The sequence below is a fragment of the Eucalyptus grandis genome, chromosome 3 (assembly GCF_016545825.1).
Source record: "Eucalyptus grandis isolate ANBG69807.140 chromosome 3, ASM1654582v1, whole genome shotgun sequence".
In the NCBI taxonomy this organism is placed as follows: Eukaryota; Viridiplantae; Streptophyta; class Magnoliopsida; order Myrtales; family Myrtaceae; genus Eucalyptus; species Eucalyptus grandis.
Window position 1 is genome coordinate 54,425,775 of NC_052614.1, and position 72,089 is coordinate 54,497,863.

Consider the following 72,089-nt stretch of genomic DNA (forward strand, 5'->3'; position numbering starts at 1 on the left):
CATGTCATAACCCTAATTATGAAGTTCTCATTGTTAAAGCTTACTAGTGTAAGAAGTGTGCAGGAGCACATCATGAAGATGAATGACATTGTAGCTCAACTAAAGAATCTTGAGGTTGGGATATCGGAATTCTTTCTTGTATACTATATCCTGAATACTCTCCCATAAGAGTATGCCCCTTTCAAGATCTCTTACAACACACATAATATTAAATGGTCAATCAATGAACTCATGACCATGTGTGTTCAAGAAGAAGAGAGGCTACTAATGGAAAAAGGAGAAATTGCTCATATGGCAATGCAGGATAAGTATAAAGGGCAAAACATGTAGAAGGGAAAAGGTAAGATGCCTTTACCACCTCAAGCTAGCATTAAAAAAGGAATCAAGTGCTTCTTCTGTAAAAAGAAGGGGCACATGAAGCGCCAAATTTAAGGCCTGGCTCAAGAAGAGGTAACTTACTCTCATGTGTTTGTTATAAATCTAATATGGTTGACGTGGGTCATAACACCAGGTGAATTGATTTTGGTTCTACAATCCACATTTTGAATTTCGTGTAAGGTTTTCAGAACTAGTGGAAACCAGTGGGAAGTGAACAAAGCATCTATTTAGGAAACAAGATGCGCTCACGTCTGGAAACTATTGGGACATGCAAATTAGTTCTCAGTTTTGGTTTTGTTTTAATTTTATAAATGACCTTTTATATTCCTAGCTCTCTAGGAATTTAATTTCAGTTGCAAGACTTGTACCTTTGGAATGCTCTTTTGAATTTTCAGATTCGACATTCAATTTAGCTTATAAATCTGAAATTATTTGGAGTGGTATTTTGTCTGACAGTCTCTTTCAAATTAGTTTACATGACAATGCCATTTATAATGCGATGCATGTTCATGGTAATACTAGCATAAAGTGATGTGGTGCGAGTGAGGATTCTTCTATGTTGTGGCATCGGAGATTCGGACATATTCAATGGATAGAATTAAGTGATTAGTAAATGATGGAGTACTTAATACTATAAATTTTACTGATTATGACACTTGTGTGGACTGCATAAAGGGAAAACAGACTAACAAGTCAAAGAAAGATGCTAAGAGGAGTATATAAATATTAGAAATCATACATATAGATATTTGTAGTTTGGGTATGGACTCAAATGGTTAGAGATACTTCATTTCTTTCATCGACGATTATTCACAATTCATGTATCTCTACTCACTCTATAATAAGCACGAAGCGCTATATGCCTTTAAGGTATTTAAAATCGAAGTAGAGAAATAATGTAGCAAGCAAATTAAGATCGTGAGATCAGATAGAGGTGGAGAATACTATGGTAGATACATTGAAGATGAACAAACACCTAGTCCATTTGCAAAGTTTCTTGAAGAGCATGGGATTATTGCTTAATACACTACGCTTGGTTCTTTGAACTAGAATGGTGTAGCAAAAAGGAGAAACCGAACTTTATTGGACATGGTGCATAGTTTGCTCAGCAGCTCCAAACTTCATAATTTCTTGCAGACTAAAGCTCTTAAAATGGCAGTGTATATATTAAACCGAGTTTCGACCAAGGCCGTTCCAAGGTCCCTATTTGAGTTATTTAAAGGTTGGAAACCTAGTTTGCGACATGTATGCATTTGGAGATGCCCATCTAAAATAAGGGTTTATAATCCATAGGAAAAGAAGTTAGATCCAAGGATTATAAGTGGGTATTTCATTGGATATGCTGAAATGTCCAAATGATACAGGTTTTATTGTCCATCCCACACCACTAGGTTTGTGGAATCAAGAAATGTTAAATTTCTTAAGAATGACCCTCAGTGGAAGCGATCAATTCGGAGACCTTGTTCCCAAAGAAAATCATTCAGATACTCAACCTTTCATGTCAAATACTAGATTGATTGTTGTTTACAATGCCTTTTTAGTTCAACCGGTCGTTGAGCAACCAATCATTGAAGATCCACAACCTGTTAATATTGATCTGGTAGACTCAACTGTTCAGCAATTACCAGATATTGTTAAGCTTTCAGTTGAACGACAAATTCCTTAAGAGAATGTTGATGCGACAATAAGAAGGTCTACCGAAATGAAGAAATCAACAATTCCTAATGACTACATTGTGTATCCACAAGAATTTGACTGTAATGTTGGAGCTGAAAGTGATCTTGAAATGTTTTCACAAGCCATGAGTTGTGATAAATCCAATTTATGGTATAATATAATGGAAGAGATTAATTCTATGGCATTAAATGAAGTTTGGGATTTAGTTGATTTGCTTGATAGTGCGAAGGCCATTGATTGTAAATGGGTCTTCAAAGGTAAGAAGGATTCTTTAGGTAACATTGAGAGATACAAAGCCGGACTCATTGCCAAGAGATTCACTCAAAAGGAGGGAATTGATTACACGGAGACATTTTCTACTATATCGAAAAAAGATTCTCTTCGTAATATTTTGGCATTGGTTGCTCATTTTGTTATGGAATTACATCAAAATGATGTGAAAACGGCATTCCTCAATGGTAAACTAGAAGAAGCAGTTTACATGAAACAACTAGAAAGATTATTCTCTAGTGTTGGTGAGCATTTGGTATGCAAGCTTAAAAAGTCTCTATATGGCTTGAAATAAGCATCCCACCAATGATACTTAAAATTTCATGAGATCATCTCTTCATTTGAGTTGTAGAGAATGTCATGGATCAATGTATATACCAGAAGGTTAATGGGAGCAAAATTTGTTTCCTTGTGCTATATGTGGATGGTATTTTACTTGCAACTAATGATAAAAAGGTTGTTATATGAGGTGAAACAATTTCTCTCTGAGATTTTTCACATGAAGGATATGGGTGAAGCATCTTGTGTCATTGGCATTAAGATTCATAGGGATAGATCTCGAGGTTTATTAGGACTATCTCAAAAAATCTATATCAATAAGGTCTTAGAGAGGTTTTGGATGAAAGATTATTCACCAAGTACAACATCCATTGGGAAGGATGATGGGTTTAATTTGAACCAATGCCTGAGGAACGATTTTGAAAAGGAACAAATGAAAAACATCCCATATGCTTTTGCTATCGGAAGCTTGATATATGCTTAGGTTTGTACCCGACCTGACATTGCTTTTGCTATGAAAATGTTGGGAAGATACCATAGTAATCCAGGTATGGACTATCAGAGAGTTGCAAAGAAAGTGATGAGGTATTTTTAAGGAACCAATGAATACATGCTTATGTATGGACGGACAGGCAGTTTAGAGGTAGTTGGTTACTCGGACTTAGATTTTCTTGGCTGCGTTGATTCCCATAAATCAACATCAGGATATATTTTTACGTTTGCTGGCGAAGTTGTATCCTGGAATAGTGCGAAATAGACCTCAGTTGCCACTTCCATTATGAAGGCAGAGTTCATTTCCTATTTTGAGGCCACCTCACATGGTGTATGGTTAAAAAGTTTCATATCGGAGCTTAGAGTAGTGGATTTCATTGCTAGGCCATTAAGAATACTTTGCGACAATTCAACTATAGTTTTCATGGCTAATAACCACAAAAGTGGTAGTCGAAACAAGTACATCGACATTAAGTATTTAGTCATTAGAGAATGTGTTAAAGATAAGAAAGTTGTCATAGAACACGTAAGCATTGGATTGATGATAGCTAATTCTTTAACTAAAAGCATGCCACTAATGAGTTATAGTGATCATGTATTTAGAATGGGCATTGGTCCAATCATGTAAATTTTTATTTATATGGAAAATTTTGTAAGATTTTTATTCATTTGCAAAGTTTTTTTTTCAATACAATTGTATATATTCAGTTATTCTAAGAAAAATAATTACTTTTAACCTGGAGTAAATATAAGGTTTCCATTAAGTTATTTGATCACATATGGGCTGATGAAATGCATTGTGATACACGGAAGATAATACTTGTTCTAAGGGGACTCATCGCCATGATTCATGTGTTTTATTTCAGCATGAAGTTTATGTGGGTTTGGGTTAATATTTCATTTGATGGAATATTGGGATCAATTAGGAGAATGTTGTAATATATTTATTATTCTAAATATGATCTCAATTTTGTATTTCCCAATTAATTCCGATTTATTGCCTAATTTATTACCCGTGTTAATTACGTGATATTTGCCTGCTAATATGTTACCATGACAGTTTTGATGGGAGACGTCCATAACATAAGAAATGGAATAAAAAGTCAAGTCGTCTAGTTCAAACCCTATCACTATAGAAAATACACCATACGTTTGAGAGGTATTGGCTAGTGGAATAGGACGTACAGATCTAGTGTTTCCATATCTGTAGATTAATTGTGCTTTGGGGATCTGTCCAGGTTTTAGGATTTTCTGCATTTGCTAATTTTCATCGATGGTTGGAGGTATGTTGAACTTTATGTTTCCGCAAATGAATCCCCAATTATGCCCGTGTTTGTTTGAGAATGATAGATCAGGATCATTAGGTTTAATTTAAAATTAGTCTTACAGTTATAAGATAAATAATGAAGAAAAGACTTATTGGTTTATACTATATCAAAGAATGTCTTTTTTCCTTACTAAAGATCTTCTTTCCTTACTATTAGTGAGATGATTTTGCATAGAGTATGTAAAACATTATGAGAATATCTGTGAATGCACTTTTCTTTTAATAAGCTAAAAACAAAACATGTGAAATGCTAAATTATACTTTGAGAAAATATATTAAGTACTGCATTGGCCTAGCTGCATCCAATTATAATGAAGACCTATAACCTTAAATCAAATTCGTCAATCACATGATCTCATCCAATAATTATGTGTCACTTCCGCATGCCCTCAGCATGAAAGATGCTAGGTCCATAAGTGGATTTAACCATCTGGAATAGCAGGGGAAGTTGAAGTACTACAAATAAAGTCACGGGGAGAGAGGTCAGCAGAGCAATGGGAATGACAACCCACTCCAGTGTCTTATCCAACACAAATGTGAGAGCTGCAGCGAAGGCCACCAGCATGAAAGCTAAGGAGAGAAAGAGTGAAGAAAGGCCCATTATGATCTTCTCAGGCAATGAGTCAAGAAAATCTAGTGGCTCATCCCGCGAAGTTAAGATGGCTAAGAATAGCAAGATGGCCGTCACAGAGCAAAGCAAACCTAACCCATCTGAAATTGCAAAAACCAGGACAGAACCCTTTAATGGGAATCCATCACTGTCATTATTGGTTCCAGGCATAGAGAATGCAGCAGCGAACAATACTGTGGCAATTAGAGTTGAGACGAGCATACATTTATCTGCTGTCTCCTTCACCCACTTCTGTCCATTCTCAAGCAACTTTTGGTGTTTCTCCACAAACACTTGCCAGTATGTTTTATTATCAACCGTTAACCTGGCGGTTTTCATGTCAGGGGTAACCCAACTTTCCACAGCCTATACATAAAAGTCATAAACATGAGTTACAATAAGTGGATATATTACCGAAAATTTTCAAAATATGACAAAGGAACATTTCAAGGAGATTAAGATTTATCTAGTACTTAGGCTCCATCTGTTTCATGAAAAATGAATCATTTGAGAAATATTTTTCTAAAAAAATATCACTTGTATCACATACAATTATGAATGAACAAAAAAAAAAAATTCATAGTACACGAAAATATTTAAATATAAATTATTGTTGATAACAAAAATATTTTTATTGACTAATTATTTTAAACGATACAAGTAATGATTTTTTTGAATAATTTTATTTTCCGTGAAAATGGAACCTTAATACGAAATTACTTAGAGGTCAAGTCCATTTTTGCTGGTAGAATCTTTTGAGCTCCTATGATTTAGAGCTTCAATATAGCCAAAATATATATGGAAAGCACTATGTTTGGACTTTCCAATTTGGAATCTTCTAGAGGACTTTATGAACAAAAAAAGAAAATAAAAGAAAATAAGAAATGACTGCATGACAGTTTTTAATGTATTGTAAGAATAACAGTTTATTCTGGACTACAAAAGCTCAAATCACAAATAATTATAAATTATTATAGGACCCATTTTTTAAAAATTTATTACTCACTATAAATTATTATTATCACAGTATCTTAATGATTGTTATGCTAGTAGAGCCCAAAAAAAAAATTAAGCTCTCATTTTTATTTTTATTTTTGTCGTTTGTCCTACTTTAACTCTCATTTCACTATTAGACTTTTGTTATACTTCTTTGTAAAGCGTGAGAGTCGAATCCCATATGTGAAACTAAACATCTCCACCCACTACCCTCCTAAGAATGTGGGGAATCAACCTCCCTACCTCCTCATTCCCAAGTGGGAAGGGTGGCCACTAGGACAATCCCCAATAGTTTATTAAGAGCTAGTTAGGAAATATGAGAACGAGTCTTTTAGTATTTCTTGTGCTTTGTTGAGACCTATGCATTGAATAGTTTTCTAGAGTTATTTGAGTTAGGAGTCGATATTAGTATTTGTGATTTTCTGGAACTTGTTGGTCTTTGGGGGTAAAAAAGATTACTAACATGGAATGTGCCCGTGCTTGGAAGGTTAGTGTCAAAGGCTTCATTGAGGGGTAAGTGAGTGTCTTGTGATTTTGTGCAACTAAACTCTTTGATTAGGTTCTCATTTACTCCACATCTTTTTGACGGATTTCATTGAGCGGTGAGATACATACCTCCCATCTTGAGGTGGATTCCTTTAGATAATGAGCATCTATCCTTTATATGCCTTATATCCTTGAGCCTACGTTTGGTCGTCCGGATTTCTAATTATGATAGGACTAGATAGGATAAGATATGAAATTCTTGGATTTTTTTATATTATGTCAATTGTTTAGTGAATCGTAGTATTTAAGTCGGATATATTCATATCATATCATGTACATTATTTTTTATTATATAAATAGCATATCATTATAAATTAACCTAAATGTTTATAAACAAAGATGGTGAAAATCTCTCGTAACACTATTCCCTATTTTATTTTATTTTATTTTTCCTCTTTTTTATATTATTTTCTTTGTTGTTTCCTTTTTCCCTTTCATCATTCTTTGATAAAATTTTATCGAATAGTAAACTGTACTAACATACCTAAAATATATAATAAATATAAATATTTAATTTATAAATTGAATGTTTATTATAAGATAGAATTAAAGTTGAATATATAAATTAAAATAAGATTAATTTAAAATAAATTTCTATTTTTTTCATTTTTAATTTCTTAAATTAGAATTCAAATATTATTTATATTGAAATATAATTTCAATTTTATTAATTTAATAAGTTTGTTATTCGAGAAAAATAACTTTCCTATTATAAACATTAGAAATCCTATTCACATTTATCCCACTTCCCCTATGGGATAATTTTATCCTGCCTATATCTCCCTTATATCCGACTTTAACATTTTCTGAGTAAGCACCAAACGTAGAATATGATTTATCATATCCTATTTCGAATTTTATCCCAACTACTAAACGCAGCCTAAGTTGATTCCCTAGGTAGAGAGCATCTAACCTATCATATACCGGTATCCCGAAGTGGGATCCTCAGGTGGTGAGCGTTTTTCTTATCACACTAGTGTAACCTTTTTAAATCTCGGACCCCTCTTGTATGAGTTGTTGTCAGAGCGTTGCTATGGTTGATGGTCCACGTTGTGTACTTATTGGTGATGACCGTGATGTCGAATGGAAGATTTGAGAAGATAAGTATTATAACTCCAAGAACAATTGGAGAAATCTCAATTGTTGAGATATGACCATCCCCATTATAATCGCGAAGCAAAAAACAACGAAGAGAAGAATATTCCTCCCGTTATGTCCATTCCCACACATATAGTGAAGAGACTCCTTTGGGTCATCGTTAAAGGAATCGTGATTCTTATGATTTTGATGTCAAAGTTGATATCTCAAAAGACTACAATTGGCTTGAGACCATTGAAAGAGTTTTTGGTTACAAGAACATTGCTGAGAATCAAGAACACGAAGCCAGAAAGGAGATCCCAATGAGGTCGCATCCTTTACTTGAAGACACCCTTGATACGATGGTATTAATATTACATTGGGTTTATCTCTTATGGGAGAAGTTCGGCAATACTTTAATTTTGTGCTTAAGGCTTGAATTCAAACCAAAACAGCCTACTGGGTGAGTACCAGAAAGTGAATATCTTCTGGGCGTGCTGTAAAAATCAAACCTCAAATTGGTGGCTCATTTGAGTCTTAAATAGAGTTAATGAAAATGCTTACAAGATCATGTGGCCCTACAATAATGGAGTCTGGAGAACTTTTAATGTCATTAAATTTTCTTTGTACGTCGATAATGAGAATGAGACAGGCTTGAGGACAAGTCTTTTCATCAATCTAGGGAAAATGATAAAGGAACAAATCAAGGAGATTAAGACTTACACAATAATTAATTAAAATTTTTTAAGGGGTTAAGTCTATCTGTGTTCGAAGAATTTCAAGGGTCACTTTCATCCGAGCTTTGATGATGATTTTGTGCTTCACATGTATGGGAAGCCATAGGTGTCTACTTCCAAATGAATGAACCTTCATACGACTTGGAGTCTTCAAGAGGAAGTTACGGACAAAATGCAAAGAGTTGGTAAGGAAATCCGAGAACATATCATTTAGTGTTTCTATCTATTTTTTTCGACCAATACATTGCATTTTATCAAAATAGAGTGATTTATGATTCTATATCTCTGCAGAGAATGTGAACATATGAAGAGAGTGATATAATATCGAGGGAGGTGCTCGAGTTGGTAAAAGAAACTTTGAAAGCTATAACATCTTAAGGATTACATAATGGATTTCCATCTTGTTGAGGCCGAAAGAGTTGGAAGAGTGAAGTAGGTCAAGTGGAAGGCCAAACCACTATACTTAATAGTAATTCTTCTGTCCCTTACAGTCTTTCAATTTCAAATTAAAAGAAGATCGTTATTCTACATAATAACTCATGTTTCTATAGTACCAATTCACCTTCTACATATTGTCCATCACGTATTCGTGGAAAAGCTCTCAGATTTTTCAGAACAATCAATTCATCCCTTTTGGTTGTCGTGCCTAGTCTGTTTCAATTAGAGCATGAATTCAAACTTTTTGGACTCAAGTACATGATCGGCACAAATTTTAGGACTCTTGCTGTACATATTGTCCCAATATTCTTTTTCATGACAAAGATAATAGAGAGTAGAAATGAAATAAAGGTAAATATATAATAAAAGCTTCATGATATCAATTTTTGTTTGTAGACAATGGTTTGTGTGAGTGAAACTTTAGTTAATAGCCAAACTAAACTGACTAATGAGAAGTATTCTTGAATTAATAGCTATTCAGATAAAAACAGTGGCCATAAATGAACTTAGCTAACCTTTTGATTAAAAAAGAGAAGATTCATCTCATACTGCTATAATTTAATCATTATCCATCTACATACATTCAATTATATTTGAACTTCATTACAATCTTAAAAGCAAAATATGATGCATCAAACTAGCAAAACTATCGTGAAAATATAAGCAAAACTGATTCAAATGTTTTGTTTTTGCTCCAAATTGATATGTGTGGGTTATTCATGAAATGATTTAGATAATATTCACTTAATTGCATCATGGCAATTAAGTGAATATTAGTAAAATTATAATGAGCTTCAATCAGTTTGTAGTGGCCCAATTTCTCTAATTAATAGCTATTCAGATAAAAACATTGGAAATCATTAGGGTTTACTCCAGTGGCCACCCTTCCAACATGGAAGGAGGAGGTGTGGGGTTTAAATCCACATCTTCTTAGTGAGGTTGGGATAGGGACGAATTAGTCCCATGAGTGGGTTTCGACTCCCACGCTATGTAAGGAGGCAGGACAAAAGTCTAAAAGTGAGACAGGACAAAAGTTTGGGAGTGAGAATTAGAATAAAGGTAGAGCAGGACTGACAAAAAAAGAAAGATAAAAAACAGTGGCCATAAATGAACTTAGCTAACCTTTTGATTAGAAAAGAGAAGATTCATCTCATACTGCTATAATTTAATCATTATCCATCTACATACATTCAATTATATTTGAACTTCATTACAAATTAAAAGCAAAATATCGAACTAGCAAAACTGTCGTCAAAATATAAGCAAAACTGATTCAATTGTTTTTTTTTCTCCAAATTGATATGTGCGGGTTATTCATGAAATGATTTAGCTAATATTCACTCAATTGCATCGTGGCAATTAAGTGAATATTAATAAAATTATAATGAGCTTCAATCAGTTTTTAGTGGCTCAATTTCTCTAATCAGCCTCGCTTACTTGCTGCAAATTTTTCAGAGTTGTTTGTCAACTTACTTTATTATTTATGTTTAGCGTGTGAAATTTAAAAGTTCAATGTACGAATAGGATGTTAGCTTAGATGGCAAAAGAGTTTATGAACACCTTGCGTTCTTAGATTCAAGTCTTGTTGGGAGCATTTAGGAGTAAAATCCTGTGTATCAGACCGATGTAGGCTAGTGCACTCTTAAAATCACCAGGGGAAGTGAACCAGTGGAGGTGCGTAAAAGCTACCCTAACATCACCAAATGACTATGTATATTCCTAAGACTATCCAAATAAAGTTCTAACCATATATTCAATGAAATTTGTCAAGAAGATATTATAATTATTATTAAGCAAAGTTATTATTTATATGAAAGGAAATATACCTACCTTAAACCATTGAATTTCTCTTTGCATTTGAAAGGCTGCTCCAGAGACATTAGTTACATCATCGATATCAGGGTTGCACTCTGCCGCAGAGAGCATCATTTTCCCCGATTCTATTTCTGTAGGCGCCGGAACTATTGACAACCTATTGGTTGAGCTCTCCTTCAAGAAGAGTCTGAGAATCCTCTCTTGACGATGCTGCACAGCAAGGGTCACCAACGTAGTATCATTAGGCGAAATCCAAATGAGCTCCGGAAAATATTGAATGGATAGCTTCACGAGTTCACTGATTCCCTTGACTGTAGCTTGAGCCAGCAAGTTCCTATCTTGAAAAAACTGGGTGATCTCGGTAGTGCTCCTCTGGGAGAGCGCATCGCAAACTTTTTTTACCAACTCCACGGCTGCCTCGTGTCTCAGCTTCACATCGTAAATCCTCTTGAGTGAAGGTACTGCAAAATCTTTAAAATGCAAAGTAAAAAGAGATGTAAACGAAGAGCCGCAAATGGATTTGAACCCAAACCACCACCCCCTCCCTCCCTCCCTCCCTCCCTCCCGAAGAAAAAGAAGATTCTCCCTAAATTCTTTTTTTTATAAATATTTTAGGAAAGATATTTTGACCCTTTTTGCTTTGGGATTCTGCCCTCAAATGCAAATTGTGGGTTTTAGTAATTGCTGATACAATTACAAGGCTTAACCTGACAGAAAAATTCTGAAAATAACCAGGCTACTTACATGCTTCTTGCTAGAGTAAATCATAGTAACCTTTACATACATAAATTATCTATAATAATAAAATCATTCAAATGCTCATAGCAGCTCGTAATAAAAAAAAATTACATTGACCGTCCAGTCCTTTGAGTTGTTATTTATGCTCAGTACAAGAACACATTTTTTTTAAAAAAAAAAACTCATTCTATCTGTATCTAATAAAATCAAAACCTTCACACGTGGCCACATTATAATATGTCACGTTCGAGTTTACTTGTTTCACCTAAATGACATGGTGAGTATACTTAATTTTACTCTATTCTAAAGTAAATTTTTATTTTATGAAAAAATGCAACTACGCTATACAACAATAGAAAAATTAGGGAGAAGGCCTAATGGGTATTTTACGTGCACATGAAAGTTGGGTGAAGATGACAAAGTAAGTGCAACCGCTGGAAAAGTTCTCGTGTAAGTTTTGGAAACTATAGAAATTTCTTATGCAGTTAGGCTATGTCCGGGCCAACTTTCACATATCTCTAACAATCCTCCTCTCCGGTTATTTTCAAGAGTGTACTCTCTAATATTGGCCTAATGTATAAAGGATTTTATTTTTAAATTGTTCCTAACAAGTTTCGAATACAAGATTACAAGGAGATGAGCAAACTCCCCTGCCATTGCTCATCTAGCCAACAGCTTTCTTCCAAGAAATTTGCCCCCACTGAAATCCTCTCCTATTCCAAAGCCCGCACAACCCCCCACCCCCCCCGGGCAACACACCAAACAGATTATTTTGATTTTTCCTACCTGCTTTCTTCCCTTTATTCCTATTCTTGGCGCCTTTATTATGTTCACATGTCAAAGTGTATATTTACTGTGTTAAACGCGTTTAAATGATAAGTCCGTGCCTTCATCTATTGCAAACTCATTGTATAGTTTATGAAGCTGGGGATTTGTCCCCTGTTCCATGCCCAATTCCTGCACCTTCTCAACAAATTGTGTCATGTTGTTTTGAGATGAAGTAGCAGTTAAAGAAAATAATGTGTACGCTTAGCACTTACATCCATAAGAGAAAAAAACAAGTACGTATGAATTCGTTGTTCTTATTTTTTCATAAAGAATAACATGCTTGTAGAGATGATGAAGCGAATGATTTCACCAATCAAGATTGAAGGAGAAGCCCCAGGTTAACAAACTCTTATTCAATATCTTCTACTTAGGTCAATTAGCCATAAGCAAGATGAATTTCGGTTAACATCAAATCTCACCTCAATTGGTGATTTCAAGGATTATGTTTTTACATTTTATTTTTAATTCCGTGACTCTTGCGATTAGAACTTAGCGGATACCGGAAATCTAATATAAAATACGGATGAGGGGATCATGTACAATTTTGTTTGAGTTTGAATAATTTTTGAAGGATTTTTATAACTGCCAACGTAATAAGTATATTACAAATGCATCTTTGGATGGTTGACATGTGGCAAAATGTACTTACTAAACAAACAACACTACACATATCACTAATCCAACGTTGGACATGTAAGGACTTTTCTACACAGGCAGTGGACCAACTAAAGGTAGTTTTTTTCCCCCTCCAAATTTTGGCATAAAAATTAACTAGGAATATTTTTCTACTTATACAAAAAGTCAAAGACAAATAAGAGAGAGACTTTCGGTTGGAGAGAGACAGAGACAAAACGGTGTCTTCTTAAAAATGGAACCGTACCTACAATTTTGGCAATATTCCGAAGTGACCTTGTAGGACTTTGAAGAGCTACAACAAAGTTGCAGAGTAACCGGGTTAGTGGATGTGAAATCATTGTGTATGTGAAATGAAGATGCTTTAATACAAGATTATAAGAACTGGTGTCCTGACAAGTACTAATGATTGATGGTCACAGATATCAAAACAATTAACATTGACATTCCCACGGATAAATAGTTTGGATTATAAGTGACCCGCTACAGAGATATGGATAAGGATAAAAGGACCCCAATGAGCGTAGCTCCGCTTTGTGTTGCGGCTCCTCCAATACTATTTGTGTCTTAATTCGTTCGTTACATTGTCCATTAACAAAGTCATACAACACTTACGCACTCGCTTAAATTATACATGGTTTCCGAGGGATAGCTGATCCATAAGTTAGTTTGATTTCAGGCTATCATTGAAGCAAAACTAGGTCAAGTAACGACAATACATGCTACAAAGAAAAAATCATTTTTTGTTTACTTTGCAATTATGGACGGAATCAATCTAAGAAAATTGACTTTAATTGACTTTAACTTAATAATCACGGAAGGTCTTAAATTAGATAATGCCCAACTGTAAAAATGCATACCCACCCGTGTTCGTTGACGTTTGCATATCACTCGAATTTGCGTATGTTGGCCTGGAGTTCAAGTCCACAGGAGTGCCTTCAATTCAGATACAAAAGAGTAGGTGAAGAGCCAAGTATGACCTTCTTGAAGGAAATTGGTTATGAAGGGATGCGAGTGCAGAAAGTACGGACATTTGTATATTAATTTTTCCAAAACACCAAGCCTAATTCCGCTGAGAAAGTGAGAGGGCATCCTTGCCAACGCGCCCAGCATAGTCTTGTCTGCCTCCCCGGGGCCTTTTCTTAGAGTGAGTGAAGGGTATCGCCCAAGTAGATAAAGGACGATATCTATCCCAGTTCACCAGCGAAGTTGATCAGGACAATAAGCTAAGTCTAGAATGAAGAAGTAAAAGAACAGATGTTGAGACAGAGTGATGGTACCAAGATGACCAGCGTAGGTCAGACCCACAATGCATTGAATCGCATTGGGACTGTCGTCGGGAAATGTTGTTTTTTGCGCCAGGAACCAGGCAATTTCCTTATGCATAGAAGCTTGCTGAGTAGATAAATTGAAAGGAACACATCCTTTGCCGTCTTGTTTTTGCGTCAACTCAGGATTCCTTCTAACTAATGCCTCGACGATCCGTATCCTGCCACACAGGACAGCATTGTGGAGGGCTGTGCGGCCAACACAATCAACCTTTTCAAGGGCTTCCGGTGATTGAGACAAGAGCTCAACCAGGTTCTCAACAAATTGGTCTTGTGCGTTCAAAGCTGCTACATGAAGCACTGTTTCGGATCTGCTCGTTATAATGGCTGTCTTTGAGGCAGGATCTCGTTGAAAAAAGCTTTCAGCAAATTCCCAATCACCCTCGACTGCAGCTTTCAACAATGGTCGGTAACGGAGTCCATCCAATGCCTCTTCTGGTACTCCTGCAAAATGGACGAACTTTTCAGACCATTTTGTTGATACTTTTTCCTTGCAGTCACCGGGAAGTATGTGAGAGAAGAACAGTTCAATCCGATCCGCCCTGAAATATTAATTTCACATGAAATAACTCTTTTGAAGGATAACGCACCTGGAGCACCTCCAGATTGAGAAGGATAAGAAGCCGATTCAACGCTTACACGAACATCTACATATAGAAAGATTGAGCCAAAAATGCTTCTCATACTGACGTTTGTTATTTATTTATTTATTTTCCTAGCCACGGTCAGTGTTATGATTGTTCGATGATAAAGCTAAGAAAAAGAACCATGATAAAATCCAAATTCCAGCATATTTTGAGACCACACCGCCTATACCATTTTCTTTTCTCGGTTAGAACTTGAACGTGTACCTGCTGGTGGTTCTTCGTGGTCTGAATATCCTCGTCTTTCAATTGGTTGAATCTCCATTGCGTTGCTTTCCTGGTTAGTCTTTCAACAACAAAGTAAACAGAGAATGCAATAGAGACTTCTACTCTCCTAGAAAGTTTAAGCTGTGATGTCAATCAGCTTAAGTTGCAGGGCCTCTTTATAACCAAGCCAAGGGCTTGACCATTTTAGAATAATTTTGTCCTTTCCATATAATTTATTTGATCATATATATAGATATATTGTGGTATTCTCTTTTTTTACTAATGGTGTTTGTTCTGACGAACAAGGAGTGGTTGAAAAGCACCAAAATTTGTTCTGGACCAGGTTTAGTTTAGAATGATGGATTACACCTTTGTCCAATAGACTTATTTTTGTTGACTTGAATACTTGAATGGTTCCAGTCTAGGCAGCATGTGTCGCTTCAGAGTATATTCTTACGATGTACCAAAGTCGTCGGCAATGGAAGAAGATAATTTCGCGAGTTTTGGATGAATTTCTCTATTAAATTATATTTCAAGTTCACGGAATCTGACACATTTAGAGGATTTTGATCTGCTTGCGGTGGGATTATTTTCCGGAGATACACAACAGAGGATACGGAGGAGATGTCCGTGTACAGCTTTCAAAGATTTCAAGTCTTGATCGGTTTAAGTGAGAATTTTTTTAACCAAGTTTGACCTGTTTGACTAGTTGCACATTCTTTATATTGGGTGCAGAGGAGCACTTCCTTTGGCTATACGGAAAAGGGGGGCTCACGTATATATTATAAAAGGCGTGGGTTTTGCTTTTATTTTTTCTCTCCTGTCGAAGCCGCACGAAGAAAAAGGAAGTGGAGTTCTCTTTCCTTTAGCTGCGCGATCGTATTTGAACACGATAGATTTTGTGTCATGAGTTTTACATTCAATTATGCTGTTTTCTTCGTAAACACTGTGTAATACTTTGACTCGTCAAAGGGTGGAGCCCACAGAAGAAAAACAAGAAAGAAAAAGAAGAGTTGGGCGGTCGAAAGAAGAGTTAAAAAGTGGAAGCTTCAGCAGAGAGAGACCAAGAGCTTTCTAGAGAGAGGAAGAAAAAGAAGAGAGAGAGAGAAAAAAAAAAGGAAAAGAAAGAAAGAAAAAGAAAAAGGAGGAGACAAAAGGGAAAGAAGAAAGCACATTCGAGGAGAAGAAAAGAAGAGAGAGGAGAGAAAGGAAGGGAAAGAAGGAGGAGGAGGAAGGAAAAAGGAGGATTCTCACCACATACGCCTCGCTAAGCGAATTCAATTCCAATTTACAATGCTTGGATGTTAGATTGACGATTCAAGTAACGCTTGTTGTTTGATTATAGGCATTTTGAGGTGAGTGATGCTATCTCCTTTTTGAATTTGCAAACTCATATTTTGAAAATGAAAAGTATAAGGTATATTATGCATAAATTGCGATTTGGCTAAGAGGCAAATGTAATTGATCGGGCATTTACTACTTTTTATTCATTTGAGAATAGTTTGAGAAATATGTTATGGAATGTGTCATAAAAGTTTAAATGTGTGTATTATGATGAGATCTGATTTATGGAAAAGGTTCTTTGATGATTTGGGAATACGTTTCTACATGTTATTGGTTTATGAAATGAATTCTGAACAATGTGAGAAATGTATTGTGAAATGTATATATTCAGTCTTATGAATGGAGTTGGAAAAGAGGATATAGTTTGGGCTTGCGAAACCTTTTTGTGAAAATAAATTACTTTGACTTGAGTATAGTCTGTAAAAGGTGATTAATTTGGTATGTGAAACCGATTTATGATATGGATTCAAAATTGATTTGTGAAAAGTTACGTTTTGGTTTGTGAAGCCAATTTTGATGTGGACCAATAAAGGATAAATTGTTACATGATAATGTAACTTCATGGGAGCCATCTCTAGAGCCTTATACTATTGATATACGTTCGTCAAAGATTATGGATTACATGATAACATAATTTTGTGGGAGCCACCTCTAGAGCATTATACTACTCAAGGGCTAAGTACTACACAATGATGTGATCTCATGGAAGTTACCTTTAGGGCCTTAAGATGTGATGTACTATGAGATTAATCGGTGAAATAGATAATTGACTTGTGATACGAGTTTGATTAAATGGAACGAACCATTGACATGAGATATGACGAGTTTGATTATTGAACCAAACTAGCGGTACTTGTTTTGATATTATGGAAGAACGAGAAATTCTATTATTGATATAGTTTGGTTGAAGTAATATATAATCCATTTTATTCTTGCAAGTTGTTATATGTTGGATTAACATAAATGAGTCATATCTTTGAGTTCTAAATGTATAATGTGAAGGCTTGATGTGACATCCTGATTTTCTAATTTTGCTTTCAATTGAATGAGTTGGGCTTTTTATCAACCTGCTTATAGTTCTATTCTCCGAGCTGATCACTTATGAGATAACTAGTTTATTTGGTGAAGCCATTAAGGGATTTTAATACAATAGGCTTGAGAATTCGATCAAAAATCAACTACTCAACCATGCTAATCTGCAAGGGTTACTATGGCACTGTCAAAATCGATTAGAGATCAAACATAGGTCGATTTGACTAAGGTATGTGATTAAAGTGTAGGTGATTCCACGTAATAGCAAATTCTCGTTTAATGACACTAAACTGATTTTTTTTTGTCATTTTTGTACCATGTGCCCATATTTGAAATATCGAGATTTTCACGACAATCGAGGATTGCCAATGAATCAAAGATGTACAATGTAGCTCGAAAACAATTGACCACGGGTCAATTGCACTAAAAATTCCTAAAAGCTACTCGGTAGATTAGGTCACGCTAAAATCGCACTCGATTGAAATTAACCGCGAATTTTAACTCGATTTCAGAAATTGAAAGTTCTATCATATCGCGATTCATTTTAGGAACGTCAACTCGTCCTCCGAAGATTTTTCTGCAAATCTGAGATTTCGGCGAAAAGGTCAAATTTAGGCGTTTTTTGACCGGGAAAATTATATTGTCGTTTTTTGTTGCACTTTTTGCATTCAAGTTGGACTATTTGGTGAGGGAATTGCAAGAATTTAACGTGGGCACCTTGGCTAGAATTCTTGGACATCAATTGGATTGAATTGAGTTGCAATTGAATTGAATTTGCAGGGAATTGTCCAAAATTCGTAGGCCCAAGGGGGCAGCCACTTTTGGACCATTTCAATGGCTTGTTGAGGAAGTTTAGGTGTGCAAATGGCTGAGGATTGAAGGCTGAAGAGGTGGGGGCCAAGCAATGAGCATTTTGGGATATTTTGGTTGACTTGGAGGCTAAATAGTGGTCCCCCTTTAGCCAGCACTCCTTCCTCCTTGCAGTTGCTTTATCCATTGTTGAAGCCTTTTGGAGCTCAAAGAAAACTAGAGAAACCGGCTAGCCTTCCTCTTTCACCACCACTCGCGAGCCCGAGCTGCGCGTCCCTGCTATCCCACGTCGCTCACATGCCAGCTCACCGTCCCAAACTGCCCTGGCCATCATTGTAGCTCACTTGGCCGCTGCTCGTCGCCGTCTAGCCGCCATCCGCCTCCGTCGAGCCCACTTGGAGTCGCTGCAACCACTACCACCCGTCCCATGCCATTTCAGCCACCCAGCCCAACCCTTGTGCTCAAGGACATAGGCCGAAGCTCAACCCCTAGCTGAGGCTTCTAGGTTCGTTTTAAGGCCCGTCCGGATCTCTGTTGGTGTCGCCGTCGCTGTGAACTCACTGGCCCACTAAACCGGTGAGTTTACTTGCTAAACTCTGCTTAAGGAGTTAATGACGTTTAATAGATAATTACTTTAGACTAAGTATGGATTATGTGGTTAGTTAGTTTAGATAAGTGATTTAATTGTTTAATTATGCATGTTAGATGGTTAGAATAGACTAATTAAGGGCTAGATAGATTGTACTATTTATCTAGATAGGTGCATTAATTTTCTAGGCCTATTTAGGTGGTTAGATTAGTGTTTTCAGCCTAAGTTAGTATTTATTGGATTTAATTTGCATTATTTAATTATTTTTGTAATTTATTTAATTATTTTATATTTTCCGGAATTTATATCAGGATAGCCGGTTACCAGAATTTCATGCCGATTGTAGTGGTGTGCTTAGATTATGTAATCGAGTGTTAATTTATGCAAATTGAGTGGTGATTGGAATTTTGGTTATCTATTCCAAAATTGTGAAATTTTAGTATTTAATTAGAAAATCTCGAGTGTTGGGTTTTGACACCAAAAACAGTTTTAAATACTATATCAAACAATGGGATTTTAAAATGGAGGATATCAACTTTTCTGGTTCAAATTGACCGTGTACTTACATATGGTTATTTTTACCGTGTGTTTTTAATACGAAGAAAATGGGCCAAGTACATTATTTTAAATGGGACATTTGAGTGCAAAGCACGATTTCTTGGCTGGGATTGGATGAGTGCATGAATGGTATGAGAACCCATCCCCGAAATGAGTCAAGTGAACGTTGCCCCTATATGGGATGCCCCTTGTCAACAGATGCCAATTGTAATAGATTATGGACCAATGCTTTTTTGGGATTGTTGTCTCAAGTAGACCTTGCCGTGCTCAATGAGGTGAGACAATGCCTGGTTACGCTAGAAGACCGCCAAACGTCGAGTAAGCCGTGCCCGTTGGGTCGTGATAAAAATTGGAACGCATGATTGAGTGAAATTGACGTGCCTGATTATTGGACAAAATTGTGTGGCATGGTATGGGACGTGTCATAATGATTTGGCCTTATAATCAGGATCCCTAAAGCAAGACTGTGATAGTACTTGTGGCAAGTTTTCCCGGAAAAAGAAACATTACAAGAAGTTCTAAATAAAGAAATCTAGACATGGCTCCAAGCATCTCCGAAAAAAGAAAAAATGGCGATACCTACGCAAAAGGAAAGATCGCACGGGCCACAAGAAGTCAAATCAATGATTCCTTTGCAATCCATGCTGAAGAAGAACCCCCCCCCTTAGGGAAAAACTCAGACTAAAGCAGTTGCTGAGCTTAAGGAGATTATGCAGAATCTTCCACCATTACAAATACCATCAACAGGAAAATGAATTATTCAAACTGACGCTAGTGATGAATACTAGGTAGCCATCCTCTTTGAAGAAATTGATGGTAAGAGACACCTCTGCGCTCACAAAAGTGGAAAATTTTCTCAAGCTAAAATGCATTACCACTCCACTTGTAAAGAAATCTTGGCAGTAAAAAATGGAATTAAAAAGTTCGAGTTTCATCTCATCGGTCATCACTTCCTGGTGGAATGAGACATGGCATCTTTCCCCCAGATGACCAAGTTTAAACAAAAACATATTCCAAATTCTCAATTGCTGTGATGGGCTGAATGGTTCTCAAAATACTCTTTTGAAACCAAACATATTCCTGGAAAGAAGAATGTGCTTGTTGACTTCTTGTCAAGACCAAAGGCACCAACCGAAATCAACATGTACATCAAGAGGCCTGCTTTCCATATGCTCAATCATGGAGTGAAATACAAGATTGAGAAGATCAAAGACTTGTCAAGCTGGAAATATCCCCAGGAGATTGTTCAACACATCCAGAACAACAATCTTGCTGAGAACCTGGAAAATCTCATGTGGCAATGCCACACAAATCTGTTCAGACTCCATGGAGGTTCGATTCTTTATCCTTTTGGGTTAAATTTGAATTATCCATTCATCCATCCCCTTATCTGGAAGGAAGAGGATTTCCCTTATCAACTCAAGACGTTATTATGGTACTTAATCAATAAGTACTCAATAGCTATTGAAATTCCAACCAGAAGATTCATTGCCAATCTCACCAGGATATTTTTACTCGGAAGAAATGTTGAAAAAGAAAGTGATAAGAATCTCTTAGACTTTCTTAATTGGTTCTATCATCCTACTTATTAGAAACATCTCTTGGAAAAAGAACTGAGAACCATGATCCCAAATCCTGAAGTCCATACCATCCTGTTTTTCCAACATCCATGGCATTTCTTCACAAATAATGGCACCATCATCGATAACCCACAGGAAATAGGAACCACATCCTATGAACCCCACCTGAATAGCAGAGAAGCTCGGATCCATAGATCTTATCCAAGATCTGTTAGATTTTGTGAATACCAGTACCGAGAACTCCAAAGAATCTTGTCCTAGGAAAACAAGACCATTCCCGAAGATATATGGAACAATGTGCCTACTACGTGGGACCATTATGACCTAGCACCAGAAGCTAAGAAAGCACTCAGACAATACAGACAAGCTGCATCATCTCAAGATCATGAAATGACAGGAACATATGACATTGTCCAATCCATTCAAGACCCCTATGCACGCTTTAGAGGCCCTCTGTCCCAGGATCCCTACGAACAAAGACCTTCGTCCTTATTCCAAAGCATGGACACATCCTTTTATGCACAGCCATCCAACTGGTATCAGCCAAGCATCCCTGCTGACACTCAAGAAGATGACAACACAACCTGGGCTAAAGAAGAATCATCCCATTGGGCTCATGAAGAAGCATCCTCATCACAAAGGTTGAACCAAATCCTCTCACCTGAAGACCTTGAAGCTCTTGAACAAAAATACAAGGCACATCTCCTAGAAGACAACTCATATGACTCAATCTGTAGCTACAATGCTCGTGACGGACGAGATCGCTGAATCCGTACAATTTCACTGTAGCAATTCACTGTTCACTTTTACTGTAGCACTAGGCTAGGGAAAGTACTATTCACAATACAGTTACTGTTCATAGTGTGCGAATAATTCCCTCCTGGAAGTTTCCGGTGCCTCTGTTTGTATCTGGACCCGTGAGCTTGGTCCTTATGCGTGTCTTTGTAACCTCTTATCATCTATAAAAAGCGAGGAGGATGTAATGTGTTGGGTAGAGTCCCTTGAAGTAAAGTGTGTGCTTTGAAAAATCCCTCATGGTTTTCTAAATCCCTCTTCTTCTCCAGCCTGGTAGGATCCTCCAAGAAATGTAGCTTGGGTAGGTTAGAAACGTTTCCATCCTGGCATCCCCGGGTGTCTCTAGGCTTTGAACTAAATGGTTGAATGGTTTTCTGCTAAAAGGCTGTCTCTGAAGGGCTTGAACGGGAGCTGTTCGCCCATTGTGGGAAAGCATACCTACAGAAAATTTTCTTGATCTCCCTGGTTCTAAGTCTAGGTCCATTCATGGTTTTAAGGGATAACATGGCTAGAGAATTGAGAGTTCCACAGCTAGATCGGACAGGAAAATACCTTGGAATCCCCTCGGATTGGGGAGCCTCAAAGAGACAGATGTTTGCATGGATTTTGGGAAGGGTAAATAGGAAATTGGAAGGCTGGAAGGAGCAACTTATATCAAAGGCAGGTAAGGAGATTCTACTAAAATCAATGATCTAGGCATTACCGCAATATGCTATGTCAATTTTTAAAATCCCAGCACCCATTTGTAAAGCAATTGAGAAGAAAATTGCAAACTTCTTGTGTAAAAATAGTGAAACAAAAGTTGGTATGCATTGGAAGAGATGGAAAATTATGAAATCTAGGAAAGATAGGGGAGGAATGGGTTTCCGGGATCTTCTTACAGTCAACAAGGCCCTCCTGGGTAAACAAGCTTGGAGATTAGTGAAAAATCCAGATGCGTTATGAAGCAAACTACTCAAAGGACTTTATTTCTGTCAAAAAGACTTCTAGCATGCTAAGCAAGGAGCCAAGCCTTCATGGGGATGTCAAAGTTTGCTTATGGGAAGAGAGGCAATATCAAGCTCTGTGAGGTGGGCAATCGGAAATGGACAAACAATATACATAGACCAAACAACTGGCTAAAGAGAGGACTAATTGGAGGACCGGCAAATAGAAATGATCCAAAAAGAGTTTCAGATTTGATGAATTTTGAAGCGGAGCAATGGAACGAGCAACTAATAAATAATCTCTTTGATGAACAAACCGCCCAGGAGATCCTAGCAATTCCAATCAATAGGCTGATCTTAAATGATGAACTAGTATGGACAAGGACAAAAAATGGGTCCTTCACTGTTAAAAATGGTTACAATATATTAAGAGAACAGATGACAACCAAGGCAGTTCTTGAACACCCTTCTTCTTCCTATCAAGCACCAAAAGCACTATGGAATGCTATATGGAACATGAAGATCAGCCCTAAAGTTAAAATCTTTATCTGGAATGTCTGCCAAAATGCCATCCCATCTAAGGAGAATTTGTGAAAGAGAAAGATCTTACCTGACCCTATCTATGACCTCTGTCAAGAGAGGGTGGAAACGACCAAGCACATCTTCCTCCTTTGCCTTTGGACCACAAACGTATGGAACAATTTGGAAGTCAAAATCCAGATAAGATTACAAGATGTTACTCAGATCGAAGAGTGGTTGGCACTTTTTATAAGGAAAAACACTCACTTACTGTCCTTGGAAGCGATCTCAAACCTCCTTTGGCAAATTTGGAAGGGGGTGAAATAGCTTTATTTTCTGAGGAAGCAAGCCGGATGCATGTAACACAGTAGATCTACCCAAATTCCAGCAGGAAATTATGAGAAATGAATGTGTCAACACCCTCAAGCAAGAAAATTAGAGGAGAAAGACATAACTCAGAGCTGGGTTGCTCTGGAGATGGGGAAATTGAAGATAAACGTCAATGGGCCAATCCGAAAGGGCTCAGCAAAAGGAGCCATCGCCGGAATCGTCCGCGACTCCTCTGGTTGTCTCATCGATGGCTTCACCAAGATAGTTCGCGTGGATTCTGTTCGTCAAATCGAAACCCTAGCTCTCGTTGAAGCTCTGGAGTACATAAAGAAAAAGAAGCTGGGTGCTGTTTCAGTCGAATCTGATTGTCAAAGCCTTGTACGATCCCTAACAGGAGTAGAAGACTTTAACTGGGATGCACGTGCTCCCTGGTCAAAGTGCAAGGAGTTGTTGCAGAGTTTACCGCTGGTGGGCCTCCAATTTTGTCCAAGAGCAGCTAATGGAGTAGTGGATTGGGCCGCACGTGCGCAAAGGGACCAACTGTTAACGCCCAACTGGTTTTTTTCTCCCCCTCCAGCCCTTTGGGCCTTGCTATGTAATGACGCCCCGCTATTGGGCACTGATGGTTTTGCATCAGCTTTCATATAAATAAATAAACCGTTTGTTTGCGACCAAAAAAAAAAAAAAAAAATTATGCACGTGACGACATTATCACCATTCAAACCAACTTTGATTTATATTGTTAAAAGAAGCTTTAAAATGTTTTTAGCGAGAATAATTCTGGGTACAGAAGGAATCAAGAAATTAAAAGATTAACTTTTGGTTATCTTCACTTGGTATTTGTCAAGTTAACAAGTGTCATGTATTCTGATGGTTGATTACATTTTTTGTGGTGTTGTAATGATCATAAAACATGCATGTTTACTCCAGGAAGATATACCATGGACATGTTTAACAGGTAATAACATCCTTGTTTGGCTATTAACATCTCACCCTCACTGTATCGCTTGGTCTTATTAGCTTTGCTGAATGGAAATTTAATTGCAAATTAAGATTAAGCATTAATTAAATAGCTGCCACTTATAAAACTAAAATCAAGTGTGCATATAAAACAAAATTAATTTTTAAATTTGACTTAAAGCAAGTCGTGCTGCTCACATGCTGAACCGGTGCTGATGCGGATTTTGCTAATCAAGCTCTAATTTGCCGGATCGAAAGTTGCCAAATTGATTGACGTTGACCCAATAATATGAACCCTAGCTGGCAATTTCTCCATGTGTATTTCAGATCTTCTTGCTTATAATATTTCAGGAAAATGAACGGCAATTTCCATCGTCCAAATCAAAAATGTAAACCACCGGAATTCGCCCCAGTGGCCACCCTTTCAACATGGAATGGGGAGGTGAGAGGTTCAAATCCCCACCTTCTCAAGGCGGATGGGGTGGGGACACGTAAGTTTCAGGAGTGGATTTCGACTCTCGTACCCTGCAAGAGGCAGGCAAAAGTCTAAGAGTGAGTGTAGAGTAGGAATAGAGTAGGACTGACAAAAAAAAATGTATATTTATTACACATGTGAGAAACCCAAGGAGATCGAACCGGTTATGATTTTGTCTTTGGTGATTGAGCTGTAAACATTTAAAATGATGTTCCGTAAGAAGTATATTTATTACACGTGTGAGGAACCCAAGGAGATCGAACCGGTTATGCTTTTGTCTTGCTTTTCTTGCGTTCCAAATTCCTCCAAAAAAAAAAAAAAAAAGAATTTCTAGAAGTTGTTGCATCGATTATTGGCAAATGGATTGAGACATCGGATAGTCTTATTTGTTTGTATATCACCATCAATTAATTGGATACTAGAATCTAAACCACTTCAATTTTACTGATCCCCATCTTTTGTATTAAAATTCATTTCAAAAAGAAGAATTAATCACTAGCAAATTACATGAATAATTTAAAATAACAGACATACGAATACCATAGTTGATTCATAAATTCACCGTTAGATGATTGCCATGTAGAAGAATTTGGTTACTATTTAACCTTCAAGTGTACATTTCAATAGTCCGATTGTGAGTATACAGCAAATCTAACAATTATCCATATCAAAATCTGTATTTTTTTCCTAAGTGAAATTATGCACTTTATATTGTGTTAAATTATTTATCGAGTTTGAATTTGTATATTTAACCCGATCTGGTAGAAGTGTGCCGGTACTTTTAATGTCTTATGACCAGGTCATCATCTCCAAGCAAATTAACTCCAAGCAAATTAAGTGGAGTCCAAAATTTGGTGAAATCTGATCTTGGATCAAAGATAAGATGAAGAAAATTCAGGTTTCCTACCTTGAGTCATCAAGTCACGTAAAAACATAGAAAAACGAAATTTATCTGGATTAGTATACATCGGAGCAAACAAGAAGACTGTTTGGATATTTTCTCTGAGTTTTTTTAGTTAGTTTTTCATAAGATATGGTAAAATCGTATTTGTAAGTTTACTTTCAATATTACATGAGATTAGGAAACAATTGAAATTGATTGAACAATTGTAATTATGTAATTCTCTAGATTTATAGTTATTTTCTTTACGAATGATTCTCTTCCAAGAATATGTTCAGACATTTGAACCAAACCACATAGATCTTCCATATCCTTATTGTGCTGTATTGATTTCTTCGATGCTTTCTTCTTCTCGCATTAGGTTTGAATTGCAAGATCTATTGACTTCCATATTATTACATTTAGTAATTACACACATCTAACAAAATCATAATGGAAACATGAGATGGAGAACAATCAATTTCATTTACATAGTAATAAATTGATTTCTGATGGAGCAAAAAGCCAGCTTAGCTGATAAGGACTGTGGAAGTGAATTTTTATGGTGAGCACATCGATCAAAATCGCTTCATCATCAGGAACCTAATCAATGGGCTATTAAAAAAGAAAAAAAAAAAAATCAATACATGGAATCTACACAAGAAAAAAGCCTGCATAATTAATTGAAAGAATCTAATCATTAGAATGCAAATTACAATTCAGAAGAGAAGATGAATTAAAGAAAAAGGAGATTCATGCTGAGACTAGATCTCCAAGAAATGCAAAACACAGCCTTAAGAGATCACTTCTTTCTCACTTCACCCACTAGCTTCTTGGATTGCACTTCCTATGTTCTTGGCCACAGCTTGGAGGCGAAAATCAAGGAAAGACCTCATATCTTGGAGCCCCGAACCCTCAACTGGATCAGACACAAAGGACCATTCAATCATGCACCCAACCATCTTACCATCCCCATCATTCATGGGCATCACTCTAATTGTGGCAACACAGGACTTGATCCCAACATTGTTGTCCAAGACCTCATAGCTGAAGCACTTCTCACTGGGGTCCATCATGAGGAGACGCTCATTGACCCACTTGAGCTTCAGCGGGTCTGAGTCATTGCCATTTGTGGTGGAGGCGACACACCGGACTAGGCCGGGCTGGCCCGGGACGCCCTCGACTAGGTGGCACGTGTCAAGTGTGGGAAGCCACTTGTGGATGTTGCAAAGGTCCGACAAGAATGGCCACACTTGGTCCGGTGTAGACCCTTTCAGCTCAGCAGTGACCTTGCCTTCCCCTCTTGGTTGGGTTTCTTCGGCCATTGAGAGAGAGAGAGAGAGAGAGAGAGAGAGAGAGAGATATGTTCCGTTTAGGGCAAAGATGGAGATATTTATTAGATAAAAGCCCAAACACGGGGCAGCTGGATTCCCTTTCTCTTGGTATAAAAAAAGTAAAAAATAAAGTAGATTAGAGAATTGAGGAATTTTCTATTAATTTGATGTATCACATCGGCCTATTCATAGATTTTATGAGAAACTATCAAAGGTAACATATATCAATCAAGATATATATACTCAAATGAGATATTCATGCAATATTGACAGATACAAAAAATTAATAAAATATTCTAAGTATTTCTAATATAGGTAAATATACTAATTATCACTAGCAAAAAAAAAAAGGACTTAGACCAGGTTCATAAATAAAATATCTAAATAAAGTGAAATGCTCTTTTTTTAACATTCTGTGACTGAGGGAGAAGCATTCGGCCTTGTGCAGAGCCCAAGTGGCTTGACTGTCCATGCGTAGATACTTTTAAAACTGGGAATACTCAGCGGTGCAGAAAAGTCTAATCGTAAATCTCAGATAAGATTTTAAAATATGCTTTGAGTGATTACTTAACCTTTCTCTGATTAACCAGTTTTAGGTCACCCTCTATCATTTGAGTTGTTTACCTTTTTCTCCAATTTTTCTATTGAGTTAACACTTCTGGTTGTCTTGCTTGCTATTTTTTTTTTTTTTTTTGAAATTTACCATCTCTTTTTGGAAACAACCAATCTCAATTCGAGAGTGATTACCAACATTTGTCTGATCAAATAACCAACTAAGTTTGCATTACCGACATTTCTTTGAGTTAATCATCAATGCTTTTTTTTTTTTTTTTTGAATTACCAACTTCTCTTTCTCCAAAAAAAAAAAAAAGGACTCTCTAAACGTTGATCAAACTTTATTTACCTTTTTTTTTTAATCAATGCCTTTAGTTTACCAATTATTTTATGAATTTACTAACTTTTTTTGTGCGACTCACTAAATTTGCTCCAATTAAATTATCAACTACTTTTGCATTACCAACTCTCCTTTGAGTTGCTCACCAATATTAATTCATTATTTTGGAAGCTTACCAACGTTTCTATTTGGTTCATCACTTTTAAATTACCAGTTCGTCAAGGTTGAAGAAATCCTGCAGAAGCCGCCACATCCGGTTAGAACTACGGCCTCTCTTCATCAATTAGCATTTTAGTAGTTGTTGAACCACATTGAAATACTGAAAGCATTTCTCGTTCGTGCGCGGAGAGACATATTTTGTAGTTGTTGACTTTCTCTCTCTTTGGCCCATTACACATGGGCCCAAAGATTAGATTCCGCCCCAAAAAATTCGGGCCTGGGTCGGGCCCATGGGCCAAAAGGCATGACCCATTGACCAGTCCTAGAGAGGAGGGCCGCCATCTCCTAGACTGCAGCAACCCATCTACTTCTCTTGTGTTTGATTTTTCTTTGGAGAAATTACACATATGGTTCCTAAATTTTAACCCGATATGTAATGTCGTCTCTTAATTTTTAATTTACTCATTTTAGTATCTGAATTTTAATCCAATGAGTAATGTTATTTCTGCAGTTTTTTTATTGGCTCCTGAATTTTTTCATAAATATTCAATTTAATTCTCAAACTATATGAGAATGTCCATCATTATCTTTCTATTAAGTCAAGATACAATAATCCACGTTATTAAAAAAAAATGGACGATCATTTTTTTTTCCAAATCAAACAAATTAAAAGAATTACTATATTAAAATTTAAGTCGAATATCCCTACATGCATAAACCCACATGATAGAAGTACTCGATTGCAGCGACTGTGACGTCACCAGGGGACGGCAAGGGACGCTAAGTGCTCCTGCCAACAGCCATCATCACTTCCGCTCGAGCACACACGCACACAAAGAGAGGGAGAGACAGAGAGGATAAACTGGTGATGATTCATCTAGCATTAATTTGTAAATATCAATACTTTGTAATTCAATTTTTCTTATCTTTAGATTTTTCTTTTATACTTTGTTTTTCAATTTATTAAACTCATGTATGATGCCACGTTGGTATTTGACAATGACTTAGTGGTCAAGTCCGTATTTCTGTTTCTTTATTCAGCGGAAGGACCACCTCAAATAAAAAAAGGTACATAGTGTAGGATCTAATTGTACTAAAAAAAAAAAATTTGAGGGACCGAATTGAGTCATTTGCGATAGTCTAGAGACTTCCGATATCATCTTCATCATCTTCATCATTTCGCAATGCTAACAAAGCAAGGAACACTTTTCTTTGTTGGACTATAGCTTTAGCGTGCGGATTTGCACCATTAAGCTCTGCTTATATATCAAATTTTGTTTGCCCAATGTCAGATTTCATGTGTCATTTTTGTCCATGACAGGCAAGTGGCCTCAAAGTGCACCATTCTCAATTCTATCTATTAGACATCCATCTCATTTTAGATTATCTTGCTTATCTAGCGAAAGGTCTTGTATTATTTTGATCTCTTCAACTCTTTGGTAACCAGAAAATTAGTAATTTAGGCTCTATTTGTTTTCACTGAAAATATTTTCCGAGAAAACATTTTCTCTATTTGTTAGCATTTGGTTTGCTTATGAAAATAAGTCAACAGAAAATGTTTACATAGTTAATAGAAAACCTATGCTTAATTTTAAGAAAATGATTTCCTTTTTAATAATTTGAAAATCATTTTTCAAAAAATGACTAGGTGTCAACATTTGGACTTGAAACTCTATACTTGAGCATGGAAACTCTAATGTTGGTTCGTAGGTCCCTGGCATTTGGGTTTGGGTCCATCAAGGCTAGGCTCGACTTGGTGCATGTGCCCGAGTCGCTAGCGCCTGTAAAGACCACGCAGAGGATCTAGGTACCCGAGCTTAGATCTCCAACACCCAGGCCTGAGTCCACAAAGGCCGCACTTGGGTCCCTAATGCTCAAGCTCTAGTCCTCAGCACAAAGGCTAAGGTCCACAAAGACTGTCTGGGTTCTCATTGCACTAGTGCCCAAGCTAGGTTGATCAAAGCCAAGACGTTGGATCCCGATGCTCAATCCAAATTTTCTATACTAAATGATGGAAAAGATTTTCTAGTTAGTTTCAAATTTCAGTCAAATATCATAAAATATTGTCATTTTCTTGAAAAAGACTTCTTGGAAAATAGTTTCTATAAATGTCCCATTTTTTGTGAAACAAATGGAGTTTTAATTTAAAGTTTAGATTAGAAGAGAACAATTGAATCTCTCCGGTTAATTCCAGCATATGCAAATAGATAGACGCTTAATTCCAAACTAATGATATTATTACACGTGAGAATAGCACAATTTAACTGGCTTTTCCTGTCCGACAAAAAAAAAAGAAGAAGCTTTTCCTGTGAATATTAGTAGAGTTTTTATCACATCCATTATCAGTGTAAAAATTGTTTTACCGATTCACCATAAGACAACTGCCATGTGGAAGAATTTTGTTTCTTCAACTAGAGATGTCTATAGTCCGATGGTGAGTGTATAAAAATTTGTTACACTGGCAGTAGATAAAACAATTATCCATGCGAAAATCTACATTAACATTTTTTTTCTTTTCCTCAGTAAAATTAAGCTTTATATTTGATATTAAATAATATTTCAAGTTTAAACCCCATGCGAAACTCGACATGATAGAAGTCATGCCTACATTTTGGATGTCCTCTTAGTGGGCCTTTATCTTCAAGCAATATAATGGAATCCAAATTTGGTGGCGTCTGATATTGGATTAAAGATAAAAATGAATAAAATCGAGGTTTCTTAGTCTTAATTAAAAGTCACATGAGAACAGTCGGTTATTAAACATTATGGAAAATAAGAGAAGTGTTAAGGTTTTCTTTCAGTAAGTAAGTGAGTTCTTTATACGAAATTGTGCAATAACACTTGTGTGCTTGTTTTGAGTGTAATCTTGGGCTGAGAAAACTTGATAATTGAGCAATTGTAACTTCAAATTCATAGTGAAATTCTTGTGACTGGCTCTTTCCATGGTTAGATACCCACATACGAATTGAATCACTTAAATCTAGAGTGTCCTTATCGTACATTGTTCATTTCTCCGGTAATTTTTCTTTCACATCAGATTTTAATTGTAAGATCTGGTAACTTCCATGTTATTGACAACATTTACTAAAGTACACACATGTAACAAAATCATTATGAGAATTGGAGCAACTTGAGCTGGTTAAGGATTAATAACTAGATTGACTTATGAAGGAGCAAAAGCCACCCTAGCGGATCAGGACTGTGAAACTTCATGCTTACTGTGAGCACATGGGATCAAAATCGCTTCATCAGGTTCGTGTAAGATTTTTCGAAAAGGAAGAAGTAGCCATCTCTATACCTATTAACCTAATCAATAGGAAAAATTACCAAAATAGTTCTAAACCTATTGCAACTTTTCCAGTTCAGTCCTCTTTTTTTTTGTGTGGCTAATTCAGTTTTAAATCTTTTGTATTTGTGACAACTCATCCATCCTGGCAATTTTGATCAGCTGATATTGATGTGGACACTGGCTGACACTAATGTGTTGATTTTTTGATATATTTTCGATTTTTTTATGTTTTATTTCTCTTTTTATTTTTAAATTTTCTCTTTTCTTCTTCCTCTGGCCAGCATAGGGACTTGTTCGAGGCTAGGGCCGATGAGGTTGATTTTTCAATTCTTTTATTTTTTATTTCTCTTTTTATTTTTAAATTTTCTCTTTTAAAATTCCTCTAGCCGATCCAACGACCGGTCAAAGCCTAGGGTTGGTGAAATTGACCCCATCGGCACTAGTGAGGTTGAGCCTCGGCCAACTTTGGCAAGGACTTACCATCGCAAGTGAGGGTCACTGGGCGAGGGCGAGGGTGAGCCTTGCCATTTGCCAGCCTTGCCCAAATCTGGCAAGTGTGAGCCTCAACCACCCCTAGCGAGGGTCACAAGGCAAGGTCGAGCTTGCCTAGTGCCATGACGGCAAGGGTGAGGGCTAGCCTCGCTATCACGGGCAAAGATTGGGCGAGGCTCGCCCTTACCAAATTTGGGTGAGAGCAAGCCTCGCCATGGCTAGGCAAGCTCCACCTCGCCCAACCATGACGAGGCTCATGCTTGCCCTCGCCAAATTAACGCCATGACGACGAGGGTGAGCAACGCTAGGTGAGCTCGATCTGGTACACTGACCCTCGCTTGTGACGGTGAGCCTTGGCCACCCCATTGACATCAGGGGTGATCGAGGCTTGCCTTCACCAGTGTTGGTGAGCCTCCCCAATTGCTAGCGAGGTCAACCTGCTAGCCTTTGCCCACAGGAAGAAGAAAAGATAAATTTTTGTTTTTTGTTTTTTTTTTTCTTTTTGAGAGAGAGAGAGAGAGAGAGAGAGAGAGAGAGAGAGAGAGGACAAATATAAAAAGGTTAAAAATTGAGTTGGCAAAAAAAAAAAGTTTGAAACTGAACTTGAAAAATGGTAAAAGATTTAGAATTATTTTGGTAATTTTTCCAATTCAATGTATTATAAAAGAAAAATAAATCAACATATGGAAAATTCACAAGTAATAATCCTGCATAATTAATTGAAAAATCTAATAATTAATTCTCAAATTAAAAGTCAGAAAGGAAGATAAAGTAAAGAAAAAGGCAATTCATGCTGAGGTTAGATCTTCAAGAAGTAAATCATGCTGAAATTAGATCCCCAAGAAATGTAAAGCACGATCTTTAGAGATCAAACCTGATCTTATTGAAATCATTTAAAGCATACATAATCTATCAACAAGAGAGATCACATCTTTCTCCCTTCAACCACTAGCTTCTTGGATTGCATTTTCTATCTTCTTGGCCATAGATTGGACGGCAAAATCAATAAAAGAGCTCAAATCTTGGAGCCCCCAACCCTCAACTGGATTAGACACAAAAGACCACTCAATCATGCACCCAAGCATCTTGCCATCCTCATCATTCATGGGCATCACTCTAACTGTGGCAACATAGTTCTTGAACCCCATGTTGTTGTCCAAGACCTCGTAGCTGAAGCACTTCTTGCTAGGGTCCATCATGAGGAGCCTTTCGTTGGCCCACTTGAGCTTCGACGGGTCTGAATCGTCGCCTAACGCGGTGGAGGTACAGTACCGGATGAGGCCAGGCTGACCCTGGACGCCGTCGATTCGGCAGCACGTATCAACGGCGGGAAACACCTTGTGAACGTTGCAAAAATCCGCCAAGAATGGCCACACTTGGTCTGGTGTTGGCCCTTTCAGTTCAGCTGTGGCCTTGCCTTCCCATCTTGGTTGGGTTTCTTCTGCCATTGATTGATGAGAGAGAGAAAGAGAGAGAGAGAGAGTCGTTGGTTTATGGCAAAGACGGTGACATTTATCAGCCCAAACATGTAAAAGCTAGATTCCAAGTCTCGTGTCTTAAAAAATTATAATTCATGTCACGTGGAATAAGATGGTTTAAGTGAGTAACTAGATATAGGAAGATGTCCTGTCTATCATTTCTAGATCCTAGCTGTTTGCACGTCAATAGCTTAATATTTATCATGAATAGCCGAGTCTTGTCTTTTTCTAAGTGACTATTGCTAGAAGCTATTTCACGTTATATAGAAAACAACAATTCAATGAGCAAATCCTCTCCACATAGCTACATTTTTGCATTATTTGGAAACTCTTGGGAGATGGGCCGCGGTAGAATCTGCTTTGCTAACTAATATGTTCTTTTTTACTCATTAGTAGAAGCTTATGGGCAGCATGATGTCATTCTCCATTGACTTAAGAGCCTACTATATTATTAATTAGGGACATAAGTGAATCATATCTCGAAGTAAGCACTAATAATCTAAGTAGGATATTTCAGTCGCCTAAAATTAACAAACCTGATGAAAAAATTGATCACACAACTTTACTAATTTTAAGATTGATTGTGCTTCCACTGCAAATTTTAGAACCTCTCGTGCTCTCGTGCACTTACGCATGACACACACAAGCACTACCGATCGATGAACACTGCGCATCTTTTACATTGATAATAGCCTTTTATTACAAGGACGTGTCTGAAGGAAAAGCAGGACAAAAGGGAGTTGCATCACAGCAATGAAAGGCCCACAACATTTATAAAGCAGGATACGCAAAATCAAGGACTACGGTTATCGGCCAATTTAATTCCCAAACGAATCCTCCATTTTCTTAGCCATGCCCTGTAAGCCCGCCCCATATACTACCCTCACCAAATCCTCCAAACGCCCACCCTTCCACCGAATTGACGGCGAACAACCACTCGATCATGCACCCACCTCCACCTTCTCCATCACTAGGGATGACCCTGACTGTGGACAGGAATGAAGTGAACCCAATGCTATTGTCTGCCATGTCATAGCTTAAACTTCGTCCGGTCAGATCTATCCTGACCAATCGCTCCTTGGCCTAGTTGACAGGGCGGTTCTCGCCAGCGTCATCAGTGCCTTTTGACGAGATGGAGAATCCAATGCAGTATCACACGGAACCGGGCACATCGTTCTCGCCATCTATGCCGTGGCAATCGGGTAGGCCCGGGAGCCATTTGTGGAGGTTGAAGAAGTCCATGAAGAGTGGCCATATCTAGTCTGCACTGGCCTTTGAGACTCTAGAAAAGATCTTGCCTTCCCACTTGTGACCTAATTGGGACTCCATTTGATTCTTGCTTTGGCACTCTTCTTTTATGCCAACATATACATGAGAGGAGAGTTCATGAGAGAGCTTACATTTATAAACTTTTGAGGATTGTACAACAATCTCCAAGTGGCAATTAATTATGGGTTGAGAAATTACTCTCAGTCATGACATAATAACAGGTACAACAAGATATTTAATAAATTACAACTCTTAGTCATTACATAATGAAAAGCAACGTTTTCGTATCTTTTACCAACTATTGTTTTCCTTTCTTATTAGTGCCTTAAATTTATCAATTATTTAATGAAATTACAAATCTTTTTTTGTGTGGTTTACAAACTTTTCTCCGATTAAATTATCAACTAATTTTAAATTGCCAACTCTTACCAACTCTATTTATTTCTTTCTTTGTTAAATTTATCAACTTTTTTATTTGGTTTATCACTTTTAAATTACCACTTGTGAACAATGAAGAAACCCCGTAGAAGCGGTTATACCTGGTCAGGACTGCTGCCTCTCACTTGGCCACCAACCTTGCCTTCCCATTCTTTTTCTCAGATCCCTGGCCATAGAATAGAAAGCCACGGTTCATCAATTAGCATTTTAGAATTAGTTGAACCACATTGAAATACTGAATGAATCAGATTTCAGGTTATGAGAAGGCAGATGTCGGATTGTCATGGAAATAAAAGTGTCGGACTATGCTCTTCTTAGGTTGACTTCCGTTGGTCAATTTGGAGGAGTGGTCGCTATAGGGGCTCTTCAACATGTTGAAACAGGGGAGAGAGGGGCTGCTCTGGTTGAAGAAGACGTTGGACACACAAACCCCACGAACTGAGTTCAGTTTAGTTTCTGACCTGTACTTTCTGTTTGCCTCAGATAATTTTGTGGCTGTTGAAAGCATTATGAGACAAAGGGAAGCACCGTGAGCTGCCAAGTCCCTCATCAGTGACTGCACCTTTCTATTGGGCCTTCACCGCAAGCCCAGCTTATCTTTCAGCCCAAAGAAGCCAACCAAGCAGCCGATTGGGTAGCGAGGACCCATCGTAATGGCTCCCTCCCACCGAGTTGGATTGACAATCCTCCCCACCCTCTTCGCTTAATCCTATGCTTAGATGTTGAATCTACTTGTTATCCGTTTTTTGGTAAGTAATGAAAATTACTTGTTTCAACCAAAAAAAAAAACATGTTGAAACAGGTTTTGTCCGTGCGTGAAGAGGCATATTCTGGATGTGACATGGGAATCATTTTAAGCTCTCTCTCCCTTCACCCCCCCCCCCGGGGGGCCAAAACCCAAACCGCCAAGCCCATTCCACATGGACCAAACAATTAGATTCAACTCAAAAAAAAAGTTTGGGCCTGGATTGGGCCATTGGGGGCCATGGGCCTAACCCGGCCTAGGCCTAACGGCCGTGCCTGGCACCGCCCTAAGACGAATGGCACGGCCGGTTGCACAGTCCTAGTGAGGAGGGCCGCTGCCTCCTCAACTGCAGCTACCCCTCACCTTCCATTGCGTTTGGTTTTTTCTTTTGTTCTCTTTTTAGGACGTTTCATATTTCTATTTTTTTTAAATTTGAAAGCAATTATTTATATTTTGGTTTCCATGTAAGAAGCCATGTAAGGTAACAAGTTGGCATTTAACGGCTACACCAACATCTCCATTTATATTTTTAAGAGCAGGACCAATCGAACAAAATGTTGTATAGTTTAGGGACCAAATTACTAAAAAGAAGAAAATGGTGGAGGGGCGTGATTGAACATTTTGAAAAAAAGTCAAGGACATCTTGTGCCTTTATTCCTAAAAGATTAAAAAAAAAATGTTGATAGTTGAAAGAAAAATAAAGTTGTGAAGTAACTCAAACGAGAGTTGGTAATCCAAAATTAGTTGATAACTTAATAAAAAAAATTGGCAACTCCTAATTAAAGATGGTAATTTCTGAAAAATTGATAAATTCAAGGTGTTCCCAACATATGGAAATAAAAATTTGCAAATGACATAAAATGTTGGAAAGTTTAAAAATGTCAAATAAATATTAATAACTCAAATAAAAGTTATTAATCCACTACTATGTGGAAATCTAATGAGAGAAAAATTAATAAGTCGTGTTAATTTAGTTTTGTAAACCCTAGAAAGAGTTATTAAATGTAAGCAGTTGCTATCCAAGGCAAATACATGTTGGTAACTCATTTAAGCGTTAGTAAATAACTCAAATGAGAGTCGATAACTTAATATAATTATAGTTGGCAAATTACTCTAATTTAGGTTGGTAATTTTATGTAAAAGTTAGTAAAACTGAACCATTTGTAAGTTATGTAAATAAAAGTCGGTAAGTTAGTGCAAAAATTACTAATTTGCAAACTATAAAAATATTATTGATATCTGTAAAATGTTTGTAAGTTACCAACAAACTTTCTGGAAATAAAAAAATAACTATCAGTTGTTATATTATCAACAGCATAAGTTCCACCAACATTTATCGGATTTCACTTAACTAAATCAAAGGATGCAAAATAAAATCAGCTGGGGAGATGAGTGAATACACTATTCTTTTTGAAATAGCCCATTTTTTTTTTTTTTCCTTTAAAGTATTCAGGACGTCAACCCAACTAACGGCATTTTGCCCTCCTTCGCGCCCAAAAATAACGGTTGAAATGGAGTCGAGGGGACTTGGGCTCGCTCTCACAGGCTCAACCTGCGCATTTCGTCTTCTCTTTGCTAAAGAAAGCAAGAAAAACCTCGGCCAAAAAGAAGACTGAATCATCCGATTCAGAAGAGATAAATTTCTCAGCTTTCCAGTTCTAAGAAAATCCCAACACACACATCATGCAGTTGGTCATTGGAAGGACAAGACTGTGAAGAAGAAGAAGAAAAAGGTAAAGAAGAAGAAGGCAGCTTCTGAATGATCGATACTATTCTATAGACAAGATAGCCATGGATGAGTTCATTACTCAGGTAAGTCACATAGGAATTCTGGGACTTGAAGATGAGAGCCTAGCAACTCTCCTCCAATTCCAGAGGAGGTGCGTGATTTTTCTTGAAAATGTTTGGATATTTCATTTTTTTGGTTTGACTGAATCTGTTTGTATGTTTTCCGCAAGTTTGATGGATAAAGAAAAGGAAATGGCCCGTGAAGTCATCTTCGGTAGTTTGAACATTTCAGGTTGTTCTTGTTTTTTTCTTTATGACTGAATGAGAAATTCAATTCGAAAGAGAAAAATAAAGGGAAAACGTTCATCTAATTTGGATTAATAGCTAAAACCCCAATTGGCAGAAAGCAGTATGTTAGTGGATAATCTTCAAGGAAGTTTCTGGCCATTTTCAAGGAAATTACTGCTCTGATGTAATTATCACAGATTAACACTTTAGGTCATCAACTACTTTTGCCCTGTTTGAGAATTCATGCATCCCCCGAAGACTCTGTTACTGATCTATAGTTGTCAAAGAATTTTAGTTAAGTGCAGTTATGTCGATTATTTCGCCATATGCAAGCTTCAAATACATCATTCTGAAAGTTTTACTGTCTCAGGTCCAAATTGATGATTCTTCAATTTACAGAATAGAAAGACAACTGGATAAGGGAGCTACTGGGCTAGTATGTGCCGTTCGACCCATTGGTCCTTCAACTTTGAGTGGTCAAACTGGCTTACATGCAGAGGAGCTATGGCCTTGAAGCTCTAACTCATTTTTCAGTTTTGTAAAGTCAATTTATGCTTTGCTGCTTAGATAATCAGTACAACAATCTCTAGGTAGCAGTAAAGTTTCAGCAGAAACATCCCAGTGAAGCTGACATTCCTCATGAGTGGAAAGTTTACGAGTGAGTCACTAAAAACGTTTCCATGTTCGTTTTTTTTTTTTTTTTTTTTTTACACTGGATTCTGGCAAATGAAATTGTATCAGTTATACAAATCTCACATCCACTTTCTACTGCATGTTGTGCAGTGATCTGGGCAAAAATCATAGCAAACCACTGCCACGGGTTCATTACAGGGGGCAACAAGGTGACTATGACATCCTGGTATGTGCAATTCCCTTCGAAAAATGATTTCGCATTTTTCTCAGATGCTTTAAGTCTTCAATGATCTGCCTCGAATATGCAGGTCATGGATTTGCTTGGACCGAGTTTACAAGTTCAGTTGGTCAATAACCGCCCATTGTATGTTCCCTCGTGAAGTGTCTACTCTATTGTTTCTCTTTGAAATTTGAATGTTGTATCGTGTTATGTATCTTTCTAACACTGATTCTTACCTTTTCCATTATATCAGCATGCCATTGGCGTCAGTTGCTTGTGTTGCTGTTGAGGCAATCTCTATTCTCAAGAAGCTGCACTCTAGAGGGTAATGGACAGTGGTTGTCCGATTTTGTTTCTGCTTTTCAATGTTTATCAGGGTCCCTTTATCAAAGTATAGAGTCGATTACAAAAACCAGAGTCTTTTCTTGGCAGGTACATTCATGGGGACGTAAAACCTGAGAACTTTTTGCTCGGTCCTCCAGGAACTCCTGATGAGAGAAAATTGTTCCTGATTGACCTTGGATTAGATATCTGCAGTTGCATATACAGATCTATATTGTAAGAAACAGCAATTAGAATACGATCTGTCTCATTGTTGCTTCATCATTCACAGCTATGAGATGGTGAGATCATTCTAGCAGTTCGCATATTAGGTACCATCAATCTCCAGACCATTTCAGGTGGGGTCCAAGTGGTTTTTACCATCTTTACACACAATGCCCAGCCTAATGAGCCTCCGCTCACAAATATACAACAAATTAACCATTCACTGCAGAGGAACGCCTCATTTCGCGAGCGTGCATGCTCATCTTGGTAGAGCAAGTAGCCAGAGAGATGACCTGAGTCACTAGCATACATGCTCCCTTTCCTTTTCCACGGCCATTTGCCTTGGCATGGATTTCAGGTTTTGCTTTGCTTAAAACCAGGAAGATGATTTTCAACCTTACAGATGAATATGCCTTCTTAATCACTGCAGCTGTTTCAGGCGGACAATATGCCTATGCTTGTATGCAGGAGAAAGATGGCCACTCCTTTGGAAGCTCTTTGTCACTCTTGCCCTCCGCCTTTCCTGCACTCTGCCAGGTTTGCAGTAAATTTGTGATTTGATGAAAATCCAAACTGTGCAAGATATATTTCTCTGTTCCGTGGGATAATTGATCAAAACCCATACGTTTGGCCTGTGAATGCTGATGCTGCTCGTGAGGTGCCATCTTATTCCTCTAAATATGTGTCTTTTGCAGTTTCTCCAGAAGCAAGATGTTTGTTAAATTCTCAGATCGGAACTCGTTCTCTATGTGAGCCATATCTTTCTCTTTGTTTTGACATGCATTTTGTCAGTCAAATGAAGGCGGCGTGCCAACAAAGAGCTTACTAACACGAGGGGGGTTGATGAGATTACAATGGATAAGCATTTTCCACGAACATCCACCCATGAGGCAAAGATTAGGACTTAAAGTGACTTACCCCTCACAGTTCCTTCTTTTTCAGTACATCGAGTTTATTTTCGGATCATCGCACCTCAATTATTGACTTTAATTGTCCTGTGGACGATAAAGATGAAGTGTTCATCATCCCATCCACCCCTTTCTCTGTGAAGGATTTGCTACAATGGGGACAATGTGAACCTACCTTTATTCATTGAGGAGGCACATGCAGATGAAATGTATGTTAGCAGTGTGGCTTCCCGCTTCAATTTGTGGCCTGTGGTTATGGATTCTGGCACTAGCTTCACTGCTCAAGTTCAGACTATTTCGCCCGAGTTTCTTCCCCAGGTTGCATCTGAGCTGCCCTAAATTGGACTTTCATCATACACTGTAGGTCCCCATAGTCCCACGTCACTATTCTTCTAACAAATTGCATCAATGAAAAGAGGTACTCGACCTAAAAGGAACCAACAATACATTTAACCCAATCGATGGGATTCCCAATTGGGCGTGACTTGACTGCTTGATTTTGTTGTTGAAGAACTGGATTAGGAGACAGTGGGCAAGGAATTACCACATCACTGCAATCGCTGGAGCAGATAATGGTAACACATTAGTTGTAATGTCCAAGGGTTAGTAAGTGAATGATGCTTTAATCTCTATTTCCAGCAACAGCTGTTGTACCTCATCTATTATATAAGCTCTTCTTGATTTTACTAAATTCAGGACCCCAAAACTTTTGCCAATCTTATCACATCACCAATACATTCCCTCACGCGAGGATTTAGAGGAAATGGGCAGTTGGTACTTGCCATGGCCACTCTGGGAAGTAAGGGGGTAGTCATCATGTCCTCTGCCACCGGATTCATCCACCAGGTTTTCCATTCTTTTGTGGTTCCTTTTTATGCTCCTTTCCAAGATTTATCTTTCGAAGTGTCTAGAACTGGACAAAATTGATCTGATTTGGTTTCTTGCACTGAACTTTAAGGTTGTAGAGCTAGATTTTCAGTACCCGTGTGAGGCAATTCATGAAAGGTGGAAGCAAGGCTACTTCATCACTTCAGTTGCAGCTACTCCAGATCAGGTAGCTTTTATCTTCAGCATTCCAGGAGAAGTACCAGTTAGAGGACCCCAACAGGCAGCCCAGGCTTCACATTTTCCTGAAACAGTGGTGGCGGTGATTATATTTGGTCATTTTGCAAGCATCTAACTTTTGGTTGCATTTGCTATGATTCTATGAGATTCATATGGTTCTGATTCCCATCTTTTGCAGGAGAGTTGGCCTAGGAATTACTACATGTCCCTTCTTTGCTACAGCAGACCTGCTTCGTGAACCACCAAATATGGTGTGTGCGCATTTACTGGTGTCTTCATGAGTCGTTGACGTGCTCAACATGCAGTTTTTGCCCTTTATATCCCGACTTATGGGAAGCAAGGGTTAACAAGCCACCGATCGATCATGTACAGATATGAACCCACTTCCCCTGGCACTGAATAGAATTGAAACTGACCAATTCTTGTTTTACTTGTGTGCATGTTTGCGTTAAAGTTTCGCACATTTGTCACGCTTTTGAAACGTTTTAAGAATAATAGTAGGCCACAATCCGGTAATGAGAATGATGCAATCTGTATCTAGGTTATTTCTCTTCAATGAGAACGCTCTGCTGATTTGTTACCTTAGTACTAGTTGAGACTAGTGTTACATGTCGCAATCTGCATGTAATCTGATAGAATGAACGACATGCTATATGACAGAACTTGGACTATAATTACGAGCCAAGTTGATAGGAGTCTCAGAGAACGGGGTTGTTAAAGTCCTTATCCAGATCTTAAAACTTTATGATAAGATGTGAACTTAAGGAACTGTCCCAAACTTGAACAGTATCTTGAGAGATATCAGAAGTTGATTGCCACAATCATCGGGACTCGATCAGGCTTGCTGATCTCGTTTGATCCGGGGTTTTAGAAACCACTCCAGCCAAAGGACCATAACAAACTCATAACTTCAGTGAAGACATCGATTTCATAAGAGAGGCTGACCTAGGATATGTCTCCCCTCATCTATAAATGAAAAAATGCAACTGGACAAAAAGTATATGAATTTTTTTCCAAATCAAACAAATTCAATCTAGTTCCTAAATTATATGAAAATGTCCATGATTATCTTTCTATGAAATCAGTATATAATACATGCGCACACAAAGAGAGGGGGAGACAGAGAGAACAAACTGGTGATGACTCATCTAGCATCCCCACGTCTCTCTTAGCTGCGAAACCAATATGATTCTATGTTCCGTCTTTTTCAAATTCCTAATCTGTAAATATCAATACTTGGTAATTTATAGATTTTGATTATAAGATTGGTTAACTTCCACATTATTATACAAAATTTAGTAGGGTACACATCTCTAACAAAATCATTATAAGAATTGGAGCAACCTGAGATGGTTAACAATTAATAAATGGATTGACTTGTGAAGGAGCAAAAACCACCCTAGCTGATAAGGATTGTGAAAGTCAACGCTTACCGTGAGCACATGGGACCAAAATCGCTTCATCAGGTTGGTATAAGACTTTTTGAAAAGGGAGGACTAGCCACTTCTATACCCATTAACCTAATCAACGTATTATAAAGAAAAATAAATCAACATATAGAAAATTCACGAGTAATTAGCCTGCATAATTAATTGAAAAAAATATAATAATCAATTCACTAATTAAAGTCAGAAAAGAAGATAAAGTAAAGAAAAAAGGTAATTCATGCTGAGATTATATCTTCCAGAAGTAAATCATGCTGAAATTAGATCTCCAAGAAATGCAAAGCGCGACCATTGGAGATCAAACCTGATCATATTGAAATCATTAAAGCATACATAATCTATCAACAAGAGAGATCACGTCATTCTTCCTTCACGCACTGGCTTCTTGAATTGCACTTTCTATCTTCTTGGCCATATATTGGAGGCAAAAATCAAGGTAAGAACTCAGATCTTGGAGCCCCCAACCCTCAATTGGATCAGACACAAAAGAACACTCAATAGTGCACCCACCCATCTTACCATCTCCATCACTCATGGGCATCACTTTAAATGTGGCAACATAGTTCTTGAACCCCATATTGTTGTCCAAGACCTCATAGCTGAAGCACTTCTCGCCAGGGTCCATCATCAGGAGCCTCTCGTTGACCCACTTAAGCTTCGACGGTTCTGAATCGTCGCCTGACACGGTGGAGGCGCAGTATCGGATGAGGCCGGGCTCGCCCTGGATGCCCTCGACTCGGTAGCACGTATCAATGTTGGGAAACAGCTTGTGGAGGTTGCAAAAATCCGCCAAGAATGGCCACACCTGGTCTGGTGTTGGCCCTTTCAGCTCAGCTATGGCCTTGCCTTCCCATCTTGGTTGGGTTTCTTCTGCCATTGAGAGAGAGAGAGAGAGAAAGAGGGGGAGAGAGAGAGAGAGAGAGAGAGAGAGAGAGAGAGTTTTGTTGGGTTTATGGGCAAAGATGGAGACATTTGTCAAATAAAAGCCCAAACGTGTGGAAGCTAGATTCCCACTCTTAGTTGACTATACATTTATAAAGTCTTGCGTCTAAAAAAATTATTATTCATGTCACATGGAATAAGATCATTAAAGTGAGTAGCTAGATCTGGGAAACTGTCTATCATTTCTAGATCCTAGCTGTTTACATGTCAATATCTTAATATTTATCATGAACAGCCGAGTCGTTTCTTTTTCTAAGTTAGTATTGCTAGAAGCTATTTCATGTTACACAGAAAACAACAATTCAATGAGCAAATCCTTTCCTTATAGCTACAATTTTGCATTATTGGAAACTCTTGGGACATGGGAAGCCGCGGTAGAATCTGCGTTGCTAATTAATATATTCTTTTTTACTCATTAGTGGAAGCTTATGTACAGCATGATGTCATTCTCCATTGACTTAATAGCGTACTATATTATTTCTTAGGAACATAAATTAATTATATCTCGGAGGAAGCACTTATCTCTGATTCCATCGACGAAGCTAATCTCGTGATTAAAAAAATTGGATGAGTCCATTTCATCGTATGATGAGATGTTCAATTAGAAGCACAATCAAACAAAGGGAAAATTTTATAAAAATGGTGCCATGTCCCGAATCCAATGTAAAGTCAGTGAATAAACACAAACAAATATGGGGCGCAAAACCAGGTCGATTTCAAATTCCCACGAGTTCGTTTACGGGTGAAGTCTTTAGTTTATTGTCAGGATTAACTTCATTTTGTCACTTAAATCGGAACTTGCAGATTGAAATATCTGTAAATGGCATCCAGCATCGGGATTCTCTCTATCTGCTGATATCTTTCAATCATCGATTGCTTCACCAGACAATCGAGCTAGGTTTTAGCTTTGTCCTCCCAATGTTTGCTTATTGTTTCGATTTGGTTATTAGGAAATGGATTTTGAAGTCCCGTTCTTCTTTTTTCCAGTTTAAGATCATAAAATAAGAGTGTTCTTTGATGGCTACGAGGAGACCCGACGAGAGGGCTGGCAGTAGGTAGTGGTGACCGTAGTTGATGGATGGCCGTCCATGGTGGCCGGCGACAGGCAGTGATGGTGACTCTGTTCAAGCTGACGAGCGAGGCGACTGGAACAATGTCATGTATAGTATTTCAATCAGGCGGGTAGATAAAAAAATTTGATTGCGCAATTTTATTAAATTTAGAATTTGATTGTATTTCTACAGATGAGAATTTTTTATGCACTTGCTCGTAAGGGTACAAGCAATATTTTATGCACTTATCCGGGAAGGACGAACACGACCGGTTCACGAACACCGCACGTCTCTTACATTATGACTGCCTTTAATTATAGCGACAGGCGTGAAGAAAAAACGGGGTAAAGAGGAGAGAAAAGAGTTGGCATCCTCCATGTTCTTAGCCATAATGGAAAGCCCAAAACCAATCACTATAGAAACCAAACAAAGTCAAAATTGTCAGCTAGTTTAATTCCCAAGTAAATACTGTTGGCTGAGTCTAACTTAATTTGGGGCCAGCTAGCATAAAACGAAAAGAAAAAAATCTTAGATAATAATTTTCTTATACTTCTATTCTAGATAGATGACATGTTGATTATTGGGCATTATATTAAAAAAATCAAGAGCTTAAAAGATGAGTTGAGTAAAGCTATTACAATAAATGACCTAAGCCCTGCCAAGCAAATCCTTGGCATAAAGACTTACTCATAATCAAAAGAACAAGAAACTTTGGTTATGTCAAGAGAAATATACTGAAAAAGTGCTTGAAAAATTCAATGTAAGCACATATAAACTTGTTAGTACTCCACTTGCATGAGTGTCCTACAAGTGAGAAAGAGAAAGAAGAAATGAAGAAAATTCATTATGCATTGGTAGCAGTAGTTCGATATATGTTTTGGTTTGTACAAGACCTCATAACAATTGAGTAGGTTTCTCTCAAATCCAAATAAAGGGCATTGGGTCACTGTTAAATGGTATCTTAGGGGTACTTCTAGATATTACTTATGTTATGGAAATATGAACCTTGAATTGAGTGGCTACTCAGATGTGGTATTTGTAAGTGCTAGTATAAACACTTAAAGGGGGGTGAATAGGTGTAAAGACAATTGTTCGCAAAGAACAGTAGAAATATTTTACGAGGTTAGCACACCTGGAGTGCCATAACTTGGCAAGGAGGGACACTTAAGTGCCATAACTTTAAAATGGTACACTTAAGTGCCAATATCGGAGTAAAATGGGACACTTAAGTGCCACTCCGGCGAAAATCCGGCCAAATGGCTGACGTGACAATTTTCTGGCGAGTTTGGTCCAAAACGGCGTCGTTTTGCATGCTGACGTGGCGGAGAAAACGCAAAAACGACGCCGTTTCGCGTCTACGTGTAAATAATAATATATAAATTAATTAAATTAGATTTAAAATATTCAAAAAATTTTAAAAAATAAGAAAAATTTAAAAATTTAAAAAATTAAGAAAAATTTAAAAATTAAGAAAATTTAAAATTTAAAAATTTAAAAAATTTTAAAAAAGGGGGGGGTCAGCCGGGTCGCTAGCCCTCGGCCGACCGACGGCGGCGAGGGCTCCCGGGCCCTCGCCGCCGATCGGCCGGCCTCGTCGGCCCTTGGCCGGGCCCGGCGACCCGGCCGACCCTCCCCACTCTGTCGCCGGCCCTTCCCGGCGGCGGCGGGGAGCGGCGAGGGCCCGCGAGCCCTCGCCGGATCTGGACGAGGGCCGCGACCCTCGCCCTAGATCTAGGCGTGGGCCGCGACCCTCGCCCGCATCCGGCGAGGGGTTGCGGGCCCCGGCCGGGCCGGCGAGGCCGGCCGACCGGCGACCCCGCCGACCCTCCCCCTCCGTCGCCGGCCCTTCCCGGCAACGTGGTGAGGGAGCCGCCCCGTTCGACCTCCCCCTCCCCCCTTTTTTTTAAATTTTTAATTTTTCTTAAATTTTTTAAATTTTCTTGTTTTTTAAAATTTTTTGAATATTTTAAATTTAATTTAATTAATTTTTATATTATTATTTACACGTAGACACGAAACGACGTCGTTTTTGCATTTTCTCCGCCACGTCAGTGTGCAAAACGACGCCGTTTTGAACCAAGCTCGCCGGAAAAGTTGCCACGTAAGCCATTTGGCTGGATCTTCGCCGGAGTAGCACTTAAGTGTTCCATTTAACTTCAAAACTGGCACTCAAGTGTACCATTTTAAAATTATGGTACTTAAGTGTCCCTCGGTGCCAAGTTATGGCACTTGCGCCGTACTTCTTCCAATATTTTACTTTTGAAACTGAGTTTAAAGAATAACAGACTTTGAGCGAGTTTAGATTTTAGCAGTTAAATATAACTACAAACAAAATGAAGGAGTTTATGAAAGAGAATAAGAATACATAATTTATAATGGTTCGGCTTAGATCAAACCTACGGTCACTCTCCCACGCTGACAACCTCCTGGCTGGTTTCCACTATGAATAAAAAGAGAATTTACAATCTTACGATCTCAACTTCACAGTGAAGAGTCTGTATTACTCTCTCACAAAGTCACACTATAAGTCTATCTTTTTTTTTTTTTAGTATAATTTTTAGCTCAGTGTAAGAAGTAACAAGAAAAGAAGAAGCTTCGGACTTTGGAATTTCTCTTTCACACACACTTTCGAATGACTAGAGATGTCTCCTTAAATACTCCTTCATGCCTTCTCGACCGTTGGCATTTTCTAAAAGAATTCTTCCAATCAACCCATTGGACAAAATCAATTAAGGAGATCTTCGAGTCGTTTGAAGATTGTGATGAAAGCCCGTTAATCTTGTTCACTCATATAATCAAGATTTTTGGTTTCCACAAGTAGATTCTTTCCAAATTTGCCGTCTATCCGAAAAGATTTGAATTATCTAAATTGATTCCAATAAAAATAAATCAATCTCATATGTGATATTTCCAATCAGAATACCATATATAACCTATACGAACCAAACTCTTGAAAAAAGAAAGATGATCCCTCATATGGATAAATTTTCATTCTTTACTTGCGTTCAGTTTGGAATTTGTCAGAGTAGGCAGACTTCTGATATAGAACAGACTTTGACACTAAAGTCCGGTAGTCCTCAGACTTTAACACGGAAGTTTGGAAATCTTCATAATAGACTTTGGATAAGTTTTATCAACTTCAAAACATCAAATGAGTTTTCTCCAACGGTATGGATTCTTGAAAACCTACATTGAGTTATATGATAACCTTCGTAGAGGGAGATATTTCATGACAATCAAGATTGTAATAATATGTTGCTTTGTCTACGACCAAAACTGAGTATATTGTTATCACCAAAAGAGGTAAATAAATTTTTTGGATGTAGAAATTCCTACAAGAGTTTAGCTTGAAATCAGAGAAGTTTATTATGTATTGTGATAATATGAGTACTATCTATCTCAACAAAAAATTATGTGTTGCATTCAAGCTCAAAACATAATGATGTGAAATATCATTGGATCTAAGAGAAGTTAGAAAAATAAGCTCTTCTTATTTGCGAAAGTCCACACTAATGATAATGGAGGCGTTGGCCGTGGTGAAACTTGCCTCTTTTTGAAACAAAGCGGATATGATGGAACTTTTCACATAAGATGCAGGGGGAGATTTATTGATTGGGTCCATCTTCATGTGGGGCCCGGCTAGCATAAAACAAAAAATAAGGTGAAAAAGTCAAAAAGTAAAGAAAAGAGTAAGCAGGAAAAAAAGAAAAAAAGCAAGCCGGTTGCTTTGTGCAAGTGAGCGGGGGAAGAGGGAGAAAATTGAGTGCCCATTTGAGAGAGCACCAAGAGATAGGGGAGAAAGAAGAAGAAGATAGCTAAGATTTTGTGGTCGCAATTCAAAGGCTAAACGTTGATGAAATTGGCTCAAATTTGAATATGTTATTTGTGAGATTGAGGGTAACAAGTTGATTGGTCTTGTTCATTAAGAATCTCCTCCAAATTCTCTAATCACAGTTAGAGTTTTCTTACTTCGAATTTGTTAATCCACCTTTGTGATGAGAAAAGATGGTTGTAATATTAATGTTGAGTCTCTAATATGTGACTAGAGAAGAATACTTTGTGTATCATATTATTCTTAGTGATTAGTAGAAGTTTTTAAGTAGTCCGTGATTTTTTTTTGCTTTGGGTTTCCATGTTAAATACTTGGTGTTATTGTTGGCTCTTTTTTATCAATTTGGCATTATATTACTTATTCTGAGGTTATGTTGGCTGGTTGTTATTGGGGCTAAATTTATTTTGGTCGGTTTAGTTTCGGAGAAGAAATTGATTTAGGATTGAGTTTAGTTTTTAATGAACCGTTGCCCAGTTCTCCTCAACAAGTCCTCCATCATACTAGCCATGTATTGTAACCCCACCTCATATTTCGTCACCAAATCCTCCAAAGACCACCCTTCCACCACATTGACAGCGAATGACCACTCGATCACACACCCACCTTCGTTGTCTCCGTTGGCGAGGTTGATTTTGACTTTCGACACATATGAAGTGAACCCGATGTTAGGGTCAACATCTCATAGCATAAGCTTCGTCTGATTGGATCTATATTGACCAATCACTCCGCGGACCAGCTGAAGAGACGATTCTCGTTGGTGTTGTTAGTGCCTCTAGAAGAGAGGGAGAAACCGGTGTAGTATTGCATGCAATCAGGCTCGCCGTTCTTGCCATGGATGGCGTGGCAATCGGACAGGCCAGAAACGATTTGTGGAGGTTGAAGAAGTCCATGAAGAGTTGCCATATCTAGTCTGCACTGGCACTGGCCTTTCTGACTCTAGTGGAGACCTTACCTTCTCACTCGGGACCTAATTGGGACTTCGCTTGATCCATGTTCTAATACTCCTTTTCATATGCCAAAACATGTAAGAACAGAGAGTTAATAGAGAGCTAGATATATAGACTTTTTTCTTGGGAAACTACAACTTTCAGTCAAGGGATCGTGACCAGTGTAGCAAGTTAATTAAATTTTAAATAAGGAGGAGTAGGTAGAAAACACATTTGGTGATGGGACTTTTCTAAATTTCAGTGTGCCAAATGTGCAAAATCATGTGAAGCTTTGGATCTCTCTGACAACCATGGGGAATTCTGCATCGAAGGTGAAGCTTTCTAGGCATCGACTAGTCTCTCGAGGACAACTATTCAAATGTTTGGCAGAAATCGAGTAATTGATTATTCAAATTGCTTTGGTATGGTGGTTGACTGCACATGTTGAAGATAATAAGAATGTAAGAAAATTTTATATTTCCAAATCATAATCAAGATACGAGGAAAATGAAGCAAGACGATCCTATTATTCCATTTTCAAAAAAGCGGCTTTTCTTTGCGTGACATTAACATTTTTAAGGAGTTGGCAACTGTAAATAAAAAAATAAAAATAAAAATTGGTGAAGGACATGACAAATAACCTAAATTTCTGGTATTTATTAGTAACTTAGCAATACTTTTATATATCTAAGAACTTTTTTTTTATCGTAGGCAAATTATCAAATATTTTAATCTTTTATGAAATTTCATTTTTCTTCATTTCCGACGCCTTACTGAATAGTTTTTGGCTAGGTCTATGGCCAGTGTAAGAGCTGATTCATAGATTAATCATTTGATGGTTGACACATGAAATAATTTGGTTACATTTTGCCCTTCACATATACATTTCCATAATCCAATTGTGTGCGTATGAAAGTTTTGTTACGCTGGCAGGCAGATCTAATAATTATCCATATCAAAATCTATATATATTTTTCTTTTCCTTAAGTGAAACGAAGCACCTTTTTTTTGTCAAAAAGAAATTTCCATTCATTACCAAACAGATACATAAAAAAGAATTTCAAAAGTCACAGTAAGAAAGCAAACCCATAGAGCTCCAAAATAAACAAAAAAAAAAAAACCAAAAATCAAGACGTTTCATAAGAGCCTGATTGACAGAGATCATCACAAGCTTATCTTTCAAGAATAGATTTGTAACTAGATCTAAGCGAAAAGATTGGCGGCTAGTTATCGAATCACATAGTACCATCAGTGATAAGCCTACGTCAAGATTTCCATTTGTAATTATAGCTTTGCCTTTTAACGGTGTGTGCCTAGGGTCAGCGTCCCCAACACCATCACCATACGAAGACAACATAAATATGTTAAAAAATATCAAATCTGACAACTTGTGAGAGCAAGCCCTATAGCCAATACGAAGTGCCAAAACTTTGAATGGAAATATGTTGAACGAACATAGAGTGTCGAAACATAAATATGTTGAAAAATATCAAATCAGACACTTGTGAGAGCGAGCCTTGTAGCCAATACGAAGTGCCAAAACTTTGAATGGAAATACGTTGAATGAGTATAGAGTGTCGAAACCGCTGTGAATACCATTGAAAATGGAGGCGAAACACTTATTCATTAAAACTCCAAAATATTGAATTAGATCAGAGAGAAAAGCTCCCAAATATAAAATTGAGAGAGCAAAACTCCTAGATCTAAAACTAAATCGGAAGAATTAGAAAAGAAATAAAAGGAAATAAAAGGAAAAAAGAACTAGGAGGGGAGGGAGAGATTTAGATCAAATCCCTCCTCTCTAGAAGTGGAAGAGATGAAAAAAGGTTTAAAGAAGCAAAGAGAGAGAAAGAGGAAGAAGAAGAGATAAATGAAGCATCTTATTTAGTGTTAAAGTATTTCTCAAGTTTGAGCTTTTATATATGAAACCAATCCGATAGAAGTGTGGCCCATAATTTGAAGGTATTTTGAATTAGGACATTATTTCCAAGCAAATTTAGTGGAGTCCACATCACGTAACATAAGAACATAAAAAAATGAAAAATTTCTCGATTAGTACACATCAGAACAAAAAAGAATAGTGTTAGTGTTTTTTCATTGTGAGTATTTTTAGTGAGTTTTCTGTGAGAGATTGTAAAATCATGCTTGTAATTTTGCTTTTAGTGTTATATGGGATTGGAAAACACTTGAGAGTGATTGAGCACCTATAATTCTGTAATTCTCTAGATTCATGGTAGATTTCTTTGCGGGTGACTCTCTTTGAGGAGTACGTGTTGAAACTCCAACCAAACCACATTAATCTCCGATGTTGTTGTTCTTTATTGATTTCTTTGATATCTTCTTCTTTTCATAATAGGTTTGAATTGCAAGATCTATTAACTTCCGTATTATTTCACAATGTTTAGTAATTATACACTTTTGACAAGGTCATTATGGAAACGGGAGATGGTGAACAATTAATTTGATTTACATATATTAACAAACTGGCTTCTGAAGGAGCAAAAGGCCAGCTTAGCTGATAAGGACTTCGGAAGTAAATTCTTGCAATGAGCACATAGATCAAAATCGCATAATCAGGTTGCCATAAGTTTTTAGAGAAGGGGGAAAGAAAGTGTTTTGGTGGGGGGGTGTTCTCTATACTTGTACCTATTCAATGGATTCTTAAAAGCCAAAAAAGAAGAAAAAGCCAATATACAGAAACTTCACAAGGGCCTATTTTGGTAAGAAAATTGATGATGTGAATGATGAACGTCTTAAATTTATCCATTTCAATTTGGCAAAATTAGTTCTAAATCATTTAAAAAAATTGTCAATGTGGTCTAACCGGCCAATTTTGGTAAGAAAATTGATGATGTGAATGATGAACGTCTTATGTGGCACAGCTAACACTGACAGGAAAATTTTGTTAATTTATTTTATATTTGTTCGAATTTTTCTGAATTTTTTTATTAATTTATTTCTTTTCTTTTCTTTATTTTAAGGACTGGAAAGGGGTTGCCAGCCACCGCCGAGGCTCAACAACCACCACTAGCCACTGGGCAAGGGCCTATGAGCCCTCACTACCCAATGGGCGAGGGCTCGCGACCATTACTCATAATCAGGGGGCTCGCACGACTACCGCCCTTGCACGTGACTAGTGAGGGTCACCAGCCTAGCTCTAGTTAGCCACATGCTAGGGCAGTGAACCCTCACCGAATGACCAAGGGGGTCGTTAGGTCTTGGCTAGCCCTTAACAATAAAAAAAGAAAAAAAGAAAGGAAAGAAATTAATGAAAAATTCCAGAAATTTTTCAAGTCCATAATATCAATTTTTTACCAAAAATTAGTTCAAATAGACTAATTTGACAAAAAAAAAAAAAAAAAAAAAGTTAAAAACTAAATTGATTAAATTGAAATATTTATAATTTTTTAAATAATTTTTCCGGGATTGAAAGTCAAACTCACTTGAAAAAAGAGATAAATATTGGGACAATTAAATTGGGAAATAATACCGGACGTACTTTTCAATTTCGAATGGGTTTTGGCCAGGAAGAGGTGGAGGAAGAGGTGGAGGATGATCAGATCGGAGCATCGCGACGGGTGCTCCAGTCCCATCCATCTGCTGATATCTTTCTATCATCGATGGGTCCACCACGCGATTGATAGGTTTTGGCTTTGTGCTCTCGACTGTTCACTTACCGGTTTGATTTGATTAAAGGAAAAGGGTTTTGAAGAAGTTCGATTCCTCTTTTCCCAGCTCAATACCTTTAAAATTGGAATTTGCTTTGATGACTACGATGCGGCTTGATGAGAGGGCCGATGCAGGTATTGGTGGCCGTAGTGGACGGAGGCCCATCTATGGCGTCTAGCACCGGCGACGGTCGATGATGGCGACAGAGAAACGATTGAAATAAGCCACGCAAATACGATGTTTCAGTCTCCTACAATCGTCGTAAGAAAATTTGATTGCCTGAACCTCGAATGCGATTGCACTTGTTGGAGCTTTCAAGGCTGTGTGGTCCACTTTACCGATGAAAATACAAGCACGACCGGACCACAAACACCGCACTCCTCTCTTACATGAATTATTGCCTTCACATGAAAACGACGCGCCTGAAGAAAAAACAAGCTAAGCAAGACTTTGCGTCACATCACAGAGATGGAATCCTCCATCTTCCTGCCCATGCCTTGCAACCCCACCTCATATTTCCTCACCAAATCTTCCAGCACCCACCCTTCGACCGGGTCTACGGTGAATGACCATTCGATCGTGCACCCGCCTTCGCCGTCTCCGTCACCAGGGATGACTCTGACTGTCGACGCATATGATGTGAACCCGTTGTTAGAGTCGACCATCTCATAGTTTAAGCTTCGTCTGAGCGTATCTGCACTGACAAGTCGCTCCTTGGACCACTTGATGGGGCGATTCTTGCCGGGGTCACTTGTGCCTCCGGACGAAATGGAGAAGTGAGATAGCTAGTACGAGTACCTAGAGGGGGGTGAATAGGTATACACAAAAAATTTCTCGATGTTTGCACGATACTTAAACAATTGAGACTTTGCAAACAAATAAAATTCAATCGCAAGACGAAGTAAGGAAAGAGAGAATCAACACTCGCCTTATAGTGGTTCGGCTGATTGCCCTACGTCCACTCTTTTTTCTCGCACCGACGGACGTGGGTGGATTCCACTATGATCAAAGAGTTGTTACAGTGTTGATCTTCCTTGATTTCTAGGTGTAGATGATCTACCACACTTGCTCAAGGCGTCACCAAGTATAAACACTCTCGGTATACAATTTCGCTCGCCTCAACTAACAATCAAAGCGATCTTCGACTCCTAATTTTTCTATCGATCACACACTTAAAACAACTAGACGTCTTCCTTTTATACTCCTTCATGCCATCATACCGTTGGCACTTACCAAAGGAATTCTCCAATCTACCCGTTGACGGAATCAATCAAGAAGATCATCCGAGCTATATAAGGAATCTGATGATAAATTTCATCAATCCCGTTCGCCCATACAATCGTGGATCTCGGTTTCAAGAATAGAATAATCCAAGATTATTTCGTCGACCATCGGATCTTCAATCGTTCTTAGATAAGATATAAAGAATCCGAAATGATTATCCAACCAAAGAATCTATCCTGAGGATAGGATCAAATCCTCAATCATAAACCTCGACTTTGGATTTCCTTCAACACTGGATTAGAAAGACTGTCAGTGAGAATAACTTTGAGTCTTGAGTCTTGAGTCTTGAGTCTTGAGTCTTGAGATAACAAAGTCTTGAGACTATAAAATCTTGAGACTTTAACTATCGATATCCGGACTTAGATCGATGTAAATGTTTTGTCGCCTTCAAAATATTCTGCGAAAGATTTCTCCAACAATCTCCCCTTTTGATGGTGACAAAACTTTCTTGAAGATTTGAACAACTTTGACCTGCAAAACATTTCTCAAGCAATATGGCTAACTCATAAAGATTAATAAACAACTGACTCGCATCCACAAAGAAATTGGTTAGTCTTTCATGAGTAATACCATGTAACAATACTTGATATAAATGCAACCACCAAGCATCAAAATCCACAACCAATTCAGTCTAACACTCAAGTTCAAGTTCTCAAGTCATACTCAAAAATAAACATAACCACAAAAGTCAAATAAAGTTTTAAAATAATGTTTGTTCAAATTGGTTCTCCCCTTTTTGTCATCATTAAAAAGAGGGTGAGAAAGGAGTCATGTCTCGCTGGGAATGCGCACGATCCGGAAATCCCCAATGGACTGGACTACTCCTTCGAGCTTCTTCGATCTTCTCGCAGATGAGCTACCTCTTCTCTCTTGGCATTGGCTTGAAGTTGTAGAGCGAGGTCTTTGTATTTTTCTTCCAGAGAGACTGAAGATGCTTGTCCAAAGATGCTTCAAGACTTGGATTTCACAATCCAGAATATATATCTCAAGTTACGCATTTCCGTAAGAATATTCATGATACTACGAAGATCTACAATCATCCGTCCGTGTACCGGCATTGGCTTTCTCAGATGGTGTGTGTGCAGACGATGGCGCTTCTGAATGGTCTTGCAGATTTGGAATCGTCGTATCATCTTCTTCAGGCAATTGAGAGACCTGAGCTTCTTCTGGGTCTTCTGGAGATTTTCTTTGATCTTCAAAGAAGATGAGGTGGAAACCTCTCTTGCTCGCTAACTCCCCCGTCTCTAGGACATCGAAAGGGGAAGAGTGATGATCAATCTCTTGATTTCCTTCTCTCCGCATTTATCAGCCAGACCGATCTTTTACTTCTTCTTTTTCTTCCTCAACTTCTTTCTCCTTCTCTCTCTCGTTCTTCTTCTTCTCTCGCTCCGCTGAAGTTCTCGTCGAATAAGACACGTAACGTCTTGTTCTTGTCAGTGCTGGAATAGTGGGATCTTCATCATCATCATCTTCATCCTCATCCTCCAGGATAAGAATTCTTTTCCTCTTTTTCGAAGAAGCACTAAATGCCTTCTTTCCTTTTCCTTTTGAAGCAGACTGGACTGGAGATTTCACTTTGAATTTCTCCATTGCCTTAGAAAGTTCTTGCGACGCATCTTCATTAACATTTTCAACCCTACCACCATCTTATCACACGGTCTAACACAAAAGTATGTGGCGCTTCAATATTCGATGTCTCAAGATCTTGGTCACTGCACCGGATAAGGCAATTGTCCTTTGTCTTTTGACACAGCTTCGTACATATGGAAAAGAATAGTGTGCGGAGAGAGAACTTCCGTCCCGAGTTGATCGCATACATCAACTTTGCTTCGAAAGAGACACGAAGTCTTTGAAGTAGACTTAGGTCTTAGACAATTGATCACAATCTTGTGAAGCACAATGTTGATAGCGTTCATTCTTGAATAGATAATTTTCTTATCTACATCCCTATCTTTGACAAGATCCAGAGTAGTTCGAGCAGGTGAGACTTTAATTGGGAGATAGCGTCCCGTTCAACTCCAACTATGTCTCGCCAACATATTCACATCTACCACATAGACTTTGTCTCGAACACTGAATGAAATTCTATTCGCATCCAAAAAGCTAAGATTTGAATAGAAATAAGCAAATGATGATCATACCCGTCTCAGAGTCGGAGCGAAAGTCTCAAGTTGAAGCAAATTCAACTTCTCTCTTAGGTTCAAGTTGATGGAATCCAGAAGTCAAAATCGACACTTCTAGGGTTGATTACCCTCTTTTTCAACAGATCGTAATACACTTTTCTTGATCCTTGGATTTAAACAAATCCATCCGATTTCCTTTCGCCTTTGCCGCCACACCCATTCTAGGTTCAAATTCAAGGAACATTTTGTCATCATCATTCGCGTCAATCGATTTTGTCCTGCATACGAGGATCTCTTGGAATGTTCGCAAGAGCTTCCTCTCGCTTTTCCTTTTGGGGCAATTCCCCATTCCTCCATTTTCTTCAGAAAAGATACTCATTCCCATAATTTTTGTCCTTAAGGAAGTCATCTATGTAGTTCAATGGAGTACCTGTGCTTTTCAATGCACAATAAAGTTTATACAAAAAGGAAGGCTTTTGAACTCTTACTGGGTCGGCATCCTCGATTATCTCTTCTTCCAGATTATGACTTTCACTTTGTGGGGCAGGAGATGCTGAATGACGTGGAGGAGAGCGAATCGGACTTTGTCGCCGACCGTATAAGTCTTCTTCCTCAGTGAGATCGAAATGAGTCGGTCCCTTCTTCATTCTTTGTGGTCCCCCGTTCGCGATTCTTGATGATTTCCTTGAAGACGACATCTTTCTTTGTCTATTGGAGGATTCCTTCACTTGCTTTCCCAAGAAAAATGACCACTTTCTCGACGATGAACAAAGAGTAGAAACAAAAGATAGAGAGAAGAGTGCTTTTTAGGGTTTTGAAGATTTGGGGAAAAACTGTATATATAACTTAGTTTTTGAAAAGGGAAGTTCAATCGGTGCAATGGAAAGTGAACGATTACTTCTTTTCAAAATCTATAACTGCCAAAATTATTAAACAAAAGATCGTACCTTTTCGACTAAATGACAATTAGTACCTTTTAGAAGAAATACAACTTACAGCTTTATCCACGAATGTCTGAGTCTCGTGACTTAGAGTCTAAGAGATCGAGTCTTTAGAGTTGGTGAGTCTCTAGACTTTAACTTCTTCAAGCTTCAAAATGTTGAGTCTTGAGCGGATAAAGTCAAACCGATTCTTCTCCAAAGGCTTTGTGAATATGTCTCGCTAGTTGACTTTTTGAATCAACAAATTGGATCGAGATTTCTCCATTTTGAATATGATCTCTAATAAAGTGATGTCGAATCTCAATATGCTTTGCTCTTGAATGAAGGATTGGATTTTTGGTGAGATTTATAGCACCGGTGTTGTCACATCTGATTTCGTGCATGAGTCTTCAATGCCAAAGTCTTGTAGCTGTTGTTTTATCCATAGAATTTGCGAACAGCAGACTTCCAAGAGCTACATACTCGCTTTCGTTGTTGAAAGAGCTACAAGTGCTTTGTTTCCTCGAAAACCAAGACACCGTTCTGTTTCCAAGTAGTTGACAAGTTCCGTAAGTGCTCTTTCTATCGATTCCCGCAACCGGCCAGATCTGCGCATCCGAGTATCCTAGAAGATTAAAGTCTCCTTCTTTGGATACCAAAGACCGATGCTTGAAGATGAAGCAACGTATTTGATAATTCGTTTCACGGACCGAGATGTGATTCTCTAGGATCCGATTGAAACCTAGCACGTATACAAACACTAAACAAAATATCAGTCTAGAAGCGTAAGATAAAGAAGTGAACCGATCATGCTTCCGTACATGCTTTGATCTATTTTCTTCCCTTCTTCATCCTTGTCTATCTTCGAGAACATGACATTGGTATGTCGATCTTTTGCATTTTTCCAATCCAAACCTTTTGACAAGATCATTCGCATATTTTTCTTGATGGATGAAAGTTCCTTCCTTCATTTGTTTCACTTGGAGTCCAAGAAAGAATGTTAATTCTCCCATCATACTCATTTCAAATTCATCCCGCATAGACTTAGAAAATTTCTTGCAAAGACTTTCATTAGAAGATCCAAAAATAATGTCATCAACATATATTTGAACAAGTAAAAAGTTTTTGTTTTCCTTTTTGATAAACAAAGTAGTATCTACTTTACCTTGACAAAACCATTTTGTAATAAAACTTACTTAATCTGTCGTACCAAGCTCGAGGTGCTTGCTTTAGACCATACAGAGCCTTTTTCAAGTCAAGACCGAGTCCGGCTTCTTTGGGTCTTCAAATCCAGGCGTTGTTCCACATAAACTTCCTCATGGATAAATCCATTTAGGAAAGCACTTTTGACGTCCATTTGGAATAACCTGAAATTTTTGTAACAAGCAAACGCAAGTAATAGACGAATAGCTTCTAACCTTGCAACGGGTGCGTAAGTCTCGTCATAGTCTATTCCTTCTTCTTGCGTATACCCTTTGGCCACGAGCCTTGCTTTGTTTCGTACGACTTTTCCTTTTTCGTTCATTTTGTTCCCGAATACCCATTTGGTTCCAATAATGCTTTTACCTTTTGGTTTAGATGTCAATTCCCGACATCATTGATGTTGAACCTGCCTAAGCTCTTCTTGCATAGCTTCGATCCAGCTTTCATCGATAAAGCTTCTTCTAAGCTTTTGGTTCAATTTCGTAGATGAGAGCCACAAAGACTAGATTCTTCATGCCTTTTGATCTCGGTGCGGATTCCTTCATTAAGTTCGCCAATAATAAGATCTTTGGGATGACCGGATTTGTGTTTCCAAATTGCCGGTTGATGATCTCTTTCTTTATTTGATTCTCCATGAGCGTCTTGATGATGGACTTCCAGAATCCGAGATGCTTCTTGAGATGTAGACATTTGAAGATCTAGAGCGGATTCATCCTCATCGTGCATCGAGTCCGGGCCGGATTCATCTTGCACCGAGTCTTGGAATTTGACATTCATTGATTCTTCCACGATCGGCTTTTTTATTGTAGACTCGTAGGCTTTGCTTGATGTAGAATATCCAAGGAAGATGCCTTCATCCGATCTTTCTTCAAACTTACCAACTCGATCATTTGCATTTTTCAAAATAAAGCATTTGCAACCGAACACATGAAAGTATGAAACAATAGGCTTCTTACCTTTGAACAATTCATAGGGGTTTTATCAAGAATAGGTCTTAAAAAGACTCTATTTATAATATAGCAAGCAAATGAAATTGACTTGACCCAAAATCGTGAAGAAATTTTACTTTCAATTAAAAGTGTTCTAGCCATTTCTTGAAGAGATCTATTCTTTCTTTCCACAACTCCATTTTGCTCGAGTATACGGAGAGGAGAACATGTGATTAACACCAGATTTATCACGAATCTCGTAAAATCTTGATTTTCAAATTCACTTCCATGATCTGTTCTTATACTAGAAATAGCACATCCTTTTTCATTTTGAACCTTTTTAGCAAACTTTTCAAAGTACGAAAAGGTTTCGATTTGTTTGCTAGAAAATATACCTGTAAAAACGAGAGTAATCATCTACAATTACTAGACAATATTTCTTACCTCCAATGCTCGGGTTCTTGTTGGTCCGAAGAGATCCATATGAAGCAACTGTATTACATGATTAGTAGATACATGATTTATTTGTTTAAATGAATTTTTTTACCTGCTTTCCCAGAATGCATGGAGTACATAAGTCAGACTTTTGGTATGGCAGTTTAGGTAGACCTCTAACAAGCTGCTTTGAAGAGATTTTGGCTAATTGCTTCTTGTTGATATGGCCAAGCTTTCTATGCCATAGAATTGCTTCATCTTGAATTGAAATTAAGCATTGTTCTTCATTTGGCTTTACATCAAGGAGGTAGATGTTTCCATGCCTTCGACCCATGAAAGACTCGAGTCGAATCTTTGCTAATTCCGTAACAAATGCCTTCTTGAAAGAAGATCTTGTAACCGCATCACACAATTGGCTAATGCTTTGAGTAGATTGTAGTTGAGTCCTTCCACTAGAGAGACATTGCTTATTGTGAGATTTCCAATTTTCGCAATTCCGAATCCCACAATACTTCCTTTGCTATTTCCTCCGAATGAAACTTTTCCACCATTCACTTTAATAAGCTTTATGAAACACTCGAGTCTCCCGTCATGTGTCTTGAACATCCGCCGTCAAGATACCACTTTACCTTCTTTTTTGACAGAGACCTCAAATTCACTGTCCGAGTCCGATCCAGTCCGAGTCCGATTGCGCCATTAGACACGGTTGGCATATTCCTCATCACTCTCTTCACACTCGTATCGCTCCGTGTTTCGGCTTTAAGAGCTTTTCGAAATTTCTCAGCTTTTCCTCTTTTCTTTTCGAAGAAGAGGACAGTTGGGTACGATGTGTCCCTTCTTTTACATTCGAAGCAAACTACTTCTTTGTTTGGTTCCTCATCATCAAATGACTTGGTCTCGCTGTCTCGAGAACTTTGTTTCTTTGGGATAAACCTTCCGCCTTTTCTATTCAGTTTTCGAATCTTCTTATCATGAGGGCGAGCTCCTCATCATTCATATCATCTTCGAATCTGCATCATCGAATCATCATTTGATTTCAAAGGCAATAGATTTCTTACCTCTTGGATCTTCGTCTTCATTAATTCGTTCCACTTCGTAAGACTGAAGAGTTCCAATCGGTTCGTCTACGATAATGGCATGATTCTTTGCGTCTCTCTTATTGAAGTCTTTATATGATTCCAATCCTTGGAGAGTCCACGTAGAAGCTTGTTCACCTTCATGGGATCAGAAATTTTTTGTCCTTGGTTCTCAAGACCATTGACAATATCTCAGAAACGACTAAACATGTCGCTTATAGATTCTCCTGGTTTCATTTTGAAGGATTCATATTGACCAAGAAGAATGTTAATTCCGGTCTCCTTCACTGATCTGTTCCTTCATAAGTGATATGTAACCTGTCCTGACTTCTTTTGCGTGACACAAGAAGATATTCTGTTATATTCAGTTGGTGACAAAGCACAATATAAAGAATAAATTGCTTTAGCATCAAGTGCTTGTCTCTTGTTTATTTCTTCTTGAGACATTCCGCTGGTTTCAACGGTTTCTTTTCCTCTTTCGTGTTTGATGCAGCAGCAATAGTGATTCCTTTTCCACTACGTCCCATTCCGTAGGATCCTTTGATCGTAGGAAAGCTTTCATCTTGTTCTTCCGGATGTTGTAATCCTTTCCATCGAAGTAGGGAGGTCTCGGTATTGCTTTGCCCCTCCATCAGCCCAGTGCTAGCATACTAGCCATGGATCTTTTACTCGAAGTAAAACACTTCAAACAAAGTAAGAACACAGGCTCTGATACCAATTGAGATAGCTAGTACGAGTACCTAGAGGGGGGTGAATAGGTATACACAAAAATTTCTCGATGTTTGCACGATACTTAAACAATTAGAGACTTTGCAACAGTTGAAAATTCAATCGCAAGACCGAGTAAGGGAAAGAGAGAATTGAACACTCGCCTTTATAGTGGTTCGGCTTGATTCAAGCCTACGTCCACTCTTTCGCACCGACAGCCCGATTGGCTGGATTCCACTATGATCAAAGAGTTGTTACAGTGTTGATCTTCCTTGATTTCTAGGTGTAGATGATCTACCACACTTGCTCAAGGCGTCACCAAGTATAAACACTCTCGCATACAATTTCGCTCGCCTCAACTAACAATCAAAGGATCTTCGTACTCTGGAATTTTTCTATCGATCACACACTTAAAACAACTAGAACGTCTTCCTTTTATACTCCTTCATGCCATCATAGCCGTTGGCACTTACCAAAGGAATTCCTCCAATCTACCCGTTGGACGGAATCAATCAAGAAGATCATCCGAGCTATATAAGGAATCGATGATAGCCCATCAATCCCCGTTCGCCCATACAATCGGGATCTCGGTTTCCAAGAATAGAATAATCCAAGATTATTTCGTCGACCATCGGATCTTCAATCGTTCTTAGATAAGATATAAAGAATCCGAAATGATTATCCAACCAAAGAATCTATCCCGAGAGGATAGGATCAAATCCTCAATCATAAACCTCGACTTTGGATTTCCTTCAACACTGGATTAGAAAGACTGTCAAGAGAATAACTTTGAGTCTTGAGTCTTGAGTCTTGAGTCTTGAGTCTTGAGATAACAAAGTCTTGAGACTATAAAATCTTGAGACTTTAACTATCGATATCCAGACTTAGACTGATAGAAATGTTTTGTCAGCTTCAAAATATTCTGGAAAGATTTCTCCAACAAGAAGCCGGCACAATATCGCACGCAACCGGGCTCGCCGTGCTTGCCGTGGATGCCATAGCAATCGGATAGGCCTGGGAACCATTTGTGGAGGTTGAAGAAATCCACGGAGTGGCCAGATCTGGTCTGCACTGGCCTTTGCGACTCTGGTAGAGACCTTTCCTTCCCACTTGTGACATGATTGGGACTCCATTTGATCCATGTTTTGGTGCTCCTTTTTATGCCAAAACATGCATGAAGAGAGAGTAAATACACGGCTTATTTATACACACAGATATATATTTTATTCATAGCAAGATAATTAATAAAATTTCGAATGAGCAGGAGTCGGTAGGGAAAGCACATTTGGCATTGACTGATCTCTCTAGGGCAACTATTTTAAAGTTCGACCGAAATCGAGTAATAAATTATTCAAGCAAGAAACCTACAGGGTGCTTTGTCGTGGCTGTCGACGTAAGGAGTAGGGGGGGTTCAGTTGTCTAGCTCAATTTACGTATTGGTTGTAATATCTCTTTCAAGAAAGTTGTCTTCACCGAAAATTAACTTTATGGTGTTAGACTTTTTATTTATTTATTTGGGTGAGTACGAGACGGTACAAAATGTTTTTGATAAATTAAAAAAAAAGAACTCTGTACTAGGTGAAGTTGTGGACGTATTCTAAAATTATATTGTTCGACACTTAAGAGCCCAATTGAGAGGGGCATCTTTCACTTGCCAGTGTGTTTCCTCGCATTTCTTTGAGAGCATACTGGGTTCTACTCTATGTAGCACCGACACGGACACGCGACATGCGACACGACACGACACGACACGCCGACACGTCATTTATAAAAAAATAAAGAATTTCGATACGTTCCGACACGTTATATATTAAATATATGTTTATATATAAATGCAAAAATAAATAAATAATAATAAAAAGAGCATAGAATTAATTTACACTAAAAATATAAATCCAACATTTGTTAATATCATTCATTATTTTAATTTGATATATTGAACGAGAAATTCAAAAATTGCAAACATGAAAGAGTAAACTTGAAGGAACATGTCATGTTTTTTTTATACTTGTCGGAGATTAGTGAGATTTCTTGTAATCCTAGACAGAGTTCAGAGTTCATGATATAGACTAGCTTGGAGCTCCTCTACAAAACAAGGTTCAAGAAAAATGAAAATCCAGGACAAGAACTCTCGAAGTATGACCAAAAGAAAAGGAAACCACTAAATTGGCTACGGAAAATGTGTGAGATAACTCACAAGCCAATAACATAATCCAAAAGAGATAACTCGCAAGTGATGCTTCCGAGAGACGGAAATAAGCAAAAAAAAATTATAACTTCTAAGTATGTGGGGGCAACGGAACGACGCCGACGAGATGAGAGGCATTCTAACCATCATCACTCATGGGAAGATCAGAACTTATAAGTGAGAAACTTGAGAGTAAGAATTTTCTTCTTTCCCTTTTATTTTTGTTATTTTCATTATTTGTTCATATATTTACATTTTGACCCCTTGAGTATTGAAAATTTTTAAAATTGACCCCGTGCGTGTCGGAATTTCGGACTCGCGTGTCAGAGCGTGTCGGGAAGAGTTGACCATGTGTCCGACACTCCAACACGGTCAACGAGTGTCGGAAAATCCAAGATAAGACCTACAATTAGCTTTCCCTTGTTAAGAGAAACTCATATTAAGAACAAAAAATTAATTGAAAGTCATATTTGCTTTTCCTCAAAAAAAAAAAAAAAAAAAAAAACAACAACAACAACAAGATAAGACCTACAATTAGCTTTCCCTTGTTTCTAGCTAGTAAGCATGGGATTTACCTCGTAGCTTTTTGCGTGTTTTGTTTTGTGAACAAGTGTTGGGAGTGTGGATGGAGAAACATTTCTAGGTGTTATGGAGATACTTTCCAGTAGGAGATCCGATGCTGACTAGATCACCACATCAATGATTTCGAACAAAATTGAACAGATGGATTATATTAAAATACTGTCAAAAGATTTAGGATTAAATCGGCTAAATTGAAATGTTTATAACTAAATCGGCCATCGTATAATAGGTTTAGTATTTTTTTTATATGAGTTTTTAGAGAATTTGCATTTGGTGATGACAAGAGAATTAAACATATGATTTGAGAGGACTGACATAGAATAATCATTTGTTCAATAGGATAAAACAAATGTTTGATGATGAGATTCTCCACATTTGATGATGAGATTCTCCACATTTGATGATGACAAGAGAATTAAACAAATAGCTCAAGACAAGTAAACAAATGAGTGTCTTTTGTCCAAGAAGTCCAACGGAAGGGACGAGTACTTCACTCCTCTACCTAAGGAGAGGGAGGACTCTCTCTTGAAGAGAAGACCTCCCATTGGTCTACAAATATGTTTGCTCAACTTGCATCCTTGCAGCAAGTTTTACTATGGACAAGGAAGGAAGATAGTAATCATATGATTTGAGAGGACTGACATAGAATAGTCATTTGTTCAATAGGATAAAACAAATGATTGCATCCGATTCTCTGCATTTGATGATGACAAGAGAATTAAACAAATAGCTCAAGACAAGTAAACAAATGAGTGTCTTTTGCCCAAGAGGTCCAACGGAAGGGACGAGTACTTCACTCCTCTACCTAAGGAGAGGGAGGACTCTCCCCTAAAGAGAAGACCTCACATTGGTCTACAAATATGTTTGCTCAACTTGCAACCTCACAACAAGTTTTACTATAGACAAGGAAGGAAGAGAGCAACCACTCAAAACTCATAGGTTAATGGCAAACAACATTCCAGCCAATCATTGTAGTCTGAGGTAAGCACCAGCGTCAATGCCACAACATCTCTTCACTGTTGTAGTCCAGCCTCCAATATATTGGAGGACTACAAGTAAAATCATGCAATCTAGATTTCCTTTCCTAAAAAGGAACTTCCTATCTTCGATCATTTCCCCCGTGTGTGTTCCATTACTCAAACACTGTTTTGTCTCCTCAGCATAGATTAGGTGAACCCGTCCTTTTCAATGTTGCATTTGGAAACCATTGCCCCATTTTTGTTTACTTCGTTAGTTGATTAATGGGTTTATTCTCAATTCTCATTGTTTGAGCTTTTGTACCGGTTGTCTAATAAGTAATCTACTGATTTTAATTTCAAGCAATGGAATAGAGCACGTGGCTCAAATTGCTGCAGAATACAATCAACAACTTGATTCCTTGGTGGAAGCCTTGCTTCAACTCATCAAGGATTGGCATGGCTATTCAAGTCTAGCCAACATTACCGGTGCACCTATCATTATGCTTATTTGTGTAGCAATCAAGATTGTTCGGCAGAAATTACTCTCTGAGATGGGAAGGCAGGATATGGACACAAGGTTCCAAATTATGTATGATCTAATTGCTCTAGCTCTCGGATGTGTTGCGTGCAGTCTGTTGATGTACATTCTGCTTGATGAAATACCTTGGTTGATTGACTTTCCTTGGGTCCTATTGTTACTATTCCTCTTTGCATTCATCATGAATCAAAGGATTAATTAGTGAAAGGTGATAGTTTCCGATTTTCTAATATGGTGATGTGTATTTTATATGAATTGGTTTTTCCTTTGTAACCTTCCAACACTAGCTCGGACATGAACTTCATGGTGTATTTTTATCTTGAAAACAATGATAGTTTCCGATTATTTTTATCTAATAAGGCAATTATTTTTTCGGGCTAGAGAGGAAATAATTTAGAGTATATTGGCAACAATCACATTATCCTTATTCACTATTCTTACATTTTTACTTAGCAATTTCTATGCAACAAAATTTAAGCTAAATCAACTAATCGATAGCTCACAAGTTCTAAGTAGAGCAAGATGGACGCTTGATTCATGGTAGATTCTTTTAAGGGTGACTCTCTCTAAGGAGTACGTGTTGAAACTCCAACCGAACCACATTAATCTTTGATGTTCTTGTTGTTCTTTATTGATTTATTTGATATCTTCTTCTTTTTGTATTAGGTTTGAATTGCAAGATCTATTAACTTATGTATTATTTCACAATGTTTAGTAATTACAAACTTTTAACAAAGTCATTATGGAAATGTGTGATAGTGAACAATTCATTTGATTTACATATATTAACAAATTGGCTTCTGAAGAAGCAAAAAGCCAGCTTAGCTGATAAGGACTTCGTAAGTAAATTCTTGCAATGATCACATGGATCAAAATCGCATAATCAGGTTTCCACAACTTTTTAGAGAAGGGGGGAAAGCGGGGGACCTCTATACTTGTAACCTATACAATGGATTGTTAAAAGCAAAAAAGAAGAAAAAGTCAATATACAGAAAATTCACAAGTTCATGCTGAGATTGAAGCTCCAGGAAATGCAAAACACAAACTTAGAGATTAAACAGAGTCATACCACAAGTATTTAAAGCATGCATAATCAATCAAAAAGGGAGCACAACTTTCTGCCTTCACCCACTAGCTTCTTGAATTGCACTTTCTATCTTCTTGGCCACATATTGGTAGCAAAAATCAAAGTAAGACCTCATATCTTGGAGCCCCTACCACTCAACTGGATCAGCCACAAAGGACCACTCAATCGTGCACCCAACCATTGTTATAGATTAAGCCAAATATTTTTTTAGGGGCTTTTTTGTCTTTTCTATCAGATTTGCTTTTAGGTTAAAAGTGATACCTTTATATTAGCGATGGCAAGACGTTAGCCGTCAAGACGCTCAAAAAGAAAATAGAGAGATAAGAAAAAGAGAGAAGAAAAAAAATGAGTTTTTTTTTTTCTTTATGAGAGTTCTCAATCTCTTTATGCCCTGATTTTGAGAGAAGATCATCGTTGTATTTCAACTTTTTCTAAAGTCTAGTGGATTCATAGAGTGCCTCTACGTGGAGACGTAGCCTAGGTTTGGGTGAACTTCGTTAACAAATTTTCTGGCGTGTTCTATTATGTTCTTTTATTATTATAGTATGCCTGGTGAATTGTTTACAAGCGTTATTTTTCTGGAATCAACGTGCGATTTCGTAACAACTGGTATCAGAGCCTGGGTTGGCTAATTGAGAATATCGATGGTTTTTCGGTGACGTTCAATTGAAAGCAAATAGTATGGCAAAAGATAAAATTAGAATCGATAAGTTTGATGGGCAGGATTTCGGATGGTGGAAACTACAAATCAAGAATTATCTTTATCAAAAAGATTTCTATGCACCACTTGAGGGTTGGAAACCCGAGATGGCAGAGGTGGATCCGATAGCAGAAGTCGAATGGAAAATTCTTGATCGAAAGGCATTAGGTGCGATTCGTCTAGGGTTGACAAAAAAGACGGGATACCACACCACGAAAGCAAAAACTGCAAAAGAAGCCATGGATATTCTAAAGAATATTTATGAAAAGCCATCCACATCAAATCAGATATTTTTGTTGAAAAAACTGGTTAATATGAAGTTATCTGATAGAGTTTCTATGACAGAACATATTAATAGTTTCACGCAGGTCACGGGTCAATTGAAATCCGCAGGCATAAATTTAGATAAGAAGCTTCAAGCTTTATTATTTTTATGTTCTCTTCCAGACAGCTACAATACTGCAATGCAGGGAATTTCGAGCACCATGAAGGATGATTTAACTCTTGATGATGCTGTGAGTAGTATCATGGATGAAGATATGCAAAGGAAAGTCTTAGGTGGAGATAACTTTTTCTGCATCTACATCTTCAATGGCACTCGTAGTGGAGAACTGTGGAAGAAGTAAAAGTAGAGGAAAATTCAGTGGGCGTGGCAGATCACAATCAAAGGGTAAGAGACAAGTTGCAAAAGATGAGTGTTGATTTTGTCACAAAACTGAACACCGGAGGTTTCAGTGTGAAGCCTACACAAAGAAGCAGCAAGATGAGAATCAATGAGCTAATGTGATTAGCGATAAATCTCTGTTAGATAATTTGTGTTTGTCTGCAAAGTTTGACTTGATGACAGATAAATGGTTTATTGATTCTGATGTTTATTTTCATTGCACCTCGCAAAAAGACATATTTGATGATTATGCCAGTGGAGATTTCGGACAAGTGATGGTGGGAAATGGCCACATGTGTCCCATTGTTGGGAAAGGAACTATGATTGTGAACATCTCAGGTGGAGGACATCTAGTTTTGCGTGAAACTAGGCATATTCTGGAATTAAAGAAAAATCTGATTTCAACCAGTAAACTTGACCAAGAAGGTTTGGTAATAACCTTTGGATGCGGAGAGTGAAAGATAACTTTAGGGGCAAAAGTAGTAGCAAAGGGAAAGCGTACGGTACACTTTACCTTCTCCAAGGAAACAATATCAAAGATATGGTTGCAACTACAATGGCTATAGATAATTTGTCTACTCCTTCGCATTATCGTTTATGATATCTTGGTGAAAAAAGTGTAAATCAGTTACACTTGAGAAAATTACTTCCAGATTTGCAAAAAGTTGAGTTAGATTTTTGTAAGAGTTGCATTTATGAAAAACAGAAAGTTGTTAATTTTCAATTGAATAGGCGACAAAATAAAGGCCAGAAACTAGAGTTGGTTCATATTGATGTATGGGGACCTGCTCAGGAACTCTCTTATGGTGGTAAGAGATATTTTGTCACATTCATTGATGATGCAACAAGGAAAACTTGGGTCTATGCTCTTAGAAAAAAATCAGAAATATTCGGGATATTCAGAATGTGGAAGACCATGGTAGAAAAAGAGACAGGTTATCAGATTAAAGCTCTAAAGTCTAATAATGGTGGTGAATACACAAATAAGGAATTTGCAGAATATTTGAGTTGAGAAGGCATACACGGGTTAAAGACTGTTCCTAGAACTCCTCAAGAGAACGGTGTAGCTGAAATGATGAACATAACTATTCTAGAACGTGCAAGATGCATGAGGCTACACGTGAGTCTCTCGCTACACTTATGGGCTGCCACAATTGATGCAGTTATTTATCTTATCAACAAAAGTCCATTTAGTAACGGTGGTTAGGTAAAAAGATTAATTATTCACATCTAAAAGTGTTTGGTTATATTGCATATGCTTTGATTGATAAGGAATATAGGAAAAAACTTGATGTTAAGTCCCAGAAGTACGTCTTTATTGGATATGGTGGCGACGAGTATGACTATAGGCTTTGGGATTATGAGAATAATAAAGTCATCCGCAGTCAGAATGTGGTATTCCATGAAGAAAATATGTACAAGGATTGTTAGACAAAGCATAAGAAGGTAGTAGAACCAGAATATGTTGAATTAGACACAAGACCCGTGAAGATATTTTTAGTAAATCAAAGTGCACTTGAAATAGAGGTTCAAGATGAGCATATTATCAGTGAAGAGGTAGTTCAAGAGGAACTCAGTGATTTAGAGCAAACTAACGACCCTAAAGTACCTGTCTTGAGAAGGTCTACACGTGTGAGAAAGCCAAATGTAATTTTTGATCCATCAGCTAATATTGTTCTAGGTCATGTCTTATATACAGATTCAAGGGAACCGGAGACTTACGATGAGGCAAAGGTAGACACGTCTCACTTGCAGTGGGAGTGTGCTATGAAAGACGAGATGAGCTCGTTACTGCAAAACAAAACTTGGGAGTTAACCAAGTTGCCCACAGGTAAACAAGTTTTATTAAACATATAGGTGTACAGGATTAAGAATGAAGCAAATTGTAATATAAGATACAAGGCAAGATTTGTAGTCAAGGGCTTTTCTCAAAAAAAAAGAAAAAGGATCGACTACTTCAAGATATTTTCACCTGTAGTGAAAATGACATTAATTAAAGTTCTACTGAGTATAGTTGCAGTTGAGGATCTTCATCTTGAGCAGTTAGACGTAAAAATAGCGTTTTTACACGGCGACTTAGATAAAGAACTATACATGGCACAACCTAAGGCTACGTTTGGTCGTCGGGATAATAATTAGGATAGGATAGGATAAAGTAGGATATTAAATCTTCTGGATAATAAAGGTGGACATATCTAATCCTATCAAGTGTTTGGCGCATTTCAGGATAAAATTAAAAAATAAATACGATATTCAATTAAATTAAAAAATTAAAAAATAGAAAATTCAATTAATTAAAGGCCATGAAAAAGCCCTAGATCTAGGAATTGTGGCCACCTCTGCAGTGGCCACCATTGAAAACGGTGAGATGCGAAGATGGGAGAAGAAGTGGAAGAAGAGGGCTGACAATGAATCGAAGAGGCGGAGGCATCCATTTGACGTAGATGCTTATGATATCTTCTTTTTTGTTAAGTTCTTTCTTTCCTTAAAAAAATTCTTATCCAACCCGGGCTTATCCCACCCCTCCCCGGATTTTTTATCCGGCGTTTATCCGGATGTATCCGGGTTTGTCCGATCCGGTGGACATTCCCAAACATTGGATAGGATAACAAATTATCCTATCCAGACTCAAATCCGAACTACCAAACGCAGCCTAAGGGTTTTGAAGTCAAAGGTAAGGAGCACATGATATATCACTTGAAGAAAAGTTTGTATGGCTTGAAATAAGCTCCACGGCAATGGTATCTAAAATTTGATAGTTTCATGAAAGAAAAAGGATTTGCACACTGTGAGTCTGATCACTGTATTTATTTTCACAAGTATGATGATAGTGACATTGTGTATCTCTCTTTATATGTAGATGACATGCTGGTAGCTAGTTCTAATATAAAGAGAATCGTAGAAGTGAAGAAGATGTTATCATCACAATTTGCTATGAAAGACTTAGGAGAGGCCAAGAATATTTTAGGCATGAAAATCATCAAGGATAAGAAAAATAAGAAATTATAGTTGTCGCAGGAAGACTATGTGAACAATGTGTTAAAGAGATTTAACATTGACAAGGCAAAATCGGTTGCAACTCCTCTAGCAAGCCACTTCAAACTTTCTAAGGATATGTGTCTGAGCACTCATGCTTTAAAAGATGAGATGGCGGTAATTCTATATGTATTAGCAGTGGGGAGTTTGTTGTATGCCATGATGAGCACGAGACTAGACATTGCACATGTAGTAGGAGTTGTGTGTCGATATATGCAGAACCCAGGCAGAGAGCATTGGAATGCAATAAAATAGATATTGAGATATCTAGCAGGTATTTCTAATTACTCATAACATCTCTAGAGTTGCAGGGTTATGTAGATGCAGATCATTCGGGTGATCAAGATAGTGGTAAGAGTACCACTGGATATGTCTTTACAGTTGCAGGTACATCAGTGAGTTGAGTATCTCAACTATAAAAAGTAATGGCTTTATCGACAACAGAGACAGAATACGTGGTGATCACAGAAGCCTTCAAAGAAATCA

General features: G+C 37.8%; 4 protein-coding genes and 2 long non-coding RNA genes across 15 annotated transcripts; 2 read left to right on the forward strand and 4 right to left on the reverse strand.

Annotated features, from left to right (window-relative positions):
* Positions 1-4,796: 4,796 nt before the first annotated feature.
* Positions 4,797-12,364, reverse strand: LOC104439942. The gene is made up of 3 exons (XM_039309794.1): positions 12,268-12,364; positions 10,658-11,103; positions 4,797-5,399 (listed from the first exon to the last, which is right to left on the reverse strand). Exons 1-3 carry the CDS (start codon positions 12,362-12,364, stop codon positions 4,797-4,799), a joined length of 1,146 nt encoding a protein of 381 aa, XP_039165728.1.
* Positions 12,365-26,636: 14,272 nt separating this feature from the next.
* On the reverse strand, positions 26,637-27,143 carry LOC104439934 (lachrymatory-factor synthase). The gene has a single exon (XM_010052934.2). The coding sequence runs from the start codon at positions 27,141-27,143 to the stop codon at positions 26,637-26,639; it is 507 nt and encodes a 168-aa protein (XP_010051236.2).
* Positions 27,144-32,833: 5,690 nt separating this feature from the next.
* LOC104437788 (lachrymatory-factor synthase) lies at positions 32,834-33,511 on the reverse strand. The gene has a single exon (XM_010050818.3). The coding sequence runs from the start codon at positions 33,433-33,435 to the stop codon at positions 32,929-32,931; it is 507 nt and encodes a 168-aa protein (XP_010049120.2). The 5' UTR covers positions 33,436-33,511; the 3' UTR covers positions 32,834-32,928.
* Positions 33,512-38,711: 5,200 nt separating this feature from the next.
* Positions 38,712-41,841, forward strand: LOC104437789. 10 transcript variants are annotated; one of them, XR_005549969.1, is made up of 7 exons: positions 38,712-38,792; positions 38,875-38,930; positions 39,040-39,111; positions 39,219-40,842; positions 40,937-41,086; positions 41,199-41,400; positions 41,484-41,841. It is a non-coding gene; the product is annotated as an uncharacterized LOC104437789 (long non-coding RNA). The 10 variants fall into 10 exon arrangements; XR_005549970.1 differs by having other exon boundaries at positions 41,199-41,387; XR_005549972.1 differs by having other exon boundaries at positions 39,219-40,658; positions 40,752-40,842; positions 41,199-41,841.
* Positions 41,842-42,893: 1,052 nt separating this feature from the next.
* LOC104437791 (lachrymatory-factor synthase) lies at positions 42,894-43,734 on the reverse strand. Its single transcript, XM_010050821.3, has one exon. It carries the CDS (start codon positions 43,625-43,627, stop codon positions 43,121-43,123), a length of 507 nt encoding a protein of 168 aa, XP_010049123.1. The 5' UTR covers positions 43,628-43,734; the 3' UTR covers positions 42,894-43,120.
* A 19,958-nt stretch (positions 43,735-63,692) lies between these two features.
* Positions 63,693-66,489, forward strand: LOC120291323. Its single transcript, XR_005549317.1, has 2 exons — positions 63,693-64,229; positions 65,940-66,489. It is a non-coding gene; the product is annotated as an uncharacterized LOC120291323 (long non-coding RNA).
* The last annotated feature ends 5,600 nt before the right edge of the window (positions 66,490-72,089 follow it).

Bases quoted from the DNA above. Each gene is read 5' to 3' on its own strand.
- LOC104439942 (XM_039309794.1), bottom strand. From the start codon at position 12,364: ATGACACAATTTGTTGAGAAGGTGCAGGAATTGGGCATGGAACAGGGG. The intron at 11,104-12,267 runs GCACGGACTTAT...AAGATTTTGCAG, and splicing joins TGAGTTTGCAATAGATGAAG to TACCTTCACTCAAGAGGATT. The intron at 5,400-10,657 runs GTAGGTATATTT...TTTTATGTATAG, and splicing joins GAGAAATTCAATGGTTTAAG to GCTGTGGAAAGTTGGGTTAC.
- LOC104439934 (XM_010052934.2), bottom strand. From the start codon at position 27,143: ATGGCCGAAGAAACCCAACCAAGAGGGGAAGGCAAGGTCACTGCTGAG.
- LOC104437788 (XM_010050818.3), bottom strand. From the start codon at position 33,435: ATGGCAGAAGAAACCCAACCAAGATGGGAAGGCAAGGCCACAGCTGAA.
- LOC104437791 (XM_010050821.3), bottom strand. From the start codon at position 43,627: ATGGCAGAAGAAACCCAACCAAGATGGGAAGGCAAGGCCATAGCTGAG.